We start from the raw sequence: 66331 nt of genomic DNA, 5'->3' as shown, positions 1-66331 counted from the left end.
CGTGTTGCTCTTTATTTCATTCATACCTGCTGGGAACATCCAGGGTTCTCAGGAGACTGGTGTCCTTAGGTTTTGGGAAATTCTTTTCTACTATTTCCTTCATCATTGTTTTTCCTCTCTTTTAATCTTTCTTATCTTCTCTTTTTTCTTCTCTTTTTAGGCTCTCTCTTGTATTTTCTGGAGACTTCTCAATGCTGTCTTCTAACACTTGAATTAAAATTTTAATTTCTGCAATTGTATTTTTAATCTCTGTTCTTGTTTAATTGTTCTTTTTTCTAGATACTTGTTTTATAGATGCAGTCTCTTTTGGATTTTTTTTCGGATACTAGAGTTTAAATTTTGCAGTTTTTAAAGTTCCCTTTTATTTTCTGAACTATCTGTTTTCTCTGGGATTTGTGGTTGTTGCTGTTGTTTGTTGTTTGCTTCCCTTAAATCCTTCCTTGTTTGTCAGTTCCTATTTTAAAAGTGAGGCAACAGGGGCAGCCAACTTTGAGAACTTTGTACATGTGGGCAAGTGTTGTGGGCTGGCAAGCTTCATTTTAGGGCTCTGGGGTAGCAGGCTGAGTATTATACTAGGAATCTCTATAAGCTAGAATGTTCTTAGAGGGTTGTTTTCTCCAGGACCTTGTAATTTCTTTAAATAACTTGTTTGTTTTCCTAGGGATGGATGTAGAGGCAACTGTTTCATGTACTGGCTGGTTTTTACTTCCATAACTCATCTCATCTGTCCTGGTGTAATCAATCTTCAGGCCTCCATATGACTCTGTTAGAAAAATGGGCTCTCTGCTCACGCTCGCTGGCTGTCACTTCCTCTTCTTCCTCACCTACATTCAACTGTTCCGGTCCATAAACTTGCTGAGGTCTCCAATCCGCTGATCCTCCTCTCCCATTCCCTGTGATGTTGTGGGTTTATACCATTTCAGTGCCTTTACTGCCATCTAAGTGAAATCCAAGGAGAGGGAGAAAGGACAACTGGGTGTCACCAATTTGCATGTTTAACTGAAAGTCCACCCATTTCTAGTTTACAGGTTTCTAGCCCAGGAGTTTCTTTGACTGCCCCTGGGCAAAACTGAGTCTTCCTTGTCCTGGGTCCTGGGTTCCTCCTGTACTTTGGGATCCCCTATCCCCCCCATCCTCCATTCCACCCCCATCCACGGAGAGTTGTAATTGGCTTCTCTTTCTGGAACCACTGCAGGTTGGGCTCTGAATCCCTACTGACACTGGGACTGAGCAAGTCTGTTTGGGGAGAAGTCACTCTGGGCTTCCCAGCTTTTAAAAATCACCATTACTCCCAGGGCGTGCCAAAGGCAGGGAGATTCCAGAACTCTCTGTCCAGTAGCTGCACACCCCCCTCATTAGGCATTTGGAATGTTACAAGATGATTTCATCAACATCATAAAGAGACAAGCATTAATTGCATTCAGTGTCTGGATCCAGAGTACCGGGAACCTGAGATGCCTAGGGGAAAAAACAATGAGCCTCTGCCCCATGACACCCTTCCTCCATCCCTTTCTACCTCTCTCGGTGCTTCCTGACTCTTACTACCCCGACACAGATATCAATATTTCTAAGTCCAGCCCTCAGGAGGCTTTTGTACTACAGCTGCTGCCACAGTCAGCTTTGATTAAACATCAAATACATGCCCAGCGCCATGAAACCAATTTTCCTAGCCCTCACAACTGCCTCGGGAGGTGGGTATTGTTATCCTACTTTACTGATGGGGAAACTGAGGTCCAGCGTGGGGCAGTAACATATCTAAGGTTATGACAGGCAGGTCTGTCATGGGAGGTCCTTTCCTGGCTTCTGGCCTAGAGCTTTCCAAGATCCCACCCCCACTGCTGCTTCTGGCATGGATGGCTAAAATGGCCCAAGCCGGGACCTGTTGACTGCAGGACACAGGCACCCGGAGGACACTCATGTTCATGGTTGTAGGCATCCTGACTCAGGGATTCTAGTCCCTCCAGCTTAGTGGGGGGCCCCTGAGAGCTGAGCATCATTTGTGGGGCTCTGGGCTGGTGAGGAGGAAACAGAGAGGAATACAGATACAGAAGAAAAAAGGGTAGGGTGGTGGAGAGGGGGGAAACAAGGGAAAAAGGAGCTGGAAATACTTTTTTTTCAAATTTTGTATTCAATTTAGTTAACATATAGTGTATTATTAGTTTCAGGGGTAGAATTTAGTGATTCACCAGTTGCATATACCACCCAATGCTCATCACATCACGTGCCCTCCTTAATGCCCATCCCCCAGTTACCCCATCCCCCACCCACCTCCCCTCCAGCAGCCCTTAGTTTGCCCCCTAGAGTTAAGAGTCTCTTCTGGAGCTGGAAATCTTAAGTGCAGGCCTTCATTGGGACTTGCTGCAGGCCTGGCCCTGACCCCACAGGAATGATCCAGAGCCCACAGGCGGCGTCCATGCGTGGTGGGAACAGCGGAGAGTTGGTCTCAGATGTAGGTCTCAGCTCTGCCACTGACTCAGTTCCCCTCACCAGGGTGTGGTAAGAGTTAAAGAAGGTAATGGATATAAAAATGCACTGTAACTAAACTGTTCAGCACTGAGGGCAGGGTGGTATCTGCTCCATTGTCTCACACCCAGAACATCACTGGAAAGAGTCCTGCCTGGCCCAGGGGAGACCCAGGGGCAATGATTGTCAACAGAGGATACAGAGAGATGAGGGATGCTGGGTGTGTCTTCTTGGCCAGCCTCTCTGTGGCACTGTCCTCCCTCCACAGTCCACAACCCAGAGTTTCTGTACCAACCCCACCCCCCGCGCCCCAAGGGCCACAGCAGTTACCACCCGGATTGAGGCTGCCAGACCCCCAGCTTGTCTCGGGCAGAGGGCAGAGAGCTGGGCCTCTTCCCTGGCTCTAAACTTCTAGCAATTTATGTTTGCTGTAACATCAAAAGAGAAACGGAAAATGTCAGCATTGCTGAGTTTTTGTCCCTTCAAGCTCAAGTTCAAATTCAGCCTCAGCTCCAATTTTTTTCAGTTGATTTGTGGCACAGGAGTAGAGGAGGTGGTATCAGTGAAATTCTGCAGGCCATCAGCTTTGGGAGTGGCGTTGTTCTAATAAGTTATTGGCCTGGTGACCTGTTCTGATGCATTTAGTGGGAATAGTCTGTCCAAGGTTGAACCTTGGAGAACCTTCCAAATGTATTGGACCCCTGTGTGCCATGACCCTCCCATTACCCAGTACCCCTTTCTGGTCCAACTAAAGTAACTCCTGGGCACCGTGAGATCTATTAACGTTTCCAGTGATGACAAATACAGTGGGGTTCAATTTAAGGAAGGTTCTTCTCTGTTCAGAGCCATCCATAGGAAGAAATGAGCTGCTGTGAAGGGTAGTAAGCCTCTAAACCCTAGCGGCAATCAGGCAGAGGTTGGGTCTTTCCAAAAACAAAGAAAAGCAAGCCATCAATAAAAGGAAAATACTAGCTACATTTTCTGGTCTCCAGGCCTTGTACAAGCACATTCTTCGTGTGGATCCCTTTTCCTGTCTGTGCCAGGGCTCTCCTTGCAGAGCCTTGAAGGATCCATTCAAATGTAATGTATCTTCTCACGGGCAGTTAGTTGATTCCCGTGCCTGCCAAAGATGTCCCTGTCCTAAGTCCCCAGAGCCCAGGAACACAATTTACCTGACAGGGCCAAAGGGACTTTGCAGAAGTGATTGGGCTAAGACCCTTGAGATGGGAAGGTTATCGTGAATTATCCAGGGGAGCCCAGTGTAATCACACGAGTCCTCCTAAGTGAAAGGAGGAAGCAGGAGGTTGGAGATGAACACTGCTGGCTTTGAACACGGAGAAAGGGCCGTCAGCCAAAGGAGGAAGGCAGCTGCTAGAAGCTGGAAAAGAGGATCGTCTCCCAGAGGCTCCAGAAAGAACCCAGTCCTGCTGACACCTTGATGTTAGCTCAGTGAGACCCACGTGGGGTTTGTGCTAATTTGTTACCGCAGTAATAGGAAACTAACCTTTCCCATTTTCTTGCCTCCACGATAGCATCTGGCACATTTTGCTGTAATTCTATGTGTACTGATCTCCCTAACCGGGGGCCTTGGGATAAAAGCTATCCATTAAATAGTTTTTCTGTCATGGAGCTATGGGGCTTGGTGCATAGCAGGTGTTGAGAGTCAGCTGTCACCTGAATGCTTATGTCACCCACAAGCTAGCTTCCGCAGTGGGACCTGACACATTAGCTTCAATGCACACTGTGTCACTGGGGGGTGTCTCACCCTTGACCCTATTGCCTTTTACAGAGTTAAATATTCTTCCTTACTAATGTTTGGGAAAATCAGGATTTGCCACACATGTTTAGTTGTGAGCCACAGGGTGCCCATAGCTCTGCTTTCTCTGAGCAAGTATGGCCTTCCTGTGTGGGTCTTTGAAGCTTGGATCAGGGAGTTTAAGCACGAGATAACAGAAAGGAGAAGGGGCATGTGCGTAATGATTTGAGATGCTGGCCTTCAACTTGAATGTCATGTTCAATCCTGGGGATCCACAGCAGTTGAGCGGAAAACATGTAGTAGAAAATAACTAGGATGGAGAGGGGCTTGGGGAAGGACTCAACCCAGTCCCATGGAAACTGGTTTAGAGAGCCAGTGGTGTTCAGCCCAGAACAGTGAGGACTTGCGGGTGCTGGTCACTGTGTATAACCAGTTAAAGGGTTGGTATGGGGAAGAGGAGGGGATGTGTTCCCCAAGGTTTCAAGGGATAGAATGAGGACCAGTTGGTAGGAAGTACAGGGTGAGCAGGGGAAGAGATTTTGCCTGAGTCCAAGGAAGAACCCAGTCAGCACCATCCAGGGTTGGAATGGCTGGCCACCTGGGGCTGTGAGCTGTCTGTCTCTGGAGGAATTCAGCCGGTGACTGGGCAACCTCAAGATAGAAGGAATTCCAGTGTTTGATGGAGATAGGTGTGAGGCTGGTGAATGCTCATTAAGATCCTTTTTCCCTCACATGGTCTGTGATTAATCGACCCAGCCCTGGGTTGAAGTGGGTGGATATGGGTGTAACCCACTGCCTAGGCACTGGCCACCAGAGACGTTGGTCATGGCCTCGTTGGGCTGACCTGTGCTGAGTGGAAGACCAGTTTGCAGGCATTGTGTTGGCGTGGGTGCTTAGTGCCCTGGAATCAGTCCATGTTCTCAAACACGCATAAAACCAGCTGCAGCTTGCTGTTCCGGGGTTGGGGGGTGGGGGGGCTCTCATCGACCTGCAGAGACCTCCTTGGGTTTTATAGTCCCAGATTTCTTTGAAAGGCTCAGTCCTAGGTTCCCACATGGTCCTGACAGGGCTGGCCCCTAGCCAAAGTGTATGTCTGGTTTTCTTACACCCAAATGTTCCATCTGCTACTGACCAGCTTGCGTGACCTTGAGTCAATTCTTTCCCCTCGCTGGGCCTCAGACCCCCATCTATAAAGTGGCGGGTCTGGACCGGAAGGTCCTTCCCATTCTGATGCTGCTGGAACCCTGAGTCTAGGTCTTGAATGGAATCACTCTGCCTCCCATGTCTGTCCATCCACCTCTGTCCCTTCAAAGACACATCCCTGCCACCTGACGCTCCCTCCCACCCCCAGGCAGCCCTTAAATGGCTGACCCTGCTCACCTAACATATAAGTGGGAAAGGGCCTTTCCCAGAGCAGGTGGGAAATCAGGGTAAGCGCCTGTACCTGTCCCCATGTGCATTCCCACGGCCCACACCACGCTTTGCAGAAACGCACGTTGCCTGGTGGTTCTCATGACTCCTGGTTGGAGGGAACCCTGGCGAGATTCTGTCGGAGTCCCTCCTTCAGTCTGTGCCGTGGCTGGGCCCAAGGCTCCCACTGACTGGGATCACTGTCTGTGTGTCCCCAGCTACCTGCTGGCTAGTCGATGCTCACAAAGACAAAGCTCATCCTCCGGCATCAAGCATGGAGTCTCATTTTTCCTAGTGCGACAGCGAGAGACGTCCTGCTCCTACCCCCACGGATGGCCGGGAATGGGCGTTCTTGCAACAGTCATGTTGAGACACAGGTGAGAAGGTGCTCTGTGAGCTGCCAAGCTCTGTGGAGGGAGTTACTGCATCGGAAAGTCCACTGGGCACCCACGGTTAGTGAGGCAGGTCCTCTCCGGGCGGGACATGGTCGCTCGCTGGTGGTGCTAGGGTTGGACATGCTGAGGTCAGGTGCTTCCTGGAGAGACGGTGAGCAAGAGAGAGAGAGAGATTGGGAAAGAGAGTGCGAGCGTGTGGACTCCTGCCTTGGCTGTGCCCCTCATTGTATGACCCTGGGCAAGTTCTCCCCTCTGGACCTAGTTTCCTGAAATTGAGAAGGTTCCTTTTGATGGCAAAGCCATCCACACATCCCTTGTGTGGGTGAGGCTCTGTGAGCTCAAGGATCTTCTCCGCCTCCCTGGGACTCCTGGACCACGCTGCCCTGGACGGGTGGGAGAGGCGAGGCAGCAGAGAGCCCAGGGTGGTCTGAGTGGCTCGGTGATCTGATGAGGGGGCCAGCAGGGCAGTGGACAAGTGGACCTTCCTGCTCAGGCTGCACCCCCCCCACACACACCTCCCTTCCCGAGGAGGAGGTGTCTGTGAGGAAAGTGAGGTTGAGTCACAGGCCCCTGAGGTGTCACAGCTTCCGGGGCACGTCATCCTCCTGACGGGCCCGCAGTGCCAGACTCTTAAACAGAGCCCAGCCCTTGGGACTCGGTTTATAGACTGAGTTATGGGGTATCTCTTAAAGGCCTAGTTGAAAACCATTTCCTGCATCTTCCTTTCTTTTTGAGGAATTCCTGTTTTTGCTCAGATTAAGCAGATGGTTCCTTTGTCAGGCACTTAAAGACTCTCTCTTTTTAGGTAACTGAATTTCCTAAGAGGGCAACTCCAGTGTGGGTGGGTTTGTATTTTCTGGAGAGAAGCCAGCACCTTGATCCTGGGCTGAGGAGCAGGGGTGGCCCCCTGGCCACCTGATGTTGTTTAAATGTTCCGGTGAGGGGAACGACATTTAGGGGGAAAGTGGTAGAAGGAGACATGTGATGTGGCCCGTGCACTCCTCCTGAGGGCCTACAATCGGTCCCTTGGACAGGCCAGAGGTGCAGAGAGCTGGGGTCCAGACCGCATGTACTGGGCCCTCTGCAGAATTTGCTTCCCATTTTATGGCAATTCCCACTGGCCCATGGAGGAACGTGGTAAGAAGTACCCCATGGGGGGGCGCCTGGGTGGCTCAGTGGGTTAAGCGTCTGCCTTTGGCTCAGGTCGTGATCCCAGGGTCCTGGGATCGAGCCCCGCATCGGGCTCCCTGCTTGGCGGGGAGCCTGCTTCTCCCTCTCTCTCCACCCCTCCCCACTGCTTGTGTGTGCTCTCTCTCAAATAAATAAATAAAATCTTTAAATAAAAAAAGAAGCAACTCCGCAGAACTCATGGCTCTGTGTGTTGTGAGGATGCTTAGTGTGAGTACAAAGTGGCCACTGCGCACAGACCCTCGGGAGAAAGGCTCCTCTGGTCTGCATCCCAGGGTTACTTACACTCCTCCTCAGCCACGGATCTTCGTATCTGGGGGGATAAACGGACTTAGTTTCCTTCTCCTCACTGCCTGCTAAAACGTTTAGAGGCAAATGTCTGGCCCACCCTGGCAAGGTTCCCTTCCCACTTCCTACCTCTCTGGTTGCCTTACCTCAGTTTCCCCCGCAGGCTGAGGCTCCTCCCTCCAGCCTTTAAATGCAGGGAGCCCCCCCCCCAGCATCTGTCTGCACCCTCCTCTCTTCTCAGGCCTCGGCTTCTTCCAGTTGCCTTCTGTTTCAGACCCACGCGGACCGCATGGGATAGGCTCGCTGCGGACGCCGGTCTGGCGGCGACAGAGGTCTGCAGAGGCGGACTGTCTGGGGGCGGGGCGGCCACGCCGGTGGCCCCCACGTCCCTGCTTCTGTGGGCTGTTCCACTCCACCAGCTGTGGCCTGTGGCGTTTGGCCCCGTGGCTGTGGCCCTTCCAGGCTCACGTGTGGGGGCAGGGGGGGCAGAGAGAAGAGGAGGGCAAAACTGCATGTCAGCCTAGTGTGCCTCTTTAGAAAAATAACAATAGATTTAAATAATTGTCCTCCATATAGTCACACAAACAAGTACCTAAATCACATGTGTTCAGCTGAATGAACTATTGTGAAAGGAATTTTGAGATATTGACATTTGGTCTTATTCCCAGGTCCCTTTTAGTCCTTCATTCACTTTGGTTTCTCTTTTTCCTTTCCTTCCTGCTGTTAACTTATTTTGTTACATTTTATTTGAGCTACCTCAAATCCTTTCTGGAACCGGGCAGGATAAGCTAAGAAAGAATACACCAATAGATGGATGGACACACAGTTCTCTGACGTGACCAGGAAGCCGCTGTACCCAGAGTCACCAGTCCGAGGACCAAGACTCCATCCTCGATGTGACGAAATGCCCCTCAGGAGAGATGGGGTGAGTGGGTCGTCACTCGTCATGGGGCCTCCATCCATACTGTTAATCACTTCCTCCCTCATTCTGGGTTCCCAGCGGTAATAAGCACCATCATGGCATTCCTGCCTTCAGAATCCTCTGCTGTCAGAAATAAAGCCCAGTCATCTCCCTTAATGTGCTAGAAGGGAAATGGCCAATGCCAGAGAATGCCAGAATGACTGTCGGTCATTCCAGGGGTCCCAGGTCTCCCATGGGACCTCCATGCATTCCTGTCACGTAGCCCTGCTCTCCCCCGCAGAGCAATAACAACCAGCTTCACTGAGTCGGAACAACAGCAATTTCAGCTCTTAGTTCGTATGCAAAAGTTGACCAGAAGTCTTAAGAAGTACCATGTTGGTCTTCTGAAGAACGGAGTCAGAAAGTGTGGGGTAAGGCAGACAATACTGGATTCTAATCCCAACCCCTGATACTTCTCTGGAATTCAGTTTCCTCTCTGAGGAAAGTACATACTTAAACTAGATGAGGTCTAGGGCCCTTTCAATCCCTGCCCTCTTCTTCCATTCCCAAAAACATATGGGTTGGGGTCGGAAGTGGTAGGAGAATCCTGGCCGCTCTAAGGTGGCAAAAATGTTTCTGGATGCTAACACATTTCCAAGCAATTGTTGGAGCAAAGGGAGAAGCTCAACTCCTTCTGACACTGATTTAATTTGGAAAACTCCAGTGGACTTATTTCTTTTCTTGCCAAGTCCTTCAGAAAAGGGGGTGTGGCGCGTGGAGGCGGGGCAAAGGCCTGAGATGAGCATTGCTATGAGAATGTCTGCCTTGCTGAACTGTAGCTACTGCGACCTTTCAGAGGATGTGATCAGATAAATGGCCTGAAAACATAGGTTGGACTTAGAGATTTTCAAAGCAAAAGAGGAGGCAGAATTACAGAGGCCTTAGCTCGGGCAAGCCCTCCAAAGGGGCTCTGCTTCGAAACTCTCTTCAGGTCTTACTCAGGAACTGAGTCCCTGAAGGCTGTGAGGCTCAGGACAAGAGGACAGACCAACCATTAGCTGAGTCTTTTTTTTTTTTTTAGGTTTTATTTATTTATTTGACAGAGAGAGACAGCGAGAGAGGGAACACGAGCAGTGGGAATGGGAGAGGGAGAAGCAGACTCCCTGCGGAGCAGGGAGCCCGACGCGGGGCTCGATCCCAGGACCCTGGGATCATGACCCGAGCCGAAGGCAGACGCTTAGCCGACTGAGCCACCCAGGCGCCCCCGATTAACTGAGTCTTAACCGGACCCAGGCAAACCACCTCCTATCCCTCAAGAGCCGCTCGCCCCCACCGCTCGCCCAGCCTGAGACCGGGGCCATCCTAGGACTCTGTGCAGCCATACCCCAGGCCCCTGGAGACTCTTTTCTTCCCCAGGACTCGGGCCTCACTTGAAATTCTTGTCCACAATCCCCTCAGCTTCCTAATGGAAGTATCTCCCATGCTCAAGACCCTTTCTAACCTTCTTCAACTCCAGATCTTGAGGGGCCACCATCTTGGTTCACTCTCTGTGTCTGCGCCATGGGAAAAGGTTGGAAAGAGGGTCTCAATTAGCGTTTATTAAACAGCTATTTGGTCTGGGCACTGACTGTGTGTGGTGGGCAGTACGAGGAGTCAAGAAGGTCTGGAATTAGTCAAGATGGATGGAAATAGGAACTCTGACCAATTTCTGCCTCTTCTCCTCCCTCCCTCCCTCTCTCCTTCCTTCCCTCCCTCCCTCCCTTCCCTTTCCCTTATCAGATGAGGCGAGCAGAAAAGAGGATTCTTTTCCCATAGAATAATAGGCTGCCATAAGTGGGCATCTAGTGTAATGCCTGTTCCCATTTTATGGATAGGAAAACTGACACCCAACTGGGGGGGGGGATGGCTGGCTGAGGTCCATGTTCTGAGCTCCTAGGTTTCCATGTCTTTCTTGAACGTGTTTATCTGGCTAAGTGGCATTTTCCTATTCCTTTTTGGATTGTACACGGAGAGGAATTTGTAGAGAGATGAGGAGCAAGGCAGGTTTCTCAAAGTGAGATGGAGCAGGGGAAGGACAGGGCTCCCTGGCCTGAGCCCACGTGCCCCTGTGTTTCTGTGTGAACTTCAGTCATGTAGGGCATTCAACACAGACCTGTCCATTCATGTAATAATTAAGGAAAACACATCAGCTCTTCCAGCACCCGTCCCTGACCTTTAATTAGGTGTGGTGACGCGCTGGAAGCTGTTCCAGCCATGAGGACTGCGAAGTTGCTAGTTTAATCATTTCAAAGGGCTGCCCTGTTTTATTGTGGCATAAAATTTGGAAGTCTCAGATTAAAATGTGCAATTAAATGTATCTTGAATAAATTGCTTTAGGCCAAAGAGAACTTTTCCCTTCCTCCTGCAGCCAGCCCTGACTCCTCCCTCCCCTCCTCTGTTAACTGTCTAGTTTCAAACTCTCTGAATCCCTTTGAGGAAAAGGGATGGATGGGCTCTTAAGAAAACATTTGGCAGACTTACCTGAGTCAGTCTGTAGGTCCCGGGACACCTACTGGTTGGGCTTAGACGGTCCTGGATGCTGGTGGGACAAGAAGGCAGACCCTGCAGCCTCTTGGTCCAGGCAGCCTGGTCTCTTGATAAAATAAATGAAACAGGGGTGCCTGGGGGGCACCGTCGGTTAAGCGTCGGACTCCTGATTTCAGCTCAGGCCATGATCTTAGGGTCGTGCGATCGAGCCCAATTTTGGGTTCCCTCCTCAGCGGGGAGTCTGCTTTAGGACTCTCTCCTTTCCCTCTGCCCCTCCCCCTGCTTGCATGCACTCTCTCTCTCTAAATAAATAAATAAATCAAATCTTAAAAAAAAAAAAAGAAACAATAATGACCACCACCCTTCCTGGTTCCCAGCCACCTATGGAAAAAAGTTTAAGTTTCTCAGCCCAGAATATAAGGGCTTCATAATCCAGTTTTCTGTAAAAGCCCACTCCCCGCAAACACAGCACCTGCTCTTACCTTTGGGCATTGGCTTACCCCACGGCCCTCGCCTGGCATGCCCCCTACCCCTTCAGACCCTCTCAGAGTCCCACTCATCCCCCAAAGGCCTGTGCCCACCCACCACGCGTTTCCGGCTCTATCCTGGCTGAGGAAACCTTTCCCTCTTCTGTCCTGCGTGACTCACCCAGGAAAAGAGCACTTCGCATGGAGGGGGGCTAATCCTGGGCAGTGGGTGTCCCTCCTGAGAAACACTGAGCCCTTGCTCACAGGGGGCTGGCATGGAGGATAAGGTCTTTGAAATATGGAGAATTTAAGGAATGTTTTCTTCCTTATAAAATGTGCCAAGTCATATAGAGAAAATGTGAAAAAAACACAAAAGACAAAATTATAGAGAAGGGAATGATGGCTCATATTCTCATCACCCAGAGGCAAGTCTGCCTTCCTCCAAGGCTCGGGCACATCTGCTGGGCGATGGGGAGCTGAGTGCAGCCCAGAGCAGGAGGGTGGGCTCTGCCACCCAGGCACGGCCAGGGCAACCAGGACCCAGCCCACCTAGACTGGGGTGGTGTGTTCTTTATTTTTGATGTTTTCAGAAAGGCCTAGTTTTAAACTTCATAGAAAAACTTTTCATGAGTTAGACAATGGTCTTCAACTCTGTCCAGCATTATTCACTCTGAGGACTGCTGTGTGTGTGTGTGTGTGTGTGTGTGTGTGTGTGTGTGTGAGAGGGAGAGAGAGGGAGAGAGAGAGAGAGAGAGAGAGAAAATATACCTAACATAGAATTTACATGTTAACCATGTTCCGTGTCCAGTACAGTAGCATTAATACTGTACCACCACCATCCATCTGCAGAACTTTTGCGTCATCCTCAACTGAATCTCTGTCCCCATGAAGCATCACCTCCCCACTTCCGCCTCCCTGGCCTCCTGGTGACCAAGCTCTACTTCCTGCCTCTCTAACTTTGACTACTGTGGGCACTTCGTGGAAATGGTATCTTACCGTGTTTGTGCTTTTAGACCCCCAGGTTGCTTCCACCTTTTGGGGTATTGTGAATAATGCTGCTCTGGACACAGGTGTGCAAATATCTGTTTCATCCCTGCTTTTAATTCTTTAGGGTATACACCTTGAAGTGGGATTGCTGGATCCCGGGCTAATTCTGTGTTTAATTTTTGGAGGAACTGCCATACCGTTTTCCCAGAGCAGTGGCAACTTCTATGTTCCTATCAGTGACATGTGGGGGTTCCAGTTTCTCCACACCCTCGCCAACACTTATTATTTCCCATTTTTTTGGATACTAGCCATCCTAATGGGTGTGAAGTGGTATCTTACTGTGGTTTGGATTTGTGTTTCTCTGATGACTAGTGACGTCTAGCATCTTCTCATGTGCTTATTGACCATCGGTATATCTTCCTTGTTGAAATGTCTACTCAAGTCATTTGCTGGTGTTTTAATTGAGTTGTTTGTTTGAAGATTGCTTTTTCACGTGTGAAATCCTCTCTCCTCCACCCACTGCTCGCAGGCTTGACAACCTCTGACCAAATAGTCTCCTTGGAACACTCATGACTCTGAACACACCATCATCATCAGGAACAGAATGCTGGGGACTAAGAACAGTCTCATGACATTTGTCCTTGGAGAAACACCACTAATAACTGGGTATGGTTGGAGATGAGTGCTGCAGCTGTCACTGGGGATTTTAAGAAGGTGACTGCCTATTTGTCTCATTGTTATTATTCTATATATTGTCAGTGTTTCTGGCTTCATTCTTCCCACAAGAGGATGGTGTGCAGTACTTCAAATGGACCAAATTCTGCCCCTTTGGAACAAGTAGGAAGACTATAAAGTCCTTTCCTCAAAGACTGCCCTTTTCATGTGAGTGAAAAAGCAACAGAGAAGGGAAGGATGGGGAGGGGAGAAGGGCCCTCCCACTTACTGAGCATCGACTGTGATCAGGACCTGAGCTGGGCATTTCACACATGATCTTTCTTCTAATCCTTTCATCATTCACATCAGGCAGGTTGTTATCTGAGTTCACACAGGGGACAAAGAGGCTCAGAGAGGTGGATTCACTTGCCCAGGTCCCAACCAGGGATAGACAGAGGTGGAAAGCACCCTATGAGTCTGAGCCCTTTCTGTGACTGAACAATTCTGCTCCTGCTGCTGGGACTACACCCGAGTGCTAAGGTTGGTGCCAGGAGCCTGTTTCGAGAAGAAAATATCATTTGCTCTATTTCTACTCTTCTCAATCTCTTCTTCTCTGCTGGACATTTCCATTTAGTCTCTGACATATCTAATCCTCTGCCATCCTAAAAAGTCAAGACTCATCTTCCCTCCAATCTTTCCTTCTGGGAACCTACCTCCTACACCTGCTCCTTCTACTCCTCTCTAAAGCACTAACTGTCCTTGTCACAGGCTTCCCGAGACCCATGGATCTCATCCATTGACCACTCAATCTTTTTAAGCTCTGCTCCCTGCAGCCCCCCAAACAGTCTGTCCTGCTGCTCCTAAGACCACCCTTATTGCTCTTTCTTGGTTCCTTTGGTGGACTCTTCTTCCTCTGTCTGTCTCAGTAATAAGCAGGGAGGTGGGGGAGAAATACCCAGGCTGCCATTCTGAACCCTCTTCTTACCTCACTCTGCACCCCAGACCCTTTGAGAGTCTAATGAAAGTCATGAAGGTCAAGCTGTCTCCTTGGAAAAGTGTACAGCACATTTCCACATACCTTACATACAATTTCAGGGAATTCATAGGCTGCACCCTCAGTACTTTAGGTGTAGAGAGGCTGCTTTAATGGGTGGGGCTTATGGACTCCAGATTAAGCCCAGTTGCTGGCCAATCTCCCCTTTATGTATGGTTTGTTAGACCTCTATCCCCACCCAGACCCTTCGCCTGAGCTCAGACCCTGATTTCAGGCTCTACTGGACAGTCCATATTATGGTCTCACAGGACTCAAACACAGCCTGTCCAAAATGAGTCTGCCCCTTTGCTTCTTACCGCCTCCATTTCCATGTTCTCTGGTCTCTCTCTCTCTCTCTCTCTCTCTTTTTTTTAAGAGAGAGAGAGAGCATTTGCATGGGGAGCAGCAGAGGGAGAGAGAGAACATTAAGCAGGCTCCATGACCAGCATGGAGTTCGATGTGGGCCTCAATCTCACCAGCCTGAGATCATGACCAGAGCCGAAACCAAGAGTTGGAAGCTTTAACCGATTGAGCCACCAGGCGCCCCTCTGGTCCTCTTAATGGTACCCACCATCCACTGGGTCACCCATGCTGAAAACCCGGCTGTTCCTTTCATGGCTTTTTCTCTTTCACCCATGGTATGGATTGCTAATAGCCTCCCTAGGCTGCTTCCCACTACTTCTCCTGTTACAAAAGTTTTAATTTATATATGGTGCTCAACTCAAGACTACATTTCCCTTGTAGATAGGGGCAGCCACATGACTACGTCCTGGCCAATGGGTTATGAGTGGAAGTGATGTGTATAGCTTTCAGGTCATGCCTTTAAAAAGAAGGACTGAGCCCCTTCCTCTTTCTTGCCTTTCCTTTGGCTGGAATATGAAAGTGAAGGCAGGAGCTAGAGCAGCAATTTTGGGCATGGACTGAGGATAGCTGAGCAATTGGATAGATGGGGTCTTGCTTCCTGATATAGTCAAGTCACCATTCCTGGCTTGATGGGAAATAAACATCCACCTTGTTTAAGCTCTTGCTATTTTGGGCTCACTTTGTTTTGGTGGCCTAACGTGTATTGTAACAGCCCCACTGTATCACGCCACTTCCCACCATGACCAATCCATCGTCATGTTGTACCAGTTTCACTCCTTATTAGCACCTCCTGATTCAGTCTCCTCTCCATTCTCACTGCCCTATCTTAGCTCAGGCCATCATGTCTCCCAACTGAGCTATTGCTGTAATGTTTTATCAGCTTTTCCTGCCGTCTCCCACCCGTACCCCGCAGTGATCCATCCTCTATGCTGCTGCCAGAATTATCCATCCTCCATACCTGTGTTTCTCACCTTCAGCACCATTAACATCTCAGTCCACATAATCTTTACTGCAGGGGGCTGCCTGTGCCCCGGAGGATGTTCTCTTGGCTGTACTCACTAGATGCCATTTGCATTCTCCAAGTAGTGACAACCAAAAATGCCTCCGGACATTGACAAATGTCCCTTGGGAGGGGGGCAGAATCATGTCTGGTTGCTAAACAACTACCTTACACCAATCTGACTGTGTCTGTCGCTGGCCGCACACTTCTGTGGCCCTCCGTGACCTACAGAGTGAATCCCAGTTGGTGAGGCCCTTCCTACCTTGCATCTTGCCCTCGTCCCAGGATGGTGTTTCTCCTACGCCCTCATTCACACCCTGCTCTCCAGCTATCTTGAACAATTTGCCACATGCTGAAGGTGCCATGGTCTTTTGTGCCTTTGAATCTTTGCAAACGCTATTTGTTCTTAGAGGCTGAACGCCCATTCATTCTCCCAGGCTTCATCCCAGGGCCACCTTCTTGGGGAAGCCTTCCTCTCATGGCCCAGGAAGTCTGGGTGGTTCCCTTGTGTCGCCCCATCCCACATATACCTTATACTCGAATAAGACCGTTCATGTATTTGGGTGCCTCTCAGGATGAATTCACTTCTGTTTTCTGGCACCTCGCCCAGGCCTGCCACTTACTGAATGCTCCTTTTGCAGAGTGAATGAGGGGCCCCATGGGGAGCAACCAGGATAGTTGAGGGAAGGGACTGTGTGTGATGTGTCTAAAGGGGCAGATGGAAGGGAGTGAGCCTGTTTGTGGGTCCCAAACATCTGAGGCGATGGCCCCCAGGAGAGGGGAGGCATACTGGGGTGTGAAGATGGGAAGAGAACCCGAGGGTGGAGGTTCCAGGGAGACAGGTCTCAGTGTAATTAAAAAAAAAAAATGTTTGAAAGAGTAGAACTTTGTTTTTTTGTCTTTGAAAATAGTTGTTTTAATGATCCACGAGATGCAGCTCAGGAATGCATTTTTATTTAAATGGAACATAAGCCAACACACAGTGATAAAAAATCCGCATTCATCACTGTTCCCTCCCACCCCACACTGCAGCAGATCTGAGCGTGCCCTTCTGTGCCCTTTCCTAAGCATTTATACATAGCTACAGAGATCACATGTGTGCATGTGTCTGCATACATACGTGTGTGTGCGTACACACATTTGAATAGAAACACACACGTACGTACAGAGGTATAACTGGGTGAAATTTTCTCTCACCTGCACTGTTCTTTCTTGTTCCTCCTCATCTGTGTTGTGGACATTTCTCAATAAAACTGAGAAAATTGACAGAGACTTGGATGGCAACCAATTTTCTTGGTCCTGTTATGAGAGGCTGTCCACATGAGTGGAAGGGATGGCTATTAGTTGGTCTTTGAGAGTCACTGCTCTGAGAAACAACCTAAAATTCCTCCCTCAGAGAACAGCCAGAGCCTTGGGAATGAGACGGCAGCCAGGTGGAGCCTTCGTGGTTTCTCTGCCTCCCACAGAGCTGGGCCACTGCACGGGGAGCAGGGGGTGGGAGCAGAGCAGAGTGACCTGGGGAAGGAGAGTGGTCAGGGGACAGGCTGGGACAAGAGCTTTGGGTGCTCATCTGAGGCTGACCCTGTGAGCCATTCAATTGGTAAATTGATGTTTTGTACCATCTTCTAGTGTTTTGTGTGATCATGATGGACAAATAGTGAGATTGTTTTCCTCACTACGTTTCCCGTATGTTGAAATAAAACTGAGGAGTTATACATGTATGTTTTCCCCCTAAAACCAGTGAGGGCAATCACACACACACACACACACACACACACACGTATACATATATATAACTGCTTAATACATCAGGTATATTTTTCTTCTTCGGAAAATAAAGCTGTATTCCATATTTTGTAAAGGTTTATTTATTTATTTTAGAGATGGGGAGGGGCAAAGGGAGAGGGAGAGAGATTCTTAAGCAGACTCAGCGCTGAGCATGGAACCCCACACAGGGCTCAATCTCATGACCTTGAGACCATGACCTGAGCTGAAACAAAGAGACGGTCAACCAACTGCACCGATGTAACTCATCTGTTAAAATTGGCCACTTGGTGTGGGTTTTCACGATGCATGGAATTATTGTCTTATGGACGGATATTTGTATTGTTTACAACAATCTGTTTTTACAAACAATGCTGCACTGAGGATTCTTGGGCATATAGCTTTGTGTACGCACACAATCATGTCTGTGTATGTGGCACAGATCCTGGTGAATGGGTTTACACATTTTGAATTTTGATAGCTATTGCTCTACCAGTTTATATTCCCATCAGCAGTGCGTGAGACCACCCACATCCTTAGCAGCCCTGGGTGTTTTCCATCTTCTTTATCCTGCCAATCTACCCAGGGGATTTCACTGTGTAGTCCTGGCTTCCCCATCCCTGAAGTGAACCAAGCAGGGCCACAACTCTGTCTCTCAAGGGTGCCGGGGCCCTCCCCGGTTACATGACCTCCAATTCCCTGGACTCTATGCTTATTAACTAAACTCAAGAAACATGCATGGGTGAGAAAGACTGGACTTCTCTGAAGCCCGGGGGCAACCTGGCCCTTCTGGTTCTCCCAGGGGGGCTGGAAAGTGAGCCCTGAGTTTTACAGAGCCTGTGGTTGGTGAATCAAGCTTTTACTTTCACCAACAGATCTCACTGGGGCCGTCTTGTTTTCTCTGTAGCAGAGATTGTGCTTCCCTATGAAAGAGGGGGCCTCAGAGAGCTAAAGCTCAGAGGTTCTGTCGCTGGGGAACTGGTCCTTCCTGCATGGACTGGGTGGCTGTATTGAAGCCCATGTCTTGTCATGAAGACCAAAGAGGATGGTAGGAGTGCTTTGAGAACTGGATGCCTTGTGGACAGCCAAGGGTCCAACATGAAACCTGAAACTCCTGCCGCACTATGCTTCCTGTGGTGTGGCTCTGACTGTGCCTCTATGCTCGTCCAAAACCCTCAGTGTCTCCCTACTGCCTGCTCTCTCTAGAGAGACCTGCCCCACCCCCTCGGCTCCTGCCAAACTCAGTGTTGGTGGAACACCTTCCCTCTTGGGTCTGATTCAATGATTTTCCTTAACTCACTGCCCCCACCCTTCCAGATCCTGCTCATCATTTAAGGCCACCTTCTGCATGAAACTCAAGCCCTATCCCTTCAAATGCACCCACATTTATCCACCTTATTCTGAGGACTTTACTCCCGTGGACTTCTCAAAATCCTTCCTCTACACCAATTTAAACACAGCCACACTTCTATCTGTAGCAGTTAGGTGCATATGAGCACACAGTGCTGGGAGGAGCACACAACCCACCATCCAAGGTTTGAATTTTGTTTCTGTCACTTAGCATGTGATCTTGAGGAAATTAGTTAACTGCTCTGGGCCTTAGTTTTCCTATTTGTAAAATGGGGGCAATTACTCCCACTCACAGGATTATTGGTAGATCAGTAGTTCTCAACTGTGTGTGTGTGTGTGTGTGTGTGTGTGTGTGTGTGTGTGTTCACAACTTGTAGAGACAGTTTTGGTTGTCACAACTTGGGAGGGATGCTACTGGTATCTAGTGGGTAGAGCCCAGGGATGCTTTAAGCATCCTACAATACAGGCACAAATCACTTTTTTGCACTTTGCTTTACTGCACTTCACAGATACTGCATATTTTACAAATTGAAGGTTTATGGCAATCCTGTGTTGAGCAAGTCTATCGGCACCATTTTCCCAACAGCATTTGCTCACGTCATGTCTCTGTGTCACGTTTTGGTAATTCTCACAATATTTCAAATTTTTTCATTATGATTACATTTGTTAAGGAGATCTGTAATCAGTGATCTTTGATGTTACTATGGTAATTGCTTTGGAGCGCCACAAACCACACCCATATAAGACAATAGATCAATGGTCTTGATCCTTTAAGTGTCCTGAATGCTCCACTGATCAGCTATTCCCCTGTCTCTCTCCTCTCGTGGGTCCTCCCTATTCCCTGGCACAGCAATATTGATATTAGGTCAGCTAATAGCCTCCACAATGGCCTCTAAGTGTCCAAGTGAAAGGAAGAGTTACATGTCTCTCTAAATCAAAAGCTAGAAATGATTAAGCTTCATGAGGAAGGCATGTCAAAAGCTAAGACAAGCCAAAAGCTAGGCCTCTTGTACCAAACAGTTAGCCAAGTTGTGAATGCAAAGGAAGAGTTCTTGAAGGAAATAAAAAGCACTACTCCAGTGAACACATGAATCATAAGACAGTGAAACAGCCTTACCACTGATACAGAGAAAGTGTTAGTGCTTAGGATAGAAGATCAAACCAGACACAATATCCCCTTAAACCAAAGCCTAATCCACAGCAAGGCCCTAACTCTCTTCAATTTTATGAAGGCTGAGAGAGGTGAGGAAGCTGCAGAAGAAAAGTTGGAAGCTAGCAGAGGTGAGTTCATGAGGTTTCAGGAAAGAAGCCATCTCTGTAACATAAAAGTTTAAGGGGAAACAGCAGGTGCTGATGGAGAAGCTGCAGCAAGTCCTCCAGAAGATCTAGCTCAGGTAATTATTAAATGTGGCTACACGAAATAACAGACTTTAAATGTAGACAAAACCACCTTCTGTTGGAAGAAGATGGCATCTAGGAAATTCATAGCTAGAGAGGAGAAGTCAATGCCTGGCTTCAAAGGTTCCAAGGACAGGCTGACTATCTTGGTAGGAGCTAAGGCACCTGGTGACTTGAAGTTGAAACCAATGCTCATTTACCATTCTGAAAACCCTAGGACCTTTAAGAATTATGCTAAATCTACTCTGCCAGTGCTCTATAAATGGAATAACAACACCTGGATGACAGCCCATCCATTTACAACATGTTTACTGAATATTTTAAGCCCACTGTTGAGACCTACTGCTCAGAAAAAATGATTCCTTTAAAAATATTACTGATCACTGACAAAGGACCTGGTCCCCCAAGAGCTCTGATGGGGATGGACAATGAGGTTTTCCTGCCTGCTAGCATAACATCCATTCCACAGCTCATGGATCAAGGAGTCATTTCTACTTTCAAGTCTTATTATTTAAGGAATATATTTCATAGGGCTATAGCTGCTATAGATAGTAATTCCTCTGATGGCTCTGGGCAAAGTAAAAAAAATTTTTTTAAGTAGGCTCCATGCCCAATGTGGGGCTTGAACTCATGACCCTGAGATTGAGAGTCACGTGCTCTACTGACTGAGCCAGCCAGGTACCCCCAGGCAAAGTAAATTGAAAACCTTCTGGAAAGGATTCACCATTCTAGGTGCCATTAATAACATTCGTGATTCCACATTCACAGGAGTTTGGAAGAAGTTGATTCCAACCCTCATGGATGATTTTGAGGGCCCAAGACTCCAGGGAAAGAAGTAGGTGCAGATGTGGGGGAAACAACAAGAGAACTAGAACTGGAAGTGGAGCCTGAAGATGTGGCTGAATTGCTGCAATCTCCTGATGAAACTTGAATGGATGAGGAGTTGCTTCTTATGGATGAGCACAGACAGTGGTTTCTTGAGATGGAATCTACTCCTGGTGCAGATGCTGTGAGGATTGTTGAAAGGACAACAAAGGACTCAGAATATGACATAAACTTAGTTGATAAAACAGAGGCAGGGTTTGAGAGAATTGGCTCCAATTTTGAACGAAGTTCTGCTGCGGGTAAAATGCTATCAAACAGCACTGCATGCTGCAGAGGAATTGTCCCCAAAAGGAAGAGTCAATCAACGTGGCAAACTTCATTGCTGCCTTATTTGAAGAAATTGCCACAGCCAGCCCTGACCTGCAGCAGCCACCACCTCTTCAGTCAACAGCCACCAACATCCCGAAGCTAGACCTTCCACCAGCAAAAAGATCGTGACTTGCTGAAAGCTCAGATGATGGTTAGTATTTTTAAGCAAATAAAGTATTTTTACTTAAGGTCTGTACACTGTTTTAGGCATAATGCTATTGCACACTTAATAGACTACAGTATAGTGTAAACACAACTTTTATATGCACTGGGAGACAAAAAAAAAAAATTCATTTGCCTGGCTTTATTGTGAGACTTGCTTCATTGTGATGGTCTGAAAATGAACCTGCAGTATCTTCAAGGAATGCCTGTACCTAGGACAGCTCCCCGCAACCAAAAATCCTCTGGCCCCAAATATCAATAGTGGTGAGGCTGAGAAACTTGATATAGATAGAATACTGTACAGATGTAACAAGGTGACTGTGGGCTCTCTGATTCACAGCAGGTGCTTCAAAAATGTCCATCCTTCCTCTCTCCGCCCTATTAGCTCCTCATGGGCCAAAGAAAGTATGAGTCATATCTGCTGTCCACAGCTCCCAGTGCGGAGTGGCTGAATGTTAGAATCAGGAAGGAAGGAAAGAAGGTGAAGTGTGTGTGGTATTCTTATTTGAGCAGGTTCTATGGAAAGGCAATTGACACCCCCATTGTGCAGATGCAGAGGTGCCAGGGTAGTAAGAGGGAGGGAGTGCTCCACCTGGAATATTATTTGGAAGGGAGGCTGGTGATTGAAGAGCTGGGGCTGGGCATTGTGTGGAGACCCCTCCAAGCAGTGCTTGCCCCTCTTGGGATCATGCCACTTAATGGACTGGTTGCATTTTGTTGCTGGCTCTGAATCATGGTGCCTCCAATGAGGAGGAATGTGCCATGATTCAGGTGGTAGGGCTTGACCACTGCAAGCCACCCAAGTGACTATTTCAGTAATAACACTATGCACTTTTATGTCTGCCTTTCATCGAAGGTCTCAAAGCACAGTGTAAACATTAATTAAAGCTCTTGGCATTCCATGAGGCATGGTGTGTAAATATCACTCTCCCCACTTGGCTGAGAGGGTAAACTGAGCCAGGGAAGGGCAGGTGGCTCAGCCCAGTGCAGCTCTTGCCTTACTGAGGCTGCATCGTGGAGGACAAGCTTGGGTTTGGCAGCCTCCTCATCCCACCAACTAGGACTTCTTCCTCTTCTTGGTTTCTTGTCCCCCACTAGGGCAACAGGGAGTGGGTTCCAATGCAGAGGTGAAAGGCACCGGGAGCCTCTCATTCTTAAATATGTCCCTTCTTAAATATGCCCCATTCTTAAATATGCCCTCTCATTCTTAAATATGACCCTTGACTGCATCCACCTGTGGGAGGGGGTGGCGAGGGAACAGAGGCCCATGTCGGAGGGAATTGAAACATTGTTTTTAGGCAGAACTTGCTGGGGGCGGGGGTAACTTTATCTTTCTTTGGAACTTAAAATAAGTGCTTTTGCCAAAATGTTAACAATAGGTAAATTGGGTTAGGCAAACAAGAGTGTTCCTTGTATCATTGTTGTCAAATTTCCGGCAATTACATCCCAATAAAAAGTTTGAACGAAAAAGGAAAGACTCAAGGCTTTTCCACAAGCCACGGCGCTTTTCTAGAGCCGAGATGGCCAGCGCAGCGCCTTCGGGACTGCACTGGATGAAAGGGGGAAAGAGGAAAATGTGTCCTTGGAAAACCCCGTGGCGGAAGAGCAGCGGGGCACGCGAGCGGGGGTAGGCTGTGGCCCCCGGCCCGGCCGCCCGCCCCTCCCGCCGCCGCGCCGGCTCGGCCCCCGGCGCTGACTCACGCCCGCCCCGGTTAAATACGGCGAGTGCCCGCCCGGCGCACTCATGCTGCAGCCGTGAGCCGGCCGCGTCCTGCTCTCGCGCTCCCTCTGGTCCACGGCGGGCGGGCGCCGAGCTGCTGGTAAGTGGGCAGGCCGGCCTCCACCTCCTCCCTCCCTGCCTCCCACCGGCCCGCCAGCGCCGGCTCGCCCCTCCACCCCGCTGCCCCCCGCGGACCCCGCTGTCCAGGGCTGGTGGAGACCGGGATGCTCTCAGGAGGGGGCCAAGTGGAGCAGCGCTGGAGGGGTGCCGGGACGGGCCTCCCACCGCCCAGCCAGCCTGGGGCCACCAGCCCCCACCCCCTCGGCGGCTGGCTCCCTGACCAGCCTCCTGCCTCATGAGGTCAATCTGGGGGTGCTGCCCAGACGTTCTGCAGGGGGCAAGGTGCACTGAGAGTTGACTAAGTTAGCACACCAGTGACCCCTCGAGTTTACCTCTTTCGGGAACTAGCTCCCCTGGGGGAAGAGTTTCTCTTGTTCAAAGATTCAGGTTCTTTGACTCCTCCTTTTGCTAGCACTCACTGTGGTGGCCACAGGTGGCCCGCCCTGCGTGTAGGTCTGTCCAGGACCCACGGAGGGGTTACCGGAAGACAGATCTGTCCTCTTTTTGCGGACTTAAGAGTTGCTGCAGGAGTGAGTTCAGCCGACGTGCCCTGCCTGGTTGGGATTTCCAGTTTGGACCTCAGCTGTGGACTCAGAGTTGTTTCGGGTTCTAAATTTGTGTGTGGCTTAGGCGACCCCATTCAGGCAGCTTTGCCCTCTCGCCAGCTGGAAGTGTCCGGGTGTGGCCAGGGCTGTCGGTTCTGAGCTGGGGCTCCGGGCCGCAGATGGATTTGTGATGATGGTGGGGTGCCTTTAAAATTGTGACTCTGGTAGCTTTACGGGCATCTCTGCTCAAAGGTGGAGGCAGGGGCAAGGCCCAGGAACCAGCTGTGGGAAACCAGAACTTTCCTAGAGCTTTCCCATCTGTGCCAGAGTGTGAGCAAGCCAGGGCCAAATGTGTTACCTCAGGGCAGGCTGCCATGCTCTTGGAGAAGGTGTCCCTCAGGCTGAAGGTGCTGGATGCCCGTCTGCCATATTCCGGCTTCCCTGGGGTTATCTGGGATTCCATCCCCATCCATTGCCTCCAGAATTTAGAACTCCTCTAATGGCTGTCACATCTTTCATTCTGCACTGATTGGACATCTGGGGTACATTCGGGGCCAGACAGTCCCATTTGCCTGTGGTCTTGAGTCAGCGGGCGGGCTCGGCCGTGAGGAGACCAGCCTGTGAGCGAGGTCGGGGCCGGGGGAGCGTTCTGAACACTCCCCGCAGAAATTTGGGGCACCCCAGGCTCCCCTAGGCCTGGTGGATGCTTGGTGGGGCTTGCTCTGTAACTGGGGGTGGTGGTGGGGGGCTGCAGGTGGGAGTAGATCCAGATGTGGAGAAATAGGGAGAGATGGGGGAGAAGCTCAGTCCCAGTTCGTCCCAACTTGGTCCTGCCAGCAAACACTCCCGAGGCTGTGATTACACAAGGCAAATTGCTTCCCAGAATCCTGACCACGAAGGAATGACTGCAGCTTCTGGTTTCATGGCTTCTCGGGCTTTGGGGACACAGGATTTAGAAAGTGTCTCCAAGATGCTTTGCGGAGAGGTTCATGAATCTATTTGGGATCCCCTAGGTGTCAGCCCGAGGAGAGGGCTGTAGCTTCTTTCATTCAAACCCCGAGTGGGAGCCTCTCCCAGCTCTGCTGGCAAGTTTTTCCATATGTCCTGCTGCTTTTGCCAAGCTAATTACAGCCCTGCTCTGGCCTCTGCAGGAAGCCCTACCTCCCCGAACCCTGGGGCTGGAAAGGACTTGCTTTTTCTTACTCATTTTCTTTTTTAAACAAATGAACAATATGTTGGCTTTGAAGGTCCAGGAGAGATGGGGTCAGCAACTGAACTGGGTGGGGAATGACGGTGTGGCCGTGTGGCCGGTCTTCCCTTGGGGCTCCAGGATGCATTGTGTTTGGGGTAGAGCGTTCCTAATTCCGGTAAATCCCTGAAGGGGCTGTGTGTTGAGATTATGGGATTAACCTCTTCTGGCAACCCCTTCTGTTCCTTCCTTCGACTCTTCCAGGCCACTCAGGTGAAACTGAGCTCACATGAGCTAGCCGAGGTCGTGGCTTGACGTTCAGTCTCCCTGATCCTGAGTTCAGGCTCTCTGTTCTTGGCAGTAAATGACACAGGTCAGGAGCATGTGTTTGTGCTGGGCTAGACTCCCAGGGGTGCTTCTGAGTGCAGACCATAGGAACCTACATCTGAGTCACTTGGGGAATTTGTTAAATAGTGCAGAGTCCTGGTCTCACCCAGACCTGGGAATCAGGATCTCTGTGCGTGGAGCCTCCGGAGATCCTGATTTTACTCAACAGCAGAAGGAACAGGAATTGTCATTGACATTTTTCTTTTTAAAGATTTTATTTATTTGAAAGAGAGAGAATGAGAGAGAGAGAGAGAGAGAGAGAGAGAGAGAGAGAGCACACGAGAGGGGGGAGGGTCAGAGGGAGAAGCAGACTCCCCGCTGAGCAGGGAGCCCGATGTGGGACTCGATCCCAGGACTCCAGGATCATGACCTGAGCCGAAGGCAGTCGCTTAACCAACTGAGCCACCCAGGCGCCCCTGTCGTTGACATTTATTGGGTACTCATATTGTGCCAAGAAGGACTCTAAGTGCTTCGAAGGGAGCACTCACTTAATCCTCATGGCTGCAATGCTGTGAGGTCAGGTCTATGAAACAAGCGTCCCAGGATCTTCTAGGTGATTTTTACATACTGATTTGGGGTGTAGGGTGGGTACCCCCTGTTTAGTGAGATGGGCACCGTCTGGATGCACTGAGTCTCTCAGTCGGTGACTTCGGACCCGTTGGATAGAGCACTGATGAGCAGTTTGATGGAGGCGGATACTGGCGGGAGGCAGTAGCGGGGATGCTGCTGGTGGTGGTACAGAAGCCATCAGCAACTCCAAGCCTGACACCTCCCTCCGCTGGATGGGGCAACCTGTCATTGCAGATGGCGCCATGTTTAGGGAGAGGGCACAGGCCAGGGAGGGAGATCGTCTCTCTGGGCCTCCGTTTCCCCAGGTGCCCTGGACAGGGGCAGGACCAGACGCTCCCTAATCCCATGAAATGGCTCTTGGCTATTTGAAGATTCACTGATTAACAAGTGGGTTTGCCCTGCCTGGAAAGCCTTTGAAACGAGGTAAATGGGTCTGAGTTCCTCCGGGCTCGGCATGAAGGGGGGGCCAGGCCAGGTGGCATTGTCGGCCGTCCGGGGTGACCTATATGGAAGGGAAGATGAAGAGAATGGTGGGGCTTCAGGCCCGATTTCCTTTCTGTCTCCAGTCAGAAGGTATCAGAGCTATCAAGGGCCTTTGGAAGTCTTTACAGGAGGGGAAATTGAGGTCTGGAGAATTTACCCAAACTCACCCTCCAATTTAGTGTCAAGACCAGAGTAGCACATCTGTCTGCCAGGCTCTTTCCAGAAGCCTTGCTCCGTGGCATGGACATAAGAAGGCATCTCCTTCCAGGGAGCGTCATGTTAAGGGGATGTGAATGATGGTAATAAACCAAAAAAGCGCCAACCCACCAACCAACCAACCAAGCCCAGGGCTTCCAGGCTAATTATGTGTTTAGTCATGAATGACAGGTAGTTCTCGCTGAAGAGACTCACAGCCAAGGCGCCTGGGCCAAGTGCTTCTACTCCTGGGGAGGGACCACGTCAGACTGTCCAGGTGAGCTGTCTGTCTGTCCGCTTGGCTCACTGAATTCCTGGGCCAGCGACAGACCCCAGGCTGGCCCTCCTCCCAGGACAGCGGCCGGACTGAGTTGCTGCAGTGATGGGGAACGCGTTCGGTCGCCCTGGGGGAGGAGGGTGTAATTAGGGTAGCTTTGTGGGTCTTTAACTGGCATTTGTCACGGCTGCCAAGCGGCCCTGGGCAGCGTGGGCTATTAGGCTGCTGTATGCTGGACTCCTGAGGGCCACGGGCTGCTGAGTACGCCTGCCTCGCTTGCTCAAGATCGCAGGGCCCGGCAGGCGGGCAGGCCGTCCAGCCCCGCTTCTGCGGGCCCTCCCTCCCCTGAGGGCTCTGCAGCTGAGTTTGAGGTGGGCTCTTTGGAGGTCCTTTGGAGCAGTGAGTGCCATGTGGCAGTAACAAGTGCTGGAAAACAGGAAACCACCGCATGTGGGCTGGGGTAGACTCTGCAGACATAAGGATTTATAAAAAGGAAAATCTGCAAATTCTTGCAATATTTCTCAAGCTGAGTGTGGTCCATTTTAAACAACAGTGGCTCTGTTCCAATAAGGGGATTATCTTTTCGCTCTTTCTCCCAGGGCATGAGGCAGCCTCCCCTGGCTCTGAGCCCTTCCCGGGGCTGGCCTGATGCCCCCACCCCAGCTGGGGAGTGCAGACTCAGAGAAGCCTCGGGGTGGGTCCTCGGAGGGCACCTCAGCCCACACCCTCACTGACAGATGGGGCAATTTGACAGAGACTGCCTTGGGCTTGCCACATTATGGACACTTAATTTAGTCTCTGACATTTGGGCTACAACACCATTTTGAAGCATGCTGGGCATAGGAGTAGACATTAAAGATAAACAAGTACTAGCTAGTACATCACCAGGCGCCCCAGAGCTCCACCTTTTGAAAGTCAGTCCAGGGGGTAAGTCTCTCACACATGCATGTACCAGGGGGATGGGCAAACACCCCCACCTGCCCACACAGACCCCTGGGAGCACAGGCACGATCATCTCGGTAGATGGCTCTCAGACCCTGGCCCTCTGGGACTCAGCCATAGAATCCCGAAGTCTTGGGGATAGACGGGCCATCAGCCGTCATCCAGTTCAGTATCCAGCAGGTGTAGGCGTCTTCTGTCCAGCTTCCTTTCCAGACAGTTGCTCAGCCTCTGCTTGAACACTTCCAGTGATGGGGAGCTTACTACCTCCATGGGTTGTCCATTCTGATTCAGACAAGCTCTCTTCGGTGGTGAACTGAAATATGCTGCCCCATAGCTTCGGCATACCACTTTTGACCTCTGGAGGCACAGTGAGTCCCAGGGCAATCCCTCATGGATCCTTGGAAAGTGCTAGTAGCTTCCTTCACAGATGCTCTTCTAGCTATCCATGCACAGTTCCTTCAGCGGATGCTCAGATATTCTGGGTTCTGGGTACCCTGATGGTCCCCTTACCCTTCTCTACCAGGCCGTCAAGAGGCTGGTTTGTTATTAGTCTTCTTGAAGTTCAGGGTGGGACTGGGCCCAGCAGTACAGGTGTGGTCTGATCAGGGCAGAGCAGAGGAAGACCATCATTTCCTTTGTTCCATACTTCATACTTCTACTGGTGCAAGCTAAGATCACATTCATTTTTCTGGGCAGTCTCCTTTCTCTGTTACTAGCAATAAAAAGCCTTTAAGTCGTTCTCCTGGGGTGGATGTTGAGTCACTTTTTCTGTGCCCCCTGTTTAGGCTGTTTATTTTCCGCTCTCAGGTTCTGAACCTGACTTTTGTCTATGCAAGTTCGTCCTTCTGGATGTGTCCATAGCTTCATCTGGCCCCATGACTCTGCATCTAGACTCTGTTGGCCAAGTTATTATTCATTCTTTCCTCCATCATTTTATGTACTTATTCAAGTCCTTAATGCAAAATTACAACTGGTCAGGGCTTGGATGGCTGTGAATAAATAAAAAATCAAGGTCTGGGTGGGTGGGGATGAACTTGGGTTCTGTCCTCCGAGCAGGCTTGTTGGTGGGGGAGGGGGGGCATGTCGGGAAAAAGGTGCATTGAGTTAAGGCCAGGTTGGGAAGCCTGGATTATTCTGAGTTATGGGCCAGGCCTAGGACTCTATGAGTTCAGGAAGAGAGGCCAGAGAAATATCTTCTCCACCCAGCCAGTTTATTATGCCCTATATGCCATCATTTGAAATTCCTTCTTCTGATTCAGGATTTTTGCTTATTAAAAGGAGAGGCATTGCATTAACACTCAAAGTACTCACCCAAGAATCTGTTGGATTAAGCTCTGAGCCTCAGTTTCCCTGCTTCATGCATCCCCATAAAATAGTGGGAATGTATGATCAGCAGTTCTTAACCCTTTGGAAGTTAGAGACTCCTTTGAACCTCAGATGGAAGTTACAGATGCTGCTCTACCCAGACACAGAAATCCTTAGTCCCTGGAGTAAGAATGTCAAGATTAAAATACACTTTGAGGCCTTCCCGACCTCCAAGAGCCTATAGAGTCCGTGTTGCGGATGAACTTGAACACTCGCACACATTTGCCCGGCACTGTGCGGGACACCCTCACATCCATTCTCCTGTTTGCTCCGCTCAGTGGCCTCAAGAGGGGGCAGAAGTTATCATCCCAACTTAACACATGAGGAAGCTGAGCTTGAAGGCTCCAAGTTTCCTTCAAGGTCAAACAGCTAGCTGGTGGTTCCTTTTTTTTTTTTTTTTTAAGATTTTATTTATTTATTTCACAGAGAGAGACACAATGAGAGAGGGAACGCAAGCAGGGGGAGTGGGAGAGGGAGAAGCAGGCTTCCCGCGGAGCAGGGAGCCCAACACGGGGCTCCATCCCAGGACCCCGGGATCATGACCTGAGCCGAAGGCAGACGCTTAACAACTGAGCCACCCAGACGCCCCTAGCTAGTGGTTCTTAACTATTCATGTAGGTAGGGCTCTGTCCATACCTCATGTCCCCACCACATTGTATACATTATCTGTAATTAGGTAGATAGATAATTCTCATGACCCCTGACCTCAAACATCGAACCTTTCGTGAATTTGGCTCCATCCCCAGATCAGCACCATGCCTGCAGGAGCATCTGGCCCTACAACATTTGAGCTCAAAGGGCATCTTAAGTTTTCTGGGACTTACTTGAGGTCCCTCAGTGTTTCTTTGTGGAAACCGGAACTAGGACCCAGAAGGCCACAACAGCCCCTTCCAGTGAGACAGGAAGTGGCACAGATAATTTTCTTTCATCTGGAAGGTGGTTTGAATTAAGCCTCCATGAAGTGCCTGTGAACGGGTTCAGGAAGGGCCAGGTTGTCAGTCACGGTGGTGGGGCTGGGCGGGGCGGTGCTGGGGGGGCCCAGGCGGGGGAAGAGCGGAGCTTGCCCTGTAGCCTTTTCCGCCAGATGGGCAGTGCGTCCCACCTTTGCTGGCTGCCACTGCTCTCCCAGCTGACCTCCAAGTGCATGGTCTCAGCATTTCTCCCAGATTCAGGCCCCATGTATTTGGTCTCATTTCCTATCTGTTCCTCCTGGGGAGATCATGTTCAACCGGCAAGTTCAGGTGCTATGGGGGATACACACAGATGTATCTGATCTGGGGATTTTGTATCCAGACAAGATACTGTTCCTGCCTTAAGGAATCTATAGGGATGAAAGATGAACATCCCTGCCCTTGAAAAGCTTATTGACTAGAGAAGGACACAGGAACATAACAAATGCCATACAGAGCCGGCATGGCCGTAGTGGACGCTGGGAAGACCACCTGCGTGGGAGGGCAACTAACGCTGACTCACGGTATCTGGGGAAGCTTCCTAGAGGTGACTGCATTTGAGCTGGACTTGGAAGTATGGGAAAGATTTAGTTGAGGACAAAGAGTACTCTGGGTGGGGGGAATTGCTTGGGCAAAGGCGTGGGGAGAAGGTGGAAGAGGCTGGCTGACCAGATCACAGGTAGCATAAGTCGGGGTATGTGATGATGGAGTTCAAAGGCAAGCCAGTGTTCGACACCAAAGATGTTGACTTAGATATAACCGCAGTGTCGGTGAGATAACCCCGAATCACGTGTGCTCTCTCCCCTTGCAGAGGCCATGCCACTGAAACATTTTCTTCTTTTGCTGGTGGGCTGCCAAGCCTGGAGTGCAGGGCTGGCCTACTATGGCTGCCCAAGTGAGTGTACCTGCTCTAGGGCCTCCCAGGTGGAATGCACCGGGGCGCGCATTGTGGCGGTGCCCACTCCCCTGCCCTGGAATGCCATGAGCCTGCAGATCCTCAACACGCACATCACTGAACTCAACGAGTCCCCATTCCTCAACATCTCTGCCCTGATTGCCCTGAGGATTGAGAAGAATGAGCTGTCCCACATCATGCCCGGCGCCTTTCGAAACCTAGGCTCATTGCGTTACCTCAGCCTCGCCAACAACAAGCTTCAGGTTCTGCCTATTGGCCTCTTCCAGGGCCTGAACAACCTCGAGTCGCTCCTTCTATCTAGCAACCAGCTGGTGCAGATCCAGCCGGCACACTTCTCCCAGTTCAGCAACCTCAAAGAGCTGCAGCTGCATGGAAACCACTTGGAATATATCCCTGATGGTGTCTTCGACCACCTGGTGGGTCTCACGAAGCTCAATCTAGGCAAGAATAGCCTCACCCACCTTTCGCCCAGGATTTTCCAGCGCCTGGGCAACCTCCAGGTCCTCCGGCTGTATGAGAACAGGCTCTCAGAAATCCCTATGGGCACTTTTGATGGGTGTGGAAACCTCCAGGAGCTGGCCCTACAGCAGAACCAGATTGGTATGCTCTCCCCTGGCCTCTTCCACAACAACCGTAACCTCCAGAAGCTCTATCTGTCCAACAACCACATCTCCCAGTTGCCCCCTGGCATCTTCATGCAGCTGCCCCAGCTCAACCGTCTCACGCTTTTTGGGAATTCCCTAAAGGAGCTCTCACCGGGGATCTTTGGGCCGATGCACAACCTGCGTGAGCTTTGGCTCTACGACAACCACATCACTTCTCTACCTGACAACGTCTTCAGCGACCTCCGCCAGCTGCAGGTCCTGATCCTCAGTCGTAACCAGATCAACTACATCTCCCCAGACGCCTTCAATGGGCTGGCGGATCTTCGGGAGCTGTCCCTCCACACCAATGCGCTGCAAGAGCTGGATGGGAGCGTCTTCCGCATGTTGGTCAGCCTGCAGAACATCTCCTTGCAGAACAACCGCCTCAGACAGCTCCCAGGGAATATCTTCGCCAATGTCAATGGCCTCATGACCATCCAGCTGCAGAACAACCAGCTGGAGAACCTGCCCATGGGCATCTTTGACCACCTGGGGAACCTGTGTGAGCTGAGGCTCTATGACAACCCCTGGAGGTGTGACTCTGACATCCTTCCACTCCACAACTGGCTCCTGCTCAACCAGCCCAGGTTGGGGACAGATGCTCTCCCGGTGTGTTTCAGCCCACCCAGTGTCCGAGGCCAGTCCCTCATCATCATCAACGTCAACGCTGCTGTCCCCAGTGTCCAGGTCCCAGTGATGCCCAGCTACCCAGAAACACCACAGTACCCGGACACACCCAGCTTCCCTGACACCACCTCCATCTCCACTACTGACTTCACCAGCCCCATGGGGGATTACACCGATCTGACCACCGTTGAGGTCACCGATGACCGCAGCACGTGGGGCATGACCCAGGCCCAGAGTGGGCTGGCCATTGCCGCCATTGTCATTGGCATCGTTGCCCTGGCCTGTTCCCTGGTTGCCTGCATCTGCTGTTGCTGTGGCAAGAAGAGGAACCATGCGGTCCTGATGCAGATGAAGGCACCCAATGAGTGTTGAAGGGGCGGGCTGGAGGCAGCGCTGGGGAAGAGTGGGAGCACTGGAGGATCTGGGAGTTTCATCATTGTGCCTCCATCCCTGGGTCCACAGAGCCATCCCCCACTCCCTCTCACTGGTCCCTGAGAGAAAGGCGCCCCCACCTTTTCCTGACCTGCCTGGTTCTCCTCTAGAGAACTACAGGAGAACCAGCTCTTGCAGGACTTCTTACCACCAGGGAGATCCAACCGGCCATGGCAAAAACCTCATGGCGTTTCTAATTCACGTCCCTGGGCTTCATTCGAGAAAGCCCTTCTCCACAGCCTTACCAGCTCTCCTCCAACAAGCTTCCCTGCGCCCGCGGCCCTGCTGGCCTCTGTAGACTCAGTTACCACGCCGGCTCACTTTGTGGGAATAGTTCTCCACGGGGACAGCTTCTCTCCTAAGTAGGATGTAAGTTGATTTCCCTTCCTTTGCTCCACCCCCATCTGTGGCATGCTCTCCCCTGTCCCCACAAATGAAAGGTCTCCCTTGATTTTCTGCTCCTGAAGGCAGAGTAAGTTCTCTCCTCACAGAAGGCTTCCACCCACTCAGCTGGCTTCCTAGGAGCTGCCAAGCACCTGGTTTTTGGGTCGCTGTGCAAGAGGCCCCTCGGCTCCCGCAGAGAGAGTCACTGTCAGCGTCTCTCATGGGGTCGTTATCTGGAGAAGGAAGACTGGCACCTGTGCAACAAGTCAGCCTTATAGAGATTTCTGAACCGCAGATTTTGCTTTGAAAATGTTGGTCCTTTGAGGGATAAGGTCATGTAGAATGTCTGACCCCTAAAAACCTTGAAAATCAGCTTACTAGTACTGGATGGAGAAAGCACCCTGGCACTTGGGGTGTCCTTACGTTCATCCCTAGGGTTTTTCTCTTTTAACTTTTTATTGAAGTATAACACATACAGAAACATGGGAGCGTGACTGTGTAGAGTTTGATGGATCTTCACAAACAGTTCACACCCGTGTAATCAGCATCCAGATCGAGAAACAGGACATCACTAGTATCCTCCATCGTGGACTTTTACTGGAGAAGACAGGCTTGTGGAGATGGGTCCCCAAGAGCCAGGACGGCCCCTCAATGCCCCTGCCAGCCTGCCCTTGCCAAGACCCAGCTGCTGGGGTGGGGGAGACGATGTGGGTACATTCTGGCCTGGATAGGAGATGTAATCAAATCCCCACACCCCGAGGCACCCAGAGCGGCCAGGTCAGAGGCATCTCGACAGCAGAGGCCCCTGCAAGCACACATCTTTCTCCGCCAGCAAGCTGTCCCCTGCTCATCGGAGGCCCCTCTGCCTGGGCCTTTTATGGGCATGCTCTGCCTCTATCTGTTTTTAATTTTCACTTTCCATTTGGGGGAAGCGAAATAGTTTGGAGATGAGAGCCTTCAATTGAACAGCTGAGTGTAATGGAACCTGGTAATCCTTCTAGTGTGGTAAAATTCTCCATCAATGTTCCAGTCAGCTAGACACTGAAATTCAGAATGCTCACATATGGGAGGCAACATCAGGGCACACAGATAGGTCACGCTGGGTCTGGGGGCTCTCTGGAGTTCCTTCTGCCTGTGGCCTGCTTATAAGAGTTAAGTGTTTGGTGCAGGGTTATCTTCCTCCTTGAGTGCTAGCCACATAAATACCTGCCTTCAGTACCTTCCTGCTACACACGTATTCACACTGGTAAAGAAATTGTGCTCATGGCAACTCATGTCTTTGTTCGGACAACTGGTCTATCAGTTCAGAAATAAAAACAGTGAAATGGAGAATTTTAGCTGTCTGTGTCTGCCCAGGAAAGAGCTGCAGCCGGTGCTGTAAGGATTTGGAAATCCTGACGGGCTCTGACTAGTTTTCTCTGTCCCACAAGACAAATAAGAAATTGCCTGAGGCTTTAGTGGCATGATGCTGACAGGTACCCAACAAAACAGGTCCAGGAAAGGATGTGTGTAAGAACTAGTACACTGTATAGTTTTTTTCTCTGTCCCAGAGAATCTGGGGAAGATGGGGCCTGTCAAAGGCAAAAGACATCTTCTCCCCAAGGTAAATCTGGGTCTCCAAAAGGTTTACCAAAGATTTGTAGCAACTGGTGGACATGTACCAAGACTTGCCAGGGCCCAAAAGGAAGTGAGCCTAGAGCTTGGGGCATGGGCATCATTCCATTGATGGTGGCCTGCCTGCTGGTCCTGGGGCCATCAGGAGAAGCTGGGCTTGCTTTCCTCCAGATAGGAAGCATGGTTTAGCACTGTATTCGTCAAGGTGCTCCTTATGAGTAGGCTCCAGTGTCTCATTGTGCAAGGGTGCAAGTGGGTACCTGGCAGAGAGGTGAGGAAGGAGTCCTTTTCACCCAGTGTGTCCTGCCCTTCTGGACCCAGAACCCTTGGGTAGTCCTGGCATTGGCCATGACATTGGAGGTCTTTTCTTCCAAGCCCAGGATAGCAACATGTTTCCCCAGACCAAAGGTTGGCCTGAGGGCATCTGTCCTCAGATGTCTCCATGCAGGAGCACCCCTTCGTGGGGCTGGTGAACTCTTTACATGATGCTCTGAGCTTGTCTGGTCCTTTCTCCCATCAGAGTGGATTGGATGGAGCCATTGGACCTCCTCTTCCATGGCAGGCCTTTTGGCCTCTCTGAACCATGTTGTCTGGTCAGGGAGCTACCAGGAAAGCTGGATGGAGTTTCCTTTCCAACAAGACATTGCATTTGCTCACTTTTCAGGGCTGGAGTGAGCTGCTTGGTCCCCCCAAGTTGAGGTAGGGTACAGAATCCACTTTAATTTCCCCGTTTGCTCACTGGCCCCTAGGTCACCTTGCCGGTACCAGCAGCCTCCATTTGGAGTGAAGGGTCAATGTTGGAGAAAAGAGAATAAAAACCAGTTAGAACCACCGTTTTTCAAAAATGCTTACTGTGTGTAGATACCCTTTAAAGTACTGAACAAGCATTTTCTTTTTAAGCCTGACAACACCTCTGTGCATGGGTACTACCGTTATGCCCTGGAAATGGGTCTAAACTCACTCTTTCTTCTGCAACATTATTCAGTGAGCTGTGGGTTTTCTTTCTCTCTTCACACTTTCTTTTTTTTTTTTTAAAGATTTTATTTATTTGAAACAGAGAGAGACACAGCGAGAGAGGGAACACAAGCAGGGGGAGTGGGAGAGGGAGAAGCAGGCTTCCCGTGGAGCAGGGAGGTCAATGTGGGGCTCAATCCCAGGACCCTGAGATCATGACCTGAGTGGAAGGCAGATGCTTAATGACTGAGCCACCCAGGCGCCCCTCTCTCTTCACACTTTGTACAAGACCTCATGACCTGTCCTGGGCTTTCATCCGTAAAGAAAATGGGAGTCACTTTCCTGCTGCTTCCTACAGTCTTAGCCATTGGAACCTCACCTGCTACTGTGTGGATCAAAAGCTTTGTCCATACAGGCGAACATTCAGCTCACCCATCCACTAAAGAAAAAGAGCAGTTTCAGGAATCTGTTTCCACCCTCAGGAAGCTGATGGAAAGCAGACAGCTAGGGAGATATCTAGATCACTGGAGCTGGTAACCAGACACTGGCTGTGTCCAAGCCTTTAGCTACAAACCACTCACAGAGTGCAGCCCACGGATCTCTCAGTCAGAACTGAACCCGGGCTGTTGGGGAGGCAGTGAGTGGGGGACTCGGGAAGGAAGCCCTCACTGTGGTTCAGAGACGGGGGCAGGTGCTTCCCTAGGCCCAACTTCTGCCAGCTATGCTCTCTCCTTCACCTAAGGAGAGATTGTTCTCACCAACCCATTGCCTTCATGCTGCCTTCAAAAGTAGATCATGTTTGCCTCGCTTAGAGAATCATTGCAAACAGTCCCAGGTGCTTGGTGTTGCATTTAGAGATTTCTAGGCCCCCAGCGTCTTATAGAGTGTGAGCCCTGTTGGGCAGGGTTGGGGGTCCATCTTTGCTGGATGCTGCCTATAATAAATTTGGTGTACAGAACAATAAATGGTATACATAGGACACATGTGCGCTCGATGGATGTCTTGCCTAAGGAATCTCACACCTGTTGATTCTACTCTTTTTCATGCATGTGAGGCTGACCCAGACAGACCCTCGTGGAGAATAGATTCTGAGCTGGGGCAAGGCCTTTGGAAAGTGAGTGGGGAACATAAATGCAATAATAAATGATATCTCTAGGGCACTGTGTCTGGAAGGAGCCTTAAGAATAGGGTCAACCCATTTTATAGATGAAGAAAGGGAGATCAAGGCAGGATATGAATTTCCTCGTGTAATTAAGGCCTGAGCTCGCACTGCAGCAGGTCTCCAAACTCCCAGACTGGGGGTTCTTCTATGTCACCACAGAGGCATTCATTTGACCTGTACTTGAACATGCACACACGCACACGCACACAGGCTTAGGTGGGTGGGACTCTTCCTGCACACCGTGGCATTCCTAGGCGCTAGCAGCGCCTAGCACCAGGCTCGGTGGGTCACAGGCTCTCAGAAGACACCATCTGAGTGAAGGCGACTCCCTCCAAAGTGTCCAGGTGTCCCCAGCACTTTTTCAGGTCTCCAGATCCCAGGGGCTCTGCTGTAGCTGCCAGCTCAGTGCTTGAGAGAGGGATGATCTCTGCGGGTCCTTTATCCCACTGCTGTGCCAGGATAGGAGCTTCAAACTGTATTTTCCTGGGCTCTTGTAGCTCGTAGATCCTCTCTGCCGGGGGTAAGCTTGTCCCAGGAGTTTTGGCTAATGGGAAAAGGGGTTAGAGTCCTCATCCCATTTCCCAGAAGGTCCCTAGAGTTCTTAATGCAAATCTCCCCTCCGCACATGCCCACATATGCCCAGAGTTCTGCCAGCCTGCTCCTATCTGAAGTTTTATTTCACACGTGTGTGTGTGGGCTCACGTGTGCACGCACGCACACACACACACACGGGTCGGCCCTCTACCACACCCATTCCACAGAGGGGGAGGCAAAGACTTGTAGAGATTAAATAATTTGTGTAAGGACTGGTTCCTTAGTTGAAGAGCCAGGATTCGAACCTGGATCCACTGAAGGCCCAATTTCTCTGGCTCACCATGACATTGAGAGACAGACAAGGTCTCTCTCTAGAGGTGAGTGTCAGTGCCTTAAGAAGCCATTCAGAGCGCATGGCAGATTGGGCTGTTCCTGTAGCCTGGCTGTGGATCTCCTCCAGAGGTGTGCCCCCTTCCCTCAGGCCCCGGCCCCCGGCCATTCCTTGAGTGTACCATCTTGCCCCTGCTGGCCTGGGTGCCGTGGAGGGCGGGGTGGGGCGCATTCTGTTCCCAGCCCTTCTTCCCTCTGACATGCTCCTATGTTCCTCTGCCAAAGTGTGGATTTGTACTATGTCTCCATTGAAAAATGTTTCCTTGCTACACTTTATCAGAACTTCGTGATTTAGCTGATGAAATCCACTCACATGCCAAAGAAATATTAGTTAAGTCATGAAAAAGAGTGAGATAGATATCAATACCATGCAACGAGTTTTAAAGCCATCAGTCTGCTTTGATTGGTAGCCTCCGGACATTGAAAATGACCTAAGACTGCTTATCTAGGTCATGCCTTCACACTGCACCCCTTAAAATATATACACACCTATACACACACACACACACACACACACACACACACTCTTTACCTCATTCTGCAGCCCCTGGATGAGCATCTCCAGACAGGAGAACCACTATTTTTTTTTTAAAGATTTTATTTATTTATTTGAGAGAGAGAGAGAGCACACAAGCAGGGTGAGGGGCAGAGGGAGAGGGAGAAACAGGGAGCAGGGAGCGAGCCGAGCAGGGAGCCAGATGCGCGGGGCTGCGCGGGGCTCGATCCCAGGACCCCGGGATCATGACCTGAACTGAAGGCAGATGCTTAACCAACTGAGCCACCCAGGCGCCCTAGGAAAACCACTCTTTTCCAAAGCTACATCTTTCATCCTTGGCTAGCCCTATGGCGAAACTGTGCCTCTCCATATTGGGCCAAAATTCACCTCCTTCCATCTTCTCCCCTTTTAACTCAGAAAGGGTTTAGAAAGTTAGTTTATGAAACAAACCAATAAGCCAAGGAACAAGCCCACAGCCCTCTTAGACTCCGTCCCGGCACTGAGAGCCCAGCAGGTGTCTGTGACCAGGCGTTCCCCTGTCAGGCTCCCAGCACCCGCCTGGCCTTTCACCGGGAGGTGATGTAAGCGGACCCCTGGCTGCAGCCCTCCTCCCTGGATCAGCCTCCTGGAAACTTTCTAGGGCCTGCTGGATGGCCCGCGGCCCTGTAGGTGCCAGGCCTGTGATTTCTGCTGGATTTTGGCCTCAGTGGGGATCTGTCCACGGGAACAGTTCAGGGTCATTTTGTTAATCTTCAGAGGCCTTGCCCCAGATTCTCCTCTGCTGTCCTGTGACGCTGGTGACATTCCGGGAACACTTGGTCCACGTGAGGGGAGGAACCACTGCGGGGAACTTTGATCAGCGCTGGCGCTGCTGGGCTCACACTGACCATAGACCACGCCAGACACACTTCTGCTCCCTAGGAAGAGCCAGGGCGGCCTGTGCGTGTCCTCTCAGCCCCTCACGGTAGGTCTCCTGGGGTCTGTGGGGACGGGGGAGGACTCTGGCCTCCGTCCCGGCTGCGGGGCAGGAGAGGGGCAGTCACTCCTCCCAGGGTCAGAGCCCAGCTCTTAGCAGGATATACCATCCGGGTCCGCTGCCATAGGAGGAGAATCCCCTGTGGCCCCCTGCCAGGGTGGTGCTGGCCTGGGGCAGGAGGCAGGGGCGGCAGGGGTCCTGAGATGCAGGTGACCGGTCCCTGTGCTCTGGGCGTGCAGAGTGAATGGTGGGGATACACAATACGCAGGACGACCATATGTCCAGCTTTGCCTGGTTCCACCCTTGTTTATACCATCCTGTGGCTCCCCTTTGAGTGCGGGGTTTCGTTGATACAGTCACTCCAAGAATAAAATCCAAACGTAGCTACCTTTCATCCAACACTTACTATTTGCCAGGTGTTGTGTTAAATGCATTGTATTTGCTGTCTAATGTAAGCATATATATTATCCAATTAGGTGCTGATTTTAACCCTAAGGGATGAGGTTACGCTCGTGCATGGGAAAATTGAGGCTTAGAGAGGAGTGACCTGTCCAAGCCCACACAGCCTGTAGGCAGCAGTGTCAGAATTTGAACCCAGGTCACAGCCCTGGCAGAGTTCAAGGGCTTCCCCACTCCGCTAAGCACGAGGAACATAAGATGTGATATACAGGAGACCGAGAGCCACAGGCACGTTCGCTTCAATTCAGCACACCACACCTGGGCTGCGCTCAGCTCTGGGCCAGGTGCTGGGGTGCACGGCCCGGTAAGACAGGCTGCAGGGAGCATCCCCAGCCCCCAGAAGCTCACAGTCAGACGGGTGCAACTGACCAGAAGTTAGAGCAGAAGGACCCAAGCATTCATCTGAGGATGGGAATGACCTGTGGGGTCCACAGTCAAGGATGGCTTCCTGGGGGAAGGTGTGACTTGCGTGGGCTTGGGGTGCGGGTGGAGGTATGGGGGCATTCTAGAGCAGAAAGGGCTGTGTAAGCAGGAGTTAGAGGTGGCGCCCTGTGGGAAGCGTTGGAAGAAAGGACAGTGCTCAGTTTACAGCTTCTTCTTTTTTTAGATTTTATTTATTTTTTTGAGAGAGAGAGAGAGAGAGCGCAGGTGCACAAGCGGGGGGAGGGGCAGAGGCAGAGGGAGAAGCGGGTTCCCCCCAGCTGAGCAAGGAGCCGGAAGCAGGGCTCCATTGACCCCAGGACCTGGGGATCATGACCTCATCCCAAGGCGGACGCTTAACCGGCTGAGCCACCCAGGCGCCCCACAGCTTCTCTTCTTTCACCGTGCTGGCTATCTCCCACCAAGGCAGCTGGCAGACGAGCTCTTTTGAGCCTTTGGGATGTAACTGCAAGGGAGGAGAGCAGTCCAGGAGGCCCGCATTATGTGTTTGGAATGGGGCTGTGCGTTTTTACCTGATTATCTGAATTTTTATGACTTTCAACCTTCTTACAAACGTGCCCTGTTTATTATTTTATTTTTAGAAACTGTAGAAAATGTCTGATAAAGCAAAAGGAAAAAATTAAAGTCACCCACAATTCTGTTTTTCGGAGATAACCACTGCAAATATTTTGTGTATAATCTGAAGCTTATCTAAGAGCCCATCCGGAGTCACTTCATTAATATAAATGAGTGGGTCGAAAGGGTGCTATTATGAATAACAAAAGATGCCCCTCTATTATCTCAGGAAATTTCAAGGGTTTTTGGAGCTCTGTGGTAAGAGCCAGGCAGGAAAAAAGACTAAATATATATTTCTTACTCTATCACCATATCCCAAACTCAATGCCAGTTACCTCAGTTAATTACCACAACTCTAACAAAGCTGTAATTTAGGTAGTAGTGTTACTATCATAATTGTTCTCAGTCTACAAATGCAGAAACGAGGCGCTGAGGGGTTACTTCACTGCCTGGGACACAGTGGAGAGCAGGCTGGGGAGGGCCAGCCAGCTGGGGTCGGGGGCACGGGAAGAGGCAGGAGCCCGGCAAAGGAGCTGGGGTCTGGGGAGCAGCAGGACTTCCCGGGGGGACCTGGGTGAAGCCATCAGGGGCTCCAGAGGAGCCTCTAAAGCCTCTCTTCCTGCTCTCAGATGTGCTGGGGCCCCTTGGCGATGCAGACTGCAATGGAGCCATCCCCGAGTAGAGCAGCAGTCCCCTGATGGGGCTCTGGGCTCCCATCACCCTCTGGAAGGAGTGAGGGTTGGCTCTGTGGTGGATGACAGACTGGCCTGTGGCACACACAGAAATGTATCAACCCAAAAGCAATTTGAGAAGAGGAAAATGTCCATTTGTAACCAGTCAACCACCCCCTGCCCCCACCAGAGCCAGACTTCGCTGGCTTGCTGAAAGCATGGAACATTTTTTTGTGGGCATGTGCTGGTCTTTGCAGAAATGCAGAGGTGGTTTCTCAGATGAGAAGCAGGAATCTTCTGGCTGCCTCCCCACAGTGCCCGGGCTGAGGCGCTTCCCCTCTCCAGAGCCCCCAGTGACCTGCTCTTGAGGGCACTTGGGAAAGGGGCCCACATCCAGGGCATCTTAGCCACAGCCATCAGAATCTGCGCTCTTCTAAACCAAGGGCAAAACAATTACCCACTTCCCTTGGCTGGGAGGAAAGAGCCAGAAAAAGCGCGGTGGAGAGGCATCTTGCTGGTCCATAAATGGGGTGGTTGGATGATCTCATCAGGTTTTCCATAGCTAACCTCTGTGATGACTTTAGAACAAAGTTAGGGCTGGCCCGAACTCAGAATAATCAGGGTCATTAATGCTCCGTTGCTGAACGCTCACCGTGGGCCAGGCTCTAGGTTTGCAGCTTTCCACACATTTTCTCATTCAGTCCTCAGAATAACCCCATGAGGAAGGTAGTATTGAAGCTTGCTGTTTTGAAGATAAGGAAATTGAAGCACAGAGAAGTTAAGCAATTCAGCCAAGGCCACACAGCTAATGAGGGATAGAGACAGGATTTGTACCCTTACGATCTGATTCCAGAGCACAAACTCTTAGCCATTCTAGAGTGATGTGAGAACGAGTCTTGGGCTGGGAGTGGATAGTTGGGAAACGGTCAGTGTTCCATGCCCTCACAGTGAGTACCATCCCCTGTTTCCTCCAACCCCATAGACTGGGGCTCTTTCTTTCCTGAACTTCAGAGGCCCTGTTCGGGTCCTCTTCCCACCTTGACATCTCTAAGGGGCGAGAAGTTTGCAAAATCAAAGGGACATATCCGCCCGGAGGCTATGCCCCCATCCTCAGTCATGCTTCAATCAGGTACCCAGGGGCCAGGACTGGCGTGGGTCGCCTCCCCAGGTCTATCTTCCCTAGGTTGACCAAGTCACAGTAGTGCATGCCCTTGGACATGTGGGGACAGATAGTGGGTGGGGTCCCCTGTATATGTTCGCTCTAGGGCCCTCAGGGCCATTCTAGTGGAGGCTTTTCTGGAAACTGCCTTTGAGAACCAAGGACCAAAGGGGTTAGCAAGGAAGGGGACTGGCACATTATGCATTGTTATGCATTATGGCATGTTTAAAATAAAAATTGCTCCCCTGTTACTCTCTGGAGGAGGAGGATTCGAGTCCACTCTCATGGTCTGGCTGGTGATCATTCACTGGGGCTTGAACCATGCTAGCTGTGGAAAGGTTAGCTGTCTCTCACTCTGCTCGCATCACCTACGGGGAGTTGAGCTGGATGAAGCCCAGCCCAGCCCGCGGTAGGTCGGCACTGGGCTGGACGCCAAGCACAGCGATGAGCACACTCATCTTCTCATGACATCTTGCTGGCCCACGAAGAGTCACCATTTCGGGGAACCATGCCAGCTGCCAAGATCGAGGAGCACACCACCAGGCACCGTATTCCTGAGGTCAGGATCCCTAGGGGCTTTGTGTGGGATCCCCAGGGGCAGCCCGGCTGGCAGGTGGGGCTGGACAATGGCCACCTCATCCTTCTGCAGCCAGGGCCCCCTTCTTATCGGTAACAAGCCTCAGACAAGCGTGTGCCCCCTGGTTCTACAACTCCCTAGACAAGTGGTTACCGAGTTCAGCTTTAGCTCAAGACTCTATTCTCTGAGGCTGTATGTAGAGGCTACGGACTCAGGTGTTGTGAGGGGCAGGCAGCTGCAGCTCCTAGGAGAGCCCTCCCCTGCCACCTCTGGTGGTAGGCTCAGCACCTATACAAGCGACAGAGGAGCCTCGAGGGAGGCATGCACTTTCTGTGGGGGAAATGGTCCCTTCTCTATTGATTAGGCAGAAAAATTCCTGGAGAAACTGGACTATTGAGTGTCTGAATGGGAGGAGGGTACAGGGAGATGTTGCAAGCGCTGTGTTTGCCTATGGGGAGCCCTTTGGCCGGAAGTGGAATCTTGGGAGGGAGGAGGCAGCCAGCAGAGGGCAGCAGAAAGGCGGCCAGCAAAAGGGATTGGGGCCAAGATACCCCAACACAGGGCCGATTCTCAGGGCTTACTAGGGACAGGTAATTGAGAAAAATTAAGATTTTGTTGTTCAAGGGTTTCTTTCTTTCTGTCTTCCTTTCTTTCTTCTCCCCTCTCTCTTTTCTTCCGTCCTCTCTCTGTCTCCCCTCCCTCCCTCCCTCCTTCCCTCCCTCCCTCCCTCCCTCCCTCCCTCCCTCCCTCCCTCCCTTCCTTCCTTCCTTCCTTCCTTCCTTCCTTCCTTCCTTCCTTCCTTCCTTCCTTCCTTCTTTCCTTCTTTCCTTCCTTCCTTCCTTCGTCTGTCTTTTCCTGGTAAAGCCAAATGTATTCTACCTAAAGGGCATTCTGTTCTTCCTACTTTTTTGGTGTTCAAATAACCTTTCTGTTATGATGGTGGCTTACAAGCTTTAACAATGATTAACATAATTTATTAATTTCTCACTCTACATCAGACACTGACCTAAAACTTTGGCTATGTTTTCTCATTCAATCCTCACGATTACCCTGACCTGGTAGGCACTATCCCTGTTTTACAGATAAGGAAAGTGAAGCTCAGCCGGGTTAAGTAACACGTCCAAGGTCACATAGCTAGAATGAGCTAGAATGTGGTGGAGCCAGTATTTGAACTCATGGAACCTGCCCCGCTACAGGCCCTGTAAATGACAGGTGGGGGCAGTAGCGTCCTCGGAGGTGCACCCTCCCCATGGGGCAAATAAGCCCCAATTCCAATTGGTCTTGTCATGTGGGAATGTGAGCCCACTGCTCCTAAATCATCCTGAAATCTGGACTTTTTAATGTGAGATTTCTCAATTTTTACATGTTGGCTAGTGGTTCATATAGAAAGAAGACTGAGCCATGAGACACACCTGTGAACTGCAGCACCAACCCGTGACCTGGGGTTGGATGCTGGCATTTAAAACAATTTCTTTAGGGACGCCTGGGTGGCTCGGTCAGTTAGGCGTCTGCCTTCGGCTCGGGTCATGATCCCAGGGTCCTGGAATCGAGCCCCGCATCGGGCTCCCTGCTCCGTGGGAAGCCTGCTTCTCCCTCTCCCACTCCCCCTGCTTATGCTCTCTCTCTCTCTCTGGGTCAAATAAATAAATAAAATCTTAAAAAAAAAAAAAAGAGCCCATCTTGTCCCTGCAGCTGCTCTCACCCCCAGTGGATGTACAAGAGCAGATGGTCGAGTGTCCTCATCATTAGGCTCTGCAATGTGCTGAGATTTGGAAACCCAGGAAGAGTTCTGGGTTAAAAATTCCCCGCACACTAATAACCTACCCAGATTTTACACATTAACTTAAAAATTCCGTAATACCCATGGTCTTCTCCTTTCCCTCTCTTCCATGCCTTTTTATCTCACTTCCACCCTTTCTCCCCACCTGGAAAGCACACGGGAAGTCCAGGAGACCTGGGTCTTGGTCCTGCCACTAACCTGCCAGGTGGCTGTGGACAGGCCACGTGACACCCTGCCAGGAGGTCTGAACCCGGGTCCCATGGACCTTGCAAGGCTGCCCCGAGGCAGTCTGAAAACAACCACTGAAAACACATTCTGTCCCAACGGGGGGCCTCCCTGAGAGAGTTAATCCCCATCTCCTGGCTGACTCCCTCCTCCCCCCGGGCGCTGGCCCCCGTGCCTCACTGCCCTTGAGAAAAGCGTCACCTCTGTTCTCTCTTCCTGCTGGGGTCAGGAGATGCTGCCCGGGGCCTGGCTGCGCTGGGCCGGCCTCCTGCTGCTGGCCAGGCCTGCCTGGCCCTGCCCTGCGGGCTGTGACTGCTTCATCCAGGAGGTGTTCTGCTCCGATGAGGGGCTGGCCGCCATCCCGCCGGACATCCCGCCCCACGCCACAGACATCATCTTCGTAGAGACCTCGCTCACCACGGTGGGAGCCAGGGCCTTCAGCGGCAGCCCCAACCTGACCAAGGTGGTCTTCCTCAACACCCAGCTCCACTACTTCGGGCCCGATGCCTTCGGGGGGCTGCCCAGGCTAGAGGACCTGGAGATCACTGGCAGTGCCTTTTCCAACCTCAGCACCGACACCTTGTCCAACCTGACCTCGCTGGGCAAGCTCACCCTCAACTTCAACATGCTGGAGGCTCTGCCCGAGGGCCTCTTCCACCAGATGGCTGCCCTGGAGTCTCTCCAGCTGCAGGGCAACCGGCTCCAGAGCCTGCCTGGGAGGCTCTTCCGGCCTCTGGGAGGTCTGAAGACCCTCAACCTTGCTCAGAACCTGCTGGCCCAGTTGCCCGAGGAGCTGTTCGACCCCCTGAGCAGCCTGCAGACCCTGAGGCTGAGCAACAACGCGCTCTCCAGCCTGCCCCAGGGCGTGTTCGGCAAACTGGGCAGCCTGCAGGAGCTCTTCCTGGACAGCAACTTGATCTCGGAGCTGCCTCCCGGAGTGTTCTCAGGGCTCTTCCAGCTGGAGAAGCTGTGGCTACAGCGCAATGCCATCCGCCATCTGCCCCTCTCCGTCTTCTCGTCCCTGGGCAACCTGACCTTCCTGAACCTGCAGGGGAATGCACTGCGGGGGCTGCCCGCCGGCCTCTTCGCCCCTACCCCAGGCCTGGTGGGCCTGTCTCTGTCCTACAACCAGCTGATGGCCGTCAGCGAGGGCGCCTTTGCCAACCTGTCCAGCCTCAGTTCCCTGACGCTCTCGCACAACGCCCTCACCCATCTCCCGGCCGACGTCTTCAGAGACCTGGAGGGGCTGGTCAAGCTCTACCTGGGCAGCAACAACCTGACGGCCCTGCACCCAGCCCTCTTCCAGAACCTGTCCAAGCTGGAGCTGCTCAGCCTCTCCCGGAACCTCCTGACCACGCTCCCCGAGGGCATCTTCGACACCAACTACAACCTGTTCAACCTGGCCCTGCATGGCAACCCCTGGCAGTGTGACTGCCACCTGGCCTACCTGTTCAGCTGGCTGAGCCAGTACAGCGACCGGCTCTTCAACATCCACACCTACTGCGCCGGCCCCGCCTACCTGAAGGGCCAGCTACTGCCCGCCTTGCAGGAGGAGCAGCTGGTGTGTCCCGTCACCCGGGACCGCCTGGGCTTCCAGGCCCCGGGGCTGGAGGACAGGGAGCCCAGGGGCAGCTGGGATCTGGCTGCGCAGGAGAGGGCCGTCTGGAGCCGGTGCACCTACAGCAACCCCGAGGGCACGGTGGTGCTCGCCTGTGACGAGGCCCGGTGTCGCTGGCTGAACGTCCAGCTGTCTCCCCGGGCGGGGTCGGGCCCCCCGGGACTGACGTACAATGCCAGCCAGCACTGGGACTTGAAGTCCAGCTGCGGCTCCGTGAGGGTCACCGTGGCTATCGAGGCTCGGCCAGGGGGGCACTAGGCACGGGGCGCGCGGAGCCAGGAGCCTGCCTAGGTGGCCTCCGGGGCCTGGCCAGGCCAGAGGTGGGGGCAGAGGGAGAGCCGAAGCCTTGCTTGTGCAGATGGCCGGGGACGGAGCTGAGTCTCCCGGTGGAGGAGGTGGCTCGGTGGCTCGGTGGCCTCTACCCTCCTCCCCCTCTTCTGTTACTGTTACCGAGGCTGGGCCCTACTTCGGCCCTCCTCGAGCTTTGCCAAGCAGCCCTTAAAGCTGCACCACAGTCTGGAGAATAAAAGAACATTCTCCCTGGTGTTTCTGGATGATCTAATACCCACCCCACTCTCATTGCGCCCTGAGGTTCCAGGCCTCAGGCACCGCCAGTCCAGGTCGTCTTCGGACTTCCAGCTTGAAGGCCAAACGTCCGTTTCGATCTCTCTCCCTGGGAATTTGGTTTCAATTGATAGAGAGAAAAACGAGGCAGGTGGTAGAAGCGGAGGTGAGCAGAAGGATGAGGGGCAGAGGTCTGACTGGCGTGGGGGTGGGTGCTTGTGTCATTCGGGGCCACCTCCTGTGCTGTGGCCGGGGGAGACAGGGATGAATGGGGCCTGGGGAGGCAAACAGCAGCCGTTTGGACTCCCCCCATGCCAAGTCCCCCTTCTCCCCCACCACGGACAACAGGGCTGCTCCCTGAGCGGGGAGGCGGGAGGGGCAGTGAGTGGGGCTTGGAGGCGCCTCAGCTCTCTGCTGGGGCCACTCACTCCCTGCGATGGTTCTCCTCTGGTTTGCAGGACACCACTCTCTCACAGCCCGGCCACTCCTTCGGTCTCCCAGCCGCCCCTTTCCATGCTGGGACACCCCCAGCCCGCCCCCACCCCCCCCCCCCCCCCCCGTGCCCTGCTGTTCGGCCTCCCCTGGGAATCTCATGCGTGTCCCTGGGGTTGGATGCATGATGACCCACATCTCCATCTCGGGCTCAGGTCTTCTTTGGCTCCGTGATGAGCTATCTGCCTGCTCAGCAGCCCCGTGTTGGATCATTCCGCCTCGAATGCCTGTAAAGCAAACCCATCCCCGGGATTCCTCTCCAGCAGATTGCCAAGCCCAGGAGGTGGGTGTGTTCTCCAGTCTCTCCTCCCCCTTGATCCTCATGGCTCACCCATCCAGGAATGCTTCTGAGCACCCCTCTATCCATTTTCCCCTTTCCATTCCCAGCCCCGGGAGGCTCTTTGTCGCCCTGGACCGGACCGTGTGCAGCCTCCTACCTGGTTCTCCTGCCTGCGGTGTGGACCGGTCTGGGTGAAATGCCGAGGCTGGGGAGGGAGACAGGAATCTGACGCCTGGCAGGCCCTCCGGGAACTCACTCACAGTCTGGCGGGAGAGATCAGACAAGGGTGCAGGTCTCCTTGGTGGTGGGCGGGGAGGAGAGTGAAGCCAAGAACCAAGGGCAAGGACAGGCTTGGGGGAAGGCAGGAGCGTGATGTCAGCTTCAGACAAGGAAGTGCAACTCCCCCCCTTGTGTCCAGGGATGCCCTTTTAAAAAACACGCTTCCGGAGGCTCAAATCAAAATCACCGCAAATTCTAAGGTGATGGAAGGTAGTTGACCAGATTTGCCAAAGGAACAGACTCCCGAATGCATTGGGTTCAATTCCCAGAAGCATTGTGGATTAATAATCTTTTTAAAAAAGATTTTATTTATTCATTTGAGAGAGAGAGCACAAGATGAGGGGGGAGGGGCAGAGGGAGAGGGAGAAGCAGACTCCCCTGCTGAGCAGGGAGCCCATTGTGAGGCTTGATCCCAGGACACTGAGATCATGACCTGAGCCGAAGGCAGATGCTTAACTGACTGAGCCACCCAGGTGCCCCTGGATTAATACTCTTAATCGGTCCTCCAAGGTTGGGGACCTGTGCCACCTCTGGGAGGCCGAGGCCCCGAGTGTCTGAGGGTCCTGTAAAGCCAGCCCCAGGCTTGTGCTCTCCTGGCCCCGGGGCCAAAGGCCAGCTGCGTGAGGCTGCTGGCTTCCCTCCGGGGATGATGCACGCTGTCTGGGGAGGGCATCGCCGCCCCAGCACATCCGGGAGCTTCACAAGCCTCCACCCAGTGAATGCTGGTCTGAACTACAGCTGGCTGTCCGAATAGTCGTGCCCCCACTGCTGGAGATAAAGGAACAAGATCATCGAAGAGACATTTCTCTTAATTATATTCTCCCCCAAACTCTAACTCTTTATTACATTGAAATACAATCATTTCTCTCTGTGTTGAATGACACTGGGGAAAGAGCCCTGGCTGACGGCCAGGAGCTGTGTCGTCTGGGCAAGCTGCCTGTCCTCCCATTCCAGTTGGCTCAGCGAGACCCAGAGTCACTGTGCTCTTTCGGGTAGCATGGCCAGATTTTGCAGATAAACATATACATGTTGCATGGGACATCCTTACAGCACAAAACTGTGTGTAGTTTATCTGAAACACAAGTTTACCTGGGCATTTATCTGGCGACCCAACCACCTGGTGAAGGTTGGGGAACTGGCATCTGCGGGGGTAGAAGTCCTGACCTCTGAGGGGGCCACAGGGTCTTGAGGGGAAGCAGGAGGTGCTGAGCAGTCCTCCGGCTCAGACTGACGGCAGCAGAGAAGAGACTCTGAGTGTGCCCCACACCCCAGGAGTCCTCACCTCCTGCTACCTGTCTCCTTCTGGAGCCGGCCCAGTCTGGGGTGGCACTAAAGGTTTTGATGGGTTCTGGGATAGAAATCAGGACACTTGACTCCCTCCTTTCCTTAACATTCTGCCTCTGGCAAATCATGGCTCCTCTCTGGGCCTTTCCTCAGCTATATAAAAAGGTGTTTTCTTCTTTTCTTTTTTAAGATTTAAAAAGAGATTTGAGAGAGAGAGAAAGCACAAGCAGACAGAGGGAGAGAGAGAGAAGCAGGCTTCCCGCTGAGCAGGGAGCCCAACCCTGGGCTCCATCCCAGGACCCTGAGATTATGACCTGAGCAGAAGGCAGATGCTTAACTGACTGAGCCACCCAGGCATCCCAGGAGTTTGGTTCTTGATGCTGATCGAACCTCAGAATCACTGGGGAGGTGAAGCAAACCTTAACAACAGGTACCTGGGCGGGCCCTACTTCCTGAGATTCTGATTCAGTTGGCCTGGGGCAGACCCAGATAGCAGTTTTATCTTTAACTCCTGCAGGGACGCTAATGCTGAGCCAAGGTTGAAAACTTGGGCTCTATCTTGTCCCGTGCTGGGTCTCAGAGCCATTTGTAGCTAGACCCAGGGTAGTGGAGTGAATAGTCTGACCCACCTGCTGTAGTGCTCTGGATGAATTCATGAATGAAATGAGCCACAAAACTGCATATAAAAATATTTCGTAGGGTTTCTTTTTTCTTGTTGGTTTTTTATTTTACCATCCTCTTCCCTTCAGGAGATTTTGAAGAAACAAACTGGATGCAGACTGGCTTGCTTTCTTGCAGCATAAGGATTGCTAAGGCATCCCAAAGCACCTCCTTCCAACAGATGGGGGTGGCTCCTTGCCCTGATGTCGTGCATGTCCCACCGTCCGGTGATTTCCTGCCATTTGCCAGCAGTGGCAGGTAACTTGCCAGCAGTAACTTGGGCAAGTTACTGTAGCTCTTTGGGCCTCAGTTTCCTCATGCATACCGTTGATCACGGGCATAGTGGTGGCCACTTCACGGTACTATTGATGAAGGGGAAATACGTGCATTCATGTAACAATGACACATGGGTTCTCAGAAATGTTATCTATTATTATTATTTCTAGAGAAGCGTGGTGGGTGTGGCAAGCAGGAGGCAAGAACTGACCAACTGCTTGGCCCCTGCATTGGTGTTATCACGGGTGTTTCTGGGAGGATATCAAAGTTGCTCTTTATATATCAAAATTGTATCATTTGGGAGGATTGGAAATGCCATTGACAAAACAGTTCAGTACCTACCGTGGATATTGGAGAGCTGCCGGCGCTTCCAAAAATCAGACAACTTAGCACAATCAAAGAATTCTTTCTCACACTGTGTTTTCAATTCGCCCCCTCTTCTGCATCTGCAGACGGTTCAACATTTCCCGAAGCCTGCAAACGGGTCGATTCGGCGGCTCAGGGAGCCCCCTTGTGGCACGCTGGACGAACGGCTCCCCTCACGGGGCGCGGCGCTTTCCTCTCTGGAAGTCACAACCCGCCCCCCGCCTCCCCGCCGAAGGGACAGCCGAACACATCGACTCGGTGGCGCCGGGGCCGCTCCCGGGCAGGCGGAGAGAGCTGCCGAGGCTTCTGGCTCCTGCAGCTCTGGGCAAATGCCAGGCCGCTGGGTGCCCGCGCCCGTGGGGCGGCGGGCGGGGGCCTGAGGTTCCAGGGCGGCACCGCCACCTCCTGGCGCGCTCTAGTCCGTCCCCTTGATGCTGCGCGTCTTGCACCGTGGGACAGCCCTGCACGACAGCGAGTTGTCAGGCGTCGCCCATGACTTGCAAACGGGCCTCCAGGCACTGCTGTGTGAAATGCTGTAGTGAGCTCAGCCTGCCACTGTGACACAGGAGAACCCAAGGTTGTCCTTCTAGCTTGGACACTTTCAGTTTTCCAGGACCGCAACTTAGCATGTACCTGCTGGGAAGACTGTGCTTTGCCTTCTTTGCAATTTTATCATGGTTGTTCAGCATTTTGGAAAATATCCCTGCACCCCGCCTCCCTTAACCCTTATTTCAAAAACTCAAATATAAACAGAAAGCAGCTTCTCTTTAAATTCCTCCTTTCCTCGTTATCTAGTAGGTGAAAGCCTCTGATGATTTCATCAGATCTCTGGTGAGGTTGAACCTGAGCATTTTCACGTGGGGATAAATATTATTTTATCATAAACTACCTTTTATTTCTAATTTATTACAGTTAGAACATTTAATTTTTAAATTCTCTGTGAGATCTGATTATACTATCTGTGAAATTTATTTCAGGAGACTGAAGGGGGTGTTAAGAATCAGTTGCTATGGGGAATCATTTGCTATGGGGCGCCTGGGTGGCTCAGATGGTTGGGTGTCTGCCTTCGGCTCGGGTCATGATCTCAGGGTCCTGGAATCAAGTCCCACTTGATCGGGCTCCTTGCTTAGCAGGAAGCCTGTTTCTCCCTCTGCCTGCCGCTCGCCCTGCTTGTTACTCTCCCTCTCTCTCTGGCAAATAAATAAATAAAATCTTTAAAAATAAATCATTTGCTGTAACAGGGGTGTTGGATCTGTCAGCGATGAAATCCACTGTTCCAAGGTACGGAAGGAGCAAAAGTTGGATGTCAGGGTCTCTAGAGAAACAGAACCCAGTGGGACCCCCTCCCCCCACCTGAGAAGTCCCACAATCTGCCACCTGCAAACTGAGAAGCAGGAAAAGTCCTGCTGTAATTCAGCAGGTGTAATTCAGAGTCCGAAGGCTGGAGAACCAGCACCCCTGATGTCCAAGGGCAGAAGACGGATGTCCCAGCTTAAGCAAAGGGAGCACATTCTCCCTTCTTCCAACTTTTTGTTCTATTCTATCGGATGATGCCCACCCACCCTAGTGGTGAAGGGCGATCTTCCTTGCTCAGTCTCCTGGTTCGAATGCTCATCTCCTCTGGAAACACCCTCAAGGACATACCCAGAAGTCATGCTTTACCAGCTCCCTGGGCATCCCCTAGCCCAGGCAAGGGGACACATGAAATGAACCATCCACTGTCTTCACTGACTGAGGTGATTTCTCGGCACTTCTTTCCTCATGAGGTGGAGGTGGTGGTCCCGGGTCCTTGCCCATGTTTCCCCTTCCCTTGCCAGCTGAGAGCACCTATCACTTCCACTTTACTGGAGAGCCTTTGTAAATGGGAACAGAGGTCCAGGTTGGGCTTGGAGAAAAAGAAAAGATCAGGACCCCTGATTGGTGGGATCAGTTCTGCCTCAACTTCGGGCCTCCGAATCTTCATCGGGTAAGCGGGCGCTGAAAGCTTTGAGCGTGCACGTTCTCTTCAGCTGGGCATGTGGAGGGTCCCACGTCCTGACCCCTCCCTCCCAGGGCTGCTCACCTGGCCTGGGGGATGCTGGGCACCTGGGGGAGGGCCCAGCCACAGTCTAAACTCCCAGACCTGTGGGAGCAGCCAGACTCCTTGGCCACAGCTGATGAGCACACCTCTCTTCCCTCCCAGGAGAGGGGACATGGGACTTCTCGGGAGAAGAAAAGAGGCCTCTGAATTAGACTTGGAGGATGGATGGGGAGATTTGTATTCAATCCCTGGACTGATTCTATTTTCGCTCTCAAATCTGTGTGTCAGCCACTATTCTTTGGTGTATGATATTGTTTTGACATCTGTGAAGCTGGCAAACTCTCGAAGTCTCTTGGAATCTTAAAAATTGGATCTATGAAATTGGCATATCCTAATAAATGACAAGCCAAAAGCCTTAGGGCATTTGCAGTAAGTATTATTAGACCCACTGCACTGGCCCACAAACACATCCCATATTTAAATTGAAATATAAGAAGTCATTCATGCAAAATTTTACTACCCAACTTCTACCCTCCCCGAGTTAGAGCTCTAAACCAGGAAAAACTAAAAACATCTCCCAAGCAGCGAAAAGAAGTTTCCAGGGCCTTAGATGAAAGCTCATGCATTGCTCAAAGGAACATTCCTCCACTCAGACTCAGTTCACTTTTATGTTAGACACAAATCTATCAAGTTTGGTCATATGGTTTCCAGACTGGAATAGATTAAAGGCAAAGATCACAAATTGGGAGGAGGGTGGTGGTCCTGCTGGAGACTTGCTAGCAACAAAGAAAGAGATGGAAACACGGCAAGATCAGACAGAAACTCCCAAAGAAGAACAGCCTGGGCTGTTTCAGTGGAAGGCACCTCCAAAGCTCCCGAGGCAACACGTTAGTCCAGCACAGAGCTGGAGGTAAATAATGAGCCAAGGTAGATAATGATGACCCCGAGCTGCCCGGAAAAAGTGGACATTCTGCATAACAGGGTCTTAGTTTGTATGCTCATGAAAGCAGAGCTGGGGGCAAGGACTTGGATGTGGTTTAATTGGGAGGTAATCCCAGGAGGCAGCGCACTGAGACGGAAGGAGGAGACGCCAACACGAGGATGTCCTGTGGAAGGTGCTGTTGCCCACGGGGCTCGGTTCCATAAGGACTGCCTGAGGAGCGTCCAGAATGTCCCGAGCTGCCCTGACCTGCCCCCTCCTACCGCCAGCTTCCATTCACCCCCTGCTTCTGGAAGTGGGGCTAGGGAAAGCCGGGTGTGAGGCGGGCGGAAGGCACCTGCTGCCGGCACCCTCTGTGGGCAGCAGCTGTAAACTCTAAGGGGGTGACGTTAGAGGTTTTAATCAATCAATACGCTGAGTCCTCAGTTATCAGTAGGGCGAGTACGAGCCAACCCAGAATGGTCATTCAACAGGGCTCTGGGAATGTCGGAAGAACCCGTGCTTGTGGATACGCCCATGGGGGTGCTGGGGGTGCAGTACCCTTCGTGAGCTCGTGCCAATGGAGGCACTGGGGGGCTTTAATTAATCCTGGCTTCAGCCCTCAGGACACGCAATTAAAGCAGCCCTCCTGCCCCCCTCTTTCGGCCAGGGCTGCTTGTCTAGTGTGACGTTTTCCTCTAGCCACACCTTACGTTTCATTTACCCCTCTCTTGGGCTGGTATTAGGGTACGATCCCTTCATTCATTCCACAAATGTTTCCCAGTGTCTTAGGCCAAGCTCCCCAGAAGCAGACCTTGATGATGTGATGAGCACTGGGTGTTATATAAGACTGATGAATCACAGACCCGTACCTCTGAAACCAATAATACATTATGTGTTAATTAAAAAAAAATAGAAATAAAACTTCAAAAAAATTTTTAAAAAAGCAGACCTTGAGATGAGGGTCCAGATGTAGTTTTATTTATTTATTTATTTATTTATTTATTTATTTATTTATTTATTTATATATTTACTAGAGGGGTTGGGGGGGGCAGAGGGAGATGGAGAGAGAGCATCTTAAGCAGGTTTCATGGCCAGCACGGAGCCCGACACGGGGCTCGATCTCACAACCCTGAGATCATGACCTGAGCTGAAATCAACCGACTGAGTGACCCAGGCGCCCCGAGATGTAGGTGATTTCTTAAAAGGAAGCGATCCCAGGAGAAACTGGTGAGGGAATGGGAGCAGCAGGGCGGAGCCAGGAAGCCAGGCGGCATGTGATTTCGGGGGAGAACCAGCCCCTGCCTGGTCCAGCAGGAAAGCTCTGGAGTGTAAATCGTTTCTCACTTTGCCCCAACTCCAGGCAAGGAGCTGGGCTTTACATGCCTCATCAGTCGGCCACTGCTAAGGGCCAGCCCCCTGAATCCCTGCTGCTCCCCAGGAGGCAAAGCAGCCCCAGTAGCTTGGGGTCAGCTCTCCAAAGAGTCACAGGTGCTCAGGTGAGGAGTGAAAACACCCAGAGGCTGAGCAAAGGCACACAGAATAAGAAAAGGGGACCCCGGGGGTCTGCAGGAGTGTATTGCCAGTGTCCTGCAGTTAGGCTTTACTCTGAGCGCGGTGCTAGCCTAAGGGTGTGGCTTTACCAGTAACACTAGGAAGAACTGGTTTGGGCCATTCCTGCTCCCGAGTGCACTAGACCCTAGGAGACATGGATCCTCTATCCAACGCTGTAACTTTAAGGGCCTTGGTTTCCCATATATAAGTGAGGGGGTTTGACTCTCTAAGAACCCCCCATCCCACTTCTACCCTCACAAGTTGGATGGTCACGGAGGCTTAACATTATGGTGTGTATGCACTGACAGAGCGTACACTTTTCAGCAGTCATACACCATCTTATTTTTTGCAGAGGTATGTGATGAAAATTCTGTTATAAGCCTGTTGGTGAGACCGCCGAATTTGCTTCATTTGGTGGGAGGATAGAATCATCTGAACATTGTACTTAGGCAAATTCGGTCACAAGCGCTCAGGAGAGGGAGAGACAGAGAGACAGAGAGGAAGTCGGGCTGGGTATGTGATTTTAGGTGGATATGTTTAGGGTGTTGACATAGTTGAGGCAAACCCGGGTTTAAGAACACAAGGTACAAACAAAAGAATAAAAAGGTAATTGCCACTTGAGGCCAGGACAAAAGGAGAATAAATAGTTGAGCTATAGTATCATCTGGCTTTTGCCCACCCACAGAGCAGGGAGCACAAAGACCGGGTGGAGGGAGCAGCTGTTACAGGTGTGGGGTAGCTGGGATTGCTGCGTGGGGTCATTTGTGGTGGAGGATCCACCAGGACCAGATCCACCACATGGGCGTGGAGGGGGCTGTAGGTCTGCTTTCTGGAGCCCATCTCGGAAAGGGTGGCGTTTTGAGGGATGAGAGCCTTCCTGCCTGTCTCCGGCATCCATAAAGTAGATGGGCAGGACACCGGGCCGGCGCAAAGCCGTGTACTCCCAGCTGACCCAGTCTGTGCCTGGGAAGGGACGCTGCGCCCCCAGGAATGCTCGGGGCCGGGGTCGGGTGGCGGAGGCAGCCTGAATGCCAAGCAGTCAGTAGAGGAGATTGATGGGCTGTGGTGCCTTGCCGGGGAAGCCTGGGCAGCCGACTGCCCTTTCCTTGTGGTTATTTATGGCCTAGCTGGGGCGTCCGAAACCAGGCTGACAGCTCCCAGGAACCTGACCTGGCTGGTGCACCGCCTGCAGCCTTCTGCCGGCTCATCCCTCAACTGGAGGAATGTCAGCCTCACAGACAGTGACCAGACCCGGTAGGTGTGGAAGGAAGGATTCCAGAACACATCCTAACCCGGAGACCTCTTTATCCAGAGAGAGGTGTGTGTGCACGTGGGACCCATGGCTGTACCCCCTAAATATTTACAGAAGGAGACATTTGTGAATTAGACCTAGGGCAGCTAAACTGATTCTTACTTTTGGCACAGGGCAAGGGAGCTCAAGCCGTCCCAAACAGTATGTAATCCAAAAACAGTTCTTTGTAACTGGGGAACGTACACCAAAGGTGGTTTGGGTTTGTTTGTCTCCTTGTTTGTTTGGTTTTGCCGCGTGCGCATGTTTGTGTGTGTGTGTGTGTGTGTGTGTGTGTGTGTGTGTGTGTGTGTGTGTGTGTTTGTCTTTTGGTAACAGAAGTACAAGTCTAATCCTATTCCATTTACCTGACAGGTCAAGGGGGTCTAGACATGTTCTGGGTGCTGAGGCCTGAGCTGAGCTGGCCAGACGGCTGTGGATGACTCAGTCCCCCCTGGGGCACGTGCAGCAGGAACCCCACCCCACCCCCTGTGACTAGGAGCAGCCCTGCTGACAGTGACCAGAACAGGATGAGAGACCGTGGTGTGAGGGCAGAAGTCCAGGCGGGAGTGCTGGAGGGGCCACTTCCTTTTAGAAAATGGGCCTCGTCATTCCTGCTGAGTCGGTCTCCATGCCAGTGCGGAAATCAGGTGAAATGAGGCAGGAGCAAATGCTCCCCAAACTGCAAAACGTTCCTGGGGAGGTCTGTATCGTGAAATGGCTGGCGGCGCGGCCCTGGGAGCTCGCGGGCTAGTGGGGCCGGGCGCGGTCAGCCCACCGGGCCGGCTCAGGGATGGAGCGCGCGGGCAGAGAGAAGGCCAGGCGTCACGGGACTCCAGACCAGGGTTTTTGTCAATGGCCGCACAGCACATCACCCTCCGACGTAGTGGTTCCCACCAGCAGTGATCATTTGCTCTCCCTGGGTTTCTGGGGGTCGGCTCACAGACAGGCATGGCGGGAACAGCTCGTCTGGGCGCCATGCTGGGGCCCCAACTGTGGGCCCCGGGCTTCCTGAGCATGGGGGCTGGGGTCAAAGGGCAGGTGTTGGGAGAGCCAGAGCCAGAGAATGAACATGAATACGAGTAAGAATCAAATGGAAGGGCTGACCTTTTCTGACCTAGCCTTGGAAGTCACGACGCCTCACTGTCCCTACGCTCCACTGGTCAGGGTAAGTCAGCAGACGCACCCAGATCCAAGGCGAGGGCATGAGACCCTCCCTCCTCGGGAGCAGAGTCCCGCACACTGCCAGGAGGTCCTGTGGGATGCGGTAGGTGCACGGGAAGTGGCCATCTTTGGGAAATACCGTCTGCCGTGCTGTACGGGCGGTGGGGGGCGGGGGGCGATGCTTTGCTCTGAGTCTTAAAGGCTGGGGAAACTAAGATGTGTGGCAAGGCGGGGAGGAGAGGGATTCCAGGTGGAGAGGTAGCACCTTCTAAGCACCAGGGTGCTGTAGAAACGTGGAGACTTTGGGCAACCAAAGCAGTTCCGTGTGCCGGAACCAGTTGTGGGAGATGGGGATGGCAGGGGACCGGGCTGCACAGTGGAGGGCTTAGCCTGGAGCTCATGACCCCCTGGGTCCGCCTACTCCCGTCACAACCAGGAGAAAGCTATGGCCCCTCGCTCAGGGGAAAGTGCCCAGAGGATACTCTACACCATGTCAGGGACCCAGGCAAGGCCTGCAACGCAAGAGGCCCTCAGAGATCCCTTCCTGCCTGCGTTCTGTGGAGCCAGCTCGGGCCCCACCGTCGCCAGTGGCCGTGAGCGGGGCTCTAAGGGGAGGGGGTGTGGAAATCACCTCCCACTGTATCAAGAAAGGAAGAGTTTGAACTTTGTGCAGGGGACGTGTGCTTGGGCCAGTGCCTGCCGCAGGAAGGCCCCCTTCGGGGTCCTCTGCTCTGCCCCCTGTCCCCGGTCATCCCAGGTGAGTGGTGGGGGCTGGGGACACGTTGCGTTATGCTGCGCTGGGATAGTGTGTGTGTGCTGCGGCGCAGAGCTCCCGAGGACGGACCAGGCCCACCTGTGAGCAGGGCTCAGTCAGTCCCCCTCTGGGGGACTCGTGTGAAGGTGGGTGGAGGTGACATTTTAGGTCAGTGTTTCAACACTTAGATTCACTGTCTAGCAAAAAAAACAGAACAAAACAAAACAAAAAGTGCAGGTTTACTTTGTCTGTTACGAGCATCAACTGTCCCCGTCCGCAGGCGGTTCTGAGACCGCTAGCCCTGGTGCAGACGCACGCGTGCAGCCACACACTGTGCTGTCCCATGGCCTCATCTCTCCTGTCTCTCCCTGGTGCGCTCGCGGCCTGGCTCCCATTTGCAGAGCCCCCCACTTCCGTGGTGTTGAGGGTACCTACTCTCTGCTTGGTCGCCTCCCTGCTTCCAGTGATGGGGTCACAGGCCCAAGCCTCGCAGGGAGGGGACAGCCTGGCCATATTTAGGGCCTGCCACTCTGCCTTCTCAGTCATTTAGAATATGGGGGGCTGTCCTAACAGAAAGGCCAGAGAGGTGGCCGGGCAGCTAAAACTCACCCGGAACTAGCCTTCGAGGACAGTTGTCAGCAGCAGGCCCATGGCACCGGGATCTCTGCAGGTGTAGGTAATCCCACGGGGCCCCAGAAGCCTATCAGACTCAACCCAGCCCTCGTCCCAAAGGCCTCAGGGGCATCGCCGAGCCCTGCCTGGGCCTGGCGTCTGCATGGCATCCTTGGTCTTCCTAGAGTGGATAGAGCATCACTGTTCACAAAGTGCCTCTATGTGGTTTCGATTCTCCTGATCGAGAGTTGAGCGGCCTCCCCAGGGCAGCCCCGTCCTGTTCCCCTGAGCGGGGGGGGGGGGGGGGGGGGGGGGCTGGGAGATGGCTGAGCCTCCTGGTCCCACCTCGCCCTGCTGCACCCCTGAGGCTCAGCTCTGGACACTGTGGCTCAGGCGCCATCAGCTTCCGGCTCAGCTGGGAGAGCCTCTGACAGAGCCAAGCCGACCCTTCCCATTCCCGGCCCGTGTCTTCATGGTCAGCTGCCTCTTCTTCCAGGTGGGCGCCTCACGCTTCCCGTGCCCCGGGGCGGACTCACTGCGCCTCCTCAGCTGCCTGCTCTCTTCTGCCCCGTGTGAACACTGGCCGGCTGCTTTCACATGGCACCCCAGCCTTCTCCGCCTGCTGTCTGTGCTGGGGGGGCATTTCCCAGGTGTCTGGGTCTCCGGGCTTTCAAGCAGGCTTGGCCAGTAGCAGGTGCAAGGTGGGAGGGTGGGGACAGAAGCCGGAGCATTTCTTCCCCTGGCCCTGCACTGGGCCCCCTCCACGGCCTCCGCTCCACCTGCACCGGCCTGCAGGGCTTTGTGCGGGGCCCGGCAGCTCCCAGCTCCGGGCTCTAGATACACTGCCTCCCTTTTTTGTCCTGCCTGCCCTAGAGGATGCTGGTGGCTTCTTGCCATCCCTAACCTCTGTGCTGCCTCGACATACCGTTCAGCTTCTTAGCTTTTACAAAGCTATGCAGCCGACCCTCTGTATTAAACTCCCTCCGTCTGAAGTGCTAGCGCGCTTCCTGCTACCCAGCCGGACCGCTGACTGATGCATCCCTTTCTCAGAGGATGACGCCACGTCAGGGTGTTCAGGCCACGACATCGCCTCCCCCCATCCAGTTTAGTCACTGGGTCGGAGGACTGTGTTTCTGGAATGCCTCCTGAGCCCGTCCCTCCCCACGGCTGCAGCCCAGGGCAAGTCCTGATCGTTCCTGGCCCAGATGAGCCCAGCAGCCTCCCACCATGGGCCCCGCCAGCCCACCCTCCCCACAGTGGTCCAGAGGCTTCAGACGAGGCCCCAGAACCTTCCCAGCCAAGCCTGCTCTTTAGAGCTGGGCTTTCCAATCTGACCCAAGCTGCCTTCCAGCCCTGACCGTCTCCCTGACACGCCACACCAGATTAGTCACTTCCCAAACACTGCCCCCCACCCTTTGTCCACCTGTCTCTGCCTGGACTGCCCTTTCTTTCTTACTACAAAACCTATTGACTCTTGAAGACCTGCCGCAGATGCTGCCTCCTCTGGGGTGACACACATTACTCCCATTCTGCCTTCCATGGCCCCCGGGGGTACCTCCTTAAGAGCCCTTCTCCTGCGTGATGTGGCATCCTTGGTCATCCCAGGGACCTAGCGCCATGGCCAGCCCTCAGACGGGAATTCAGCAAATGTTTGTTGGTGGGAATGGAGAGTGCTGGCTGGAATCAGCTGGCCTCCCAATCCCCTGCAGGTGGGGCCCGCCCCCAGGTCCCTGGCCTCTTTGAACAATCCACCAGAGAGGCCGGGGCCTCTCTCTCCTCACACCCGGCCTTGTCATTTCATTGACATTCTCAATGATCCCGGTTAATGTTTAATTTTGATTTCTTTGTTTTCCGTGAGGCTGGGAATAGGGGGCTGTAGCTGGGAGTGTAAAACACCACAAGAGGAAAACAAATACCCACCGGTTTTTACTTTACAATTACAAATTGGGTATTTGCCAAGCTTTTTGGGAAGGAGTGGAAATGAATGCCAAACGGTAAGATGTAGCCCTCCCAAATGCTATAACCTTGTCAAGGATGTTAGAGACTCTCTCACTACGAACCCCTGGAGCTGGGGCGGTGAGCATCAGCAATACACTGGGCTCTAAAAAGACTCCATCTTCACAAAACTTCCATCCCAGTCACTTTGCCGCATCACCACTGGGATTCCAGTGGGGTCCTGGATAGAGCCTGAGCTCACCAACTTTGAATTCAGGCCCGCCTCCCACCCCTCCCTCTCTGTTCAGCCTCAGCTGCCCCTTTTCCAGACAGACATCCTGTTTATAGACTCCGGGCGGGCCACAAGGTGGGTCTCATTCTGCACCTTTTGAGGACAGTGTAGAGGAGTGGCTGGAAGTGAGGTCCCCTGAGCTTGGGCGGCTCAGGCTCTTGGGCGTCTGCCTTCAGCTCAGGTCATGATCTCAGGGTCCTGGGATCGAGCCCCGCATCGGGCTCCCTGCTCCGCGGGAGCATCCCATCGCTTGCACATGCTCTCTCTCTCTCTCGCAAATGAATAAATAAAATCTTAAAAAAAAAAAAAAGAAATGTGAGGTCCAAATTTGGACAAGCCAGAGGTCATGTCCAAGCTCCATCATGCCCCAGTTAGGATGGCCACACAGCTTCCAGGAAGCTCTCTGGTTTCCCTGACCTACGTTGTGCATCTGTCCAGTCTCCACCTGTCCCAAATGCTATCCTTCCCCTCACTCTCCCGGACATCAAAACCTCGAGTCTTGTGATAGGTGTTTCATTGTCATTTATTCATGTGTTTGTCTAGTCTCTCCACCTGGACTCTGCATGCCCCTCAAACTGCCGGCATGAATAATAACATAAAAAGATGGAAACCCACAGTGAGCTTTGGCTAAAGCTGACCATTGAGCCCACTTTGGGGACAGGCTGCTCAGCATGTGCGGATTTGTCTATAAGACAGGTCCCTGTAAGACAGGCCTCTGAGTCTCTTCCTTGACAATTCAGAAGAGGAATCATGAACGAAAAATTGGTATGAGTCTCAACACTTAGGGTCAGTGGCTGACACTCAAATCTCAAACCTGTCCTCCTGGGTCATCTTGTACAGGCCACCTCCCGCTGTGCTCTCTGTGGCACTTGCAAGCAGATAGGACAGGAAGGACCTGGACATCCACAGGCCCCGTTGAGTTCACAAGGTGGCTGACCGGTGGATGAAGGTCAGAACTCACGGGGAGAGGGGCGCCTGGGTGGCTCAGTCGGTCAAATCGCTGCCTTCAGCTCAGGTCATGATCCCAGGGTCCTGGGATCGAGCCCCGTATCGGGCTCCCTGCCCAGCGGGAAGCCTGCTTCTCCCTCTGCCTGCCGCTCCCCCTGCTTGTGCCCTCTCCCTCTCTCTCTCTCTCTCTCTCTCTCGCTATCTCTCTCTGTGTGTCAAATAAATAAATAAAATCTTAAAAAAAAAGGAAACTTAAAAAAAAAAGAACTCACAGGGAGAAGAAGGGGATGTTCATGAGTATATGACATTTGAGGTGCTCCGGATGATTGACCGGGGACAGGTTTCTTCCCTTCTTTGGGTCTCAGTTTCCCCCATCTGTCATGCAAGAGACTGGGATCAGATAGAATGTTCCATGAAGTTCTCTGATCCAGAGGTTTTGCTAGCCCTCAACACAGCCTGATCATACGAGGCTTGCCCAAACGGTGTTGAGAGCAGCCCTTCTAAACCTTCACGTCATGCGAATCACCTGCATCTAGAAAGACTGTAGATTGTGAGTCAGCGGATCCCAGGTGGGACCCTCAGAGCTGTGTCTCTCACCAGCTCCCAGGTGATGTCAGTGCTGCGGCCTGTGGCCCACTCTTGGAACAGAAGTTTAGCCGGAGTTCTCCAGGTGTGATCCTCGCAATGGCAGCACCGCCTCACCTGGGAACCTCCTGGAGCTAGTAAGACCTCACCGCACACCTACTGGGCCGGAAACTCGGGGTGACGCCCAGCGATCTGTAGTAATGGGCCCTCCAGGTGATTCTGATGAAGCCTCGAGCCTCAACCACTACTTTTAAGGAAACTTGTTCTGAACATGATGGTACAGAGCAAACACCTAGAGAGGTTCCCCCCCTTAATTGTTTATTTATTTATTTCTCGTCCATATGTGTATTTATAGAGCTCCTGTGTCAAAAACTTGGCAGAGTGAATAACTTTAGCCTCCGAGCCACCCCTCTAGAGAGTTTTTAAAAATACTGGCGCCTCGGTCCTGCTTCCAGGGCTTCCAATTTAATTGGGATGGGGTGCCTCCTGGGCATCCAGATTTTTTAAAAGCTTCCCGAGTGATTCTAACGTGAGGCCGAGGAATGTTAGACTGTCTTAGAGGCGAGGGGCCGCACGCCTAGGCCGGCGGGGCTTCTACACGCGCTCTCCGAGCCGTGGCCACTAGAGTGCGCTGTCGCACCGCCTGCGAGGCCGGCCGGCGGGCGGATCGCAGTCCTCCCCGCCTGCGGCCGGAGCAGCGCGGGGGCTTGGGGGCCGGCGCCGGCGGGAGCGGCTCCTGGCTGAGGTCTCCTCCCCCGTGCGTCTGTACCTAGTTAGTGCTGGCCGTGGTCCCGCTGCGCTTGACGTCACTGATGTGCTTCGTGCTGGGGAGACTTGGCTTTTGCGCCTGCCTGGGACAGGGTGCCTCACGCGACCAGCCCTGCTGCCTGCCTCCTCCAGGCAGGATGCCCGGCTCACTCTGGGTACTGAGGCTTTGTTCACGCTCCGAAGAGTCGGCCTGAGACACAGTGCCCTTCCCCATCTTCCCAGCAGCTTCCTGCCTCTCCTCTACCTTGTCAGGACCCCGAGGGTCCCAGGAAATCCCCCAGGCCTGAGTCCTCGGATTTGCCAGGTCAGCTGCAGGAACCAACACTTACCTTTCTTTCCCCTTGTGAGTTTCTCTTCCCCTTGGCTCTCCTCTGCTCAGTTCCTTCCCTGCTGCCTGCTCTTGAGCTGTGTGGATCAGATATTCCAGCTCATGTGTTTTCATAGGCAGGAGTGGAAGAGATGGGGCCAGATCGCCAGGGTTTAATGTGACAGATAAGGCAGTGTGCCATTGGTAAGGAACATTGTCTGTCTTGGTGGGTAGGAGCGGGGTGAGTTCTGGCTGTTGATGAAACGTCTACTAAAAAAAAAAAGAAAAGAAAAAGAAAAAAAGACCCCCTTTAGGCAAAGGTGGGAGTTTATTCCGGACATGAGGGCCCAGTCAAGTAGTGATGTTCTCCTATCTAGCTTCCCTCACCAGCTGAAGACCTTCCTTCTCCTGGAGTTGCTTTTCCCAGTGGGCCAGCCAGTGTTGCTTTTATCATAAATGTTCCATTTCATCCCTGCTCCCCCCACCTCCCTCCCCGCAAAATCTCTTTGCTCTCTGGGCCTCACTGGTGTGAGATTTCATCTGGTGAAAGTCTATGCGGGTAAAAGCGGCTTGAATACCTCTGGTGTGGATGGTGTCTGAAGACCCTCCTGGCTTCCAGAGCTCACCGTTCTAAGAGAAGAGGTAACTCTGGGAAGCAGGAAGCAGGCTTCATTCCTGCTTCTGACCTTGACTTCAAGTACCTGTTCCTGGTTTCTCTCATGTGAATCCCACCCCCTCCATCCCAACCATGACCAACCAGTGAGGTGGGCATGCCTGCAGCCCCACAGGAGGGCGGCTGCTTGCATGTGGGAGAGGGACGCAATGTCAACACTGGGCAGATGGCAGAGAGCCAGGCCAGCCCCAGGGGAAAACAGAGGCCCAGAAAGGGGAAGGGAGTTACTCAAGGTCACACAACTGGTTCTTGGCAGATCCCGTTTCAAGCCAATTCCTCAGAAGCCCCTGCCAAGGCCCTTTAGAGCTCCTACTAGGTGCTGGGTGTGACATTCTAGGCAGTGTTGAGAGAGTGGTGGCTGGGTTCCAAAGGGAACCGGTTTGGTTTCATTTGAAGAATACCAGTTTCTCCTTGAGTCCAGATGAGTGACCCCTTGTCAGGGCAGATGTCATTCCAGGGCTCAGCCTGAACCTGGGGCAACACCGAGTCACAGATCCAGCAGGGGCTGCGCATGGAAACAGCCTCCCCAGGACTCAGGGGGATTTTCGCCTGTCCGGCAGTGGGCCTCACGGGGGACAGGAGGCCAGGGAAGAGGTATGGGAGGTCACTACACATCCTGCACCTGCCAGTATAGCCTCGGAAAGGAAAGGCCCGAGCCTCGAATTGGATCGAAGGTGGGCTGGGGTGGGGGAGGGCAGGACCATCCAGGCAGCGGGCATTTGGGCTGGTGTCTCTGCTGCCTCAGCAGAGCGTCTGGCCAGAGCCTCGCCTGCATCGGGGGCTCCTGTGCCGCTAGTGTGGGGAGGACCGCAGAGACTTGTGCTCAGGGCGCCTGGGGGAGAAATTCAAGTGGGGCAGGAGAGGCGCTGCCCCAGGTCAGCGAACAATGCGCCAAGTGGGCGCTTACACACCGGCTCTGGGCTCTGAGTCCTGTGTCCCACCACTGTCCTGTTTTCCATATGGAAAGAGGCCCTGACCCCACTCTACGGGGGCCGCCTTTTTTCCTCTCTTCGCGGTGTGTAACGTATGTATCCGAGGGCACGCACACGGGCACAGACATTTCCTGTTTTCTGTGGCTCTGCCTCCGGATCCTATCTGTTTCATGACACAAGGAGGAAAAAGGATTCTACCACCTTAGTACCGATTCCAGGATCACCTCTCCCAAACCTCCCATGCTCTAGCGTACGTCCCTCCAGGTGGGGCTGGTAGAGTCTGGGACGTGGTCCAAGTGCTGCAGGGAACTGGGCGGGGCTGTTTCCCCGAGGAATGCCTCCTGGGGTGTCCACCCTGCTGTCTCTGGCATGGGCTCTCTCTGCCTGGGATCTTGGTTGGTACTGTTTCTGCGGTTGCTGATCCCAGCTAGTGATTTATTGTCTGCTTCTCCAGAAACCGCTCGTTCATTTCTGCTGGCGAGAAGGGATGGGGGACGGAGGTTGGAGGGGGTGAGCCTGCGTCCTCTGAGCTACCGAGGGAGCCAGCGGGGGTGACTTATCACCTCCCCGGGCAGGGACCTCCATGCACTCCTCCCTGCCTCTCTCCACCTGGTGAAAAGCAGCATGAGCTCCCCTCCCACCTGGAAGCTTCAGGCACATTTTCCGCTCAGAGGACATTGAACGCAAAATTCCACCCAGAGGATGAAGAAGGAGGAAGGAAGT

The 66331-nt window shown here is 52.4% G+C and overlaps 2 protein-coding genes and 1 pseudogene across 4 annotated transcripts; all 3 read left to right on the top strand.

Moving 5' to 3' along the window:
• The first annotated feature begins 19430 nt into the window (after window positions 1-19430).
• On the top strand, window positions 19431-21266 carry LOC118357252 (annotated as a pseudogene).
• Window positions 21267-23066: 1800 nt separating this feature from the next.
• Window positions 23067-35768, top strand: LRRC15 (leucine rich repeat containing 15). 2 transcript variants are annotated; one of them, XR_003518267.2, is made up of 3 exons: window positions 23067-23119; window positions 30854-33030; window positions 35409-35768. XR_003518267.2 is itself a non-coding variant. In XM_027585381.2 (2 exons), the coding sequence occupies exon 2, from the start codon at window positions 30859-30861 to the stop codon at window positions 32599-32601; it is 1743 nt and encodes a 580-aa protein (XP_027441182.1). In that variant the 5' UTR covers window positions 23067-23119; window positions 30854-30858; the 3' UTR covers window positions 32602-35768. The 2 variants fall into 2 exon arrangements, 1 of the variants encoding a protein (XP_027441182.1); XM_027585381.2 differs by having other exon boundaries at window positions 30854-35768.
• A 3239-nt stretch (window positions 35769-39007) lies between these two features.
• CPN2 (carboxypeptidase N subunit 2) lies at window positions 39008-52004 on the top strand. 2 transcript variants are annotated; one of them, XR_003518547.2, is made up of 4 exons: window positions 39008-39159; window positions 47868-47995; window positions 48100-50473; window positions 50944-52004. XR_003518547.2 is itself a non-coding variant. In XM_027586836.1 (2 exons), exon 2 carries the CDS (start codon window positions 45271-45273, stop codon window positions 46912-46914), a length of 1644 nt encoding a protein of 547 aa, XP_027442637.1. In that variant the 5' UTR covers window positions 39008-39159; window positions 45268-45270; the 3' UTR covers window positions 46915-47201. The 2 variants fall into 2 exon arrangements, 1 of the variants encoding a protein (XP_027442637.1); XM_027586836.1 differs by lacking the exons at window positions 47868-47995; window positions 48100-50473; window positions 50944-52004 and adding an exon at window positions 45268-47201.
• The last annotated feature ends 14327 nt before the right edge of the window (window positions 52005-66331 follow it).

This window comes from Zalophus californianus, chromosome 1, assembly GCF_009762305.2.
Source record: "Zalophus californianus isolate mZalCal1 chromosome 1, mZalCal1.pri.v2, whole genome shotgun sequence".
NCBI classification, from domain to species: Eukaryota; Metazoa; Chordata; class Mammalia; order Carnivora; family Otariidae; genus Zalophus; species Zalophus californianus.
The sequence above is the reverse complement of the archived record's forward strand: the minus strand, read 5'-3'. Positions and strand labels throughout refer to the sequence as shown.

Coding starts and splice junctions, on each gene's coding strand:
- LRRC15 (XM_027585381.2), top strand. CDS start 30,859: ATGCCACTGAAACATTTTCTTCTTTTGCTGGTGGGCTGCCAAGCCTGG.
- CPN2 (XM_027586836.1), top strand. CDS start 45,271: ATGCTGCCCGGGGCCTGGCTGCGCTGGGCCGGCCTCCTGCTGCTGGCC.